This window comes from Trichosurus vulpecula, chromosome 3, assembly GCF_011100635.1.
Source record: "Trichosurus vulpecula isolate mTriVul1 chromosome 3, mTriVul1.pri, whole genome shotgun sequence".
Classification (NCBI taxonomy): Eukaryota; Metazoa; Chordata; class Mammalia; order Diprotodontia; family Phalangeridae; genus Trichosurus; species Trichosurus vulpecula.
Window position 1 is genome coordinate 116,021,737 of NC_050575.1, and position 72,089 is coordinate 116,093,825.

General features: G+C 39.3%; 1 protein-coding gene across 1 annotated transcript; it reads right to left on the minus strand.

Annotated features, from left to right (window-relative positions):
* Window positions 1-13,304: 13,304 nt before the first annotated feature.
* On the minus strand, window positions 13,305-39,324 carry TNFSF15 (TNF superfamily member 15). The gene is made up of 4 exons (XM_036748210.1): window positions 39,100-39,324; window positions 22,649-22,691; window positions 20,769-20,816; window positions 13,305-13,759 (listed from the first exon to the last, which is right to left on the minus strand). Exons 1-4 carry the CDS (start codon window positions 39,322-39,324, stop codon window positions 13,305-13,307), a joined length of 771 nt encoding a protein of 256 aa, XP_036604105.1.
* Between the last annotated feature and the right edge of the window lie 32,765 nt (window positions 39,325-72,089).

Consider the following 72,089-nt stretch of genomic DNA (forward strand, 5'->3'; position numbering starts at 1 on the left):
ATAGCAAGGGATAGCAAGAAGATAGCAAGCTGGGATTTGACCCTAGGTCTTTTCGCTTCAGAAAGTGCTCTTTCCACTATACCATGGCAGAGAGCTAGCTCCTGAAATGCCCTTTACCATAGTCGAGTTGCCCTGCTGGGTTATGTAATAGAGTAGCAGGAATTAGTACAGCTAAACTTCCCATCACAGCTCCCCAAAGATCGAGAAAATTGATTATACCAAGTCTTGGGAAATCCAAGAAAAAAATTACAGTGAGTCACATATCCAGCCCAAGTCGTAACAGGCAGCAGAGGGAAAGGTCTGGGGGCACTAGGGATGAGGTCCAGCTAACTGTGTGCAACATCAAACATTCCAGTGTGAAGGAGATGAAAGAGGACTGAGACTGTACACCAGAAGAAGAAGAGGTCCCGGGCCCAAATAGAACACCTTGATATTTTGCTAGATGTAGGAACTTGTGCTCACTGGCAGCAGTGTTGCTCTCTACTCATTTACAAGTCACAGATCCAGGGTAGATTGAGGAGGCCATCAATGCCTGAGGTAGCACTTGTGACCCTTGGCAATGACGAAGAGAGATTGGGGGTCCTAGGCTGTGTACCAAACAAAGAGCAAATTCAGAAGTCACACACTGTATGACTTTGATCCCAGGAGTAGAGGAAGGTTCCAAGTTCAACCTCTAGCTCAGTCTGAAACCTGTGGTAGAATAACCAGAGAAGGAACCCGAGAACAAAGAGGAACCTACAGCTCTATGATACTGAACCTACACAACTTTTTACCTAGCTGATCAGTGGCTAAGTTGAGCAGCAATCTACTGGTGTGTCAATGAGGGACAAGCTCACAGTAGTGTTTTTCAGATCCAAATCCAGATCAGGAATTTGCAGAGCACAGACTAGGAGGGCAGTGAGAAGACTTTGTTCCAGATCAAACCACTATGGGAGAACTGAAAGTTTTCAGGTTCCTAGCCTGAACTGTCCCTGAGACCCTGAAATAATACAACACCCAATACTTTAAGAAATTGGCATAAGGGCCCAAGAAGACATAAATTCAGCCTAGATGTTCCATCCAGAATTACAAAGAGCCTGGCCTTGATATAAATTCCAAAGTCAGAAAGTAGCCTGGAAGAAGAGGAAACAAAAAGAAACAAAGAAAAGAGAATCCCATTATAAAGATCTGTTGTGGTGATAGGCATGCTCAAGATGCAAGCCTAGAAGAAGATTAAAAACTACAAAATATCTGAGAGGAAAGCATGGATGTAAGTTTAACTAAAATTATTGGAGGAGATGAAGCAAGAATTTTTTTTAAAGAGCTAAAATGATTTAAAAATCAAATGAGAGCACTGAAGAAAAAACAGAAAAGAAATGAGAGTTATGGAAGAAAGAATTGGAAAGACAATTAATAGCTTACAACAAGAGTACTAAATCTTACCCTGGAAACAAACTCCATGTAAATTAGGGTTGATTAAATAAAAGCTAATACTTCTATGAGTCAACAAGAAATATTAAATATTAAAATATCAAAAGCCTAAAATAGAAGAAAATGAAAATATTGAAAAATAGATTGAGAAGAAAAAAAATTTAGAAACATTATACTACCTGAAAGCCATAACAAAAAAAGAGCTTAGATATATTTCAAGAAATCATAAAAGAAAACTGGGCAGACAGCTTAAAACCAGAGCATAAAGTGAAAATATAAAGAATCTACTGGTCATCTCCTGAAAGGAGCCCCAAAAAGAACACTCCTGTGGACATTATAGCCAAAATCCAGAGCTTCCAGGTCAAAGAAAGAAAAATTGCTTCAAGCAGTTATTAAAAAAAAAAGAATCCCAAATCCCCTTAATAAAAGGATTTGTTCTGTAAAACTTGGACTCAGTCAAAAGACTATACCCAAGGACCTAGAAGGCCACGTGCTGCAGGTTCTCTCTCCCTGGACTGGGATATGATATTCCAAAGGGCAAAGGATATAGTTTTACAGCAAAATAATAGCTTGCCTAGCAAAAACAGTATAATGCTACAGGGGAAAAACAGAACTTTAGTAAAATAAAGGATTTCCAAGCATTCCTGATGAAAAGACAAGACCCATGTAGAAATTGTGAAGTATAAATGTAGAAGTTAAGGGAAAGATAAAAAGATAAACATTCTTTCCCCAAATAAAGTCAGATCAAAATAACTGGAGAAATATGAAATGCTCATAGGTAGGCTGAGTCATTATAATAAAAATGATAATGCTACTTGCATTAATTTCTTATTCAGTTCCATATCAATCAAATTACCAAAGGGTTACTTTACAGAACTAGAAAAATAATAACAAAATTCTTCTGGAAGAACAAAAGGTCAAGAATACCAAGGGAATTAATTTTTTTAAAAATGTTAAGGAAGGTAACTTAATAGTGACAGATATCAAACTATACTACAAAGTAGTAATCATCAAAAGAATTTGATACTGGATAAAAAATTGAGAGGTTAATCAGTAGAATAGATTAAGTATACAATATAGAGAAGCAAAAAAGTAACCTAATGTTTGATAAGCACATGATCACAGCTATTACTGAAAAACAGTGTGGCAGAAACTTGATGGACACAAATGTCTCCCACAATATACTAAGACAAGCTCCAAATGGGTATGTGATTTAGGTATAAAGGATAACATCATAAATAAATTAGAGAAGCAAGGAAGAAGCTACCTGTCAGATCTATGGACAGAAGAAGAGTTCATGGCCAAACAAAAGAGGATCACAGAAGGTAAAATGGTTAATTTTGATTATATAAAATTAAAGGTTTTTGTACAAGCAAAGCCAATGTGGCCGAAATTAGAATAGAAGGGAGTAAATGGGAAATAAAAGGTCTTTGTAGCAAATTTCTTTGATAAAGTAAATTTCAAATTTCTATAGTATATAGGGAACTGTTTCAAATTTATAAGAATAAGAGCCATTCTTCAAATGATAAATGGTCAAAGGATATGAATAGTCAGTTTTCAGAGGAAGACATCCAAGCTATAAATAGCCATATGAAAAATGTACTAAATCACTAACAATTAGAGAAATATGAATCAAAACAACTCTTATATTCCACTTCATATATGCCATATTGGGAACAGTGACAAAAAAACATCTCTTGCATATGACTCCTTCTCTCCTCTTATACTGCTACCACCTTGATGCAGGTCTTTATCATCTTAGGCCTGGACTTTTGCAATAGCATTCTGGTTGGTTTATCTGTCACAAGACTTTCCCCAGTTCAGTCCATTTTTCACTTGTCTGTCAAATTGATCTTTAAGTGCAGGTCTGAACATGTTAACCCTCCTCTCCCTGCCCCTGCCGCTCAATAAACTCTAGTGACTTCCTATGAACACCAAGATCAAATATAAAATTAACATACCCTTTGACCCATAACTAGGTTTGTACTCCCAATGAGATCAAAGAAAGAGGAAAAAATCCATATATCTAAAAATATTTAAAGCAGCACTTTTTGCTTGTAGTGGCAAATAATTTGAAAATAAGGGGGGAAATGGTTGAAAGAGTTACTATATATGAATATGATGGAATACTGTTGTGCTTTAAAAAAATCATGTAGGGGATGATTTCATAGAAAACTTAGAAGACTCATATGAACTGATGCAGACAGAAATGAGCAGAACCAGGAGAACAAATTATACAACAATATTATATAGAGAAAAAAACCTTTGAAAGACTCAAGAATTCTGATCAACACATTAACCAACCATGTTTCCAGAGGATTCATGATTAATCATTCTACCTACCTTTTATGGTGAGGTAATGAACTCAGAGAACAGAGTGAGAATTTTTTCTAGTGGTTGAGGTGGGGGTGGCATGTGGGACATTACCAATGTGAGAATTTGTTTTGCTTGACTATACATCTTTGTAATAGGGATTTAGTTTTTCTTTCTTTTTCAATGGTGGTACAGTGTGGATGGGAGGGAGAAAAGAGAGGTTTTTGTTTGAAAACAGCATAATAAAATAATAAACTCAGGTCTTCTTGACTCTGAGTCCAGTATTCTTTCTTTTTTAAATGCCTTATTAATGCTTTTTTCCATTATAAATTCCCAATTACTTTTCTACATGGTATCCTTTCTTTTAACAGAGAAAAACATGGAAAAACTTGACATAATGTCTATGATGGATAGTATATGCAACACTCCATATTCATTGCTCTCTACTACTCTAATGAGAGGAGGAAAGTGTGTTTCATTATTAATTCTCTGGGACCAAGCTTAGACATTTTTATAATCTGAATTCTAATGTCTTATTGTCTTTTTCTCACCCTTTCATTACTGTAGTTATTGTATATATTGTTTTTCTGGTTTTGTTTTCTTCACTCTTCATCAGGTCATGCAAGTCTTCTCATGTTTCTCTGAATTACTGATAATCATTGTTTCTTATGGCTAGGGATGTCCCAGAGCCATTTGTTCCTGCACACAAAAACTAATTGTTAAATTTTCAGTATGATCATTTACACCTTGGAAATATTATAATTAGTTTAAATGGTCTAAGTGGAAATGGTATAAAATCAGGGTTTTATTTATTGCTTTGTGATAATCTAGACTTAAGAAAGTGATGGAGAAAATTTAGATAATGCAGATTAAACTTAAAAGTCCGTCCTGCATATTATTTTTTTCTGGAGAGCCAGTTGTTAAATATTTACCAACACATTACTGTTTATGCAACAACAATGTTACAATATATTCACATATTACAATTTGTTCAGCCATTTCACAGTTGATTGGTATCTACCTTATTTCTATTTTTTTGCTACTACAAAAATGCTTCTATGAATATTTTGTCAACTGAGACTTTTCTGTCATTAACCTCCAATATACAGAAATGTGACTCCTGAGTTAAAAGAGGTAAACAATTTAGGAACTCTTCTCTCATAATTCCAAATGGATTTCCAGAATTATTTGGTAAACTCTCAGCTCTTCCAACAAGGTACTAATTCCCCCAATAGCCTTTCAAGTCAAGCCAGGTCAAGAAGCATTTTCTACATGTCTACCACGTGCACAAAGAAAGGAATAAAACAGTCTCTATTCTCAAAGAACTCACAGTCAAGTGGTAGGGTGGACACCTTTATATTCGTCTGTATATTTGTTTATACATTAATATACACATACTTATAGTATAATAGAATGTTAGAGCTGGAGAAGACCTAAGAACATAAAACGTTAGAGCTGGAAACAACCATGTATGGATAGAGAATGTTAGAGCTGGAAATGACCTTAGAATGTGGCCAGTTAGAAATGGAAGTTACTATAGGACAGAAAATGTTAATTATAGAACAAAAAATGTTATAACTACCAATAGACCTTAGAGATCACTCAATAAAATACTGTTATTTTGCAGATGAGGGAACTGAGACCTAGAGAAGGAAAGTGACTTACCCAGGGAGCTCTTGGCAGAGCTGGGACTAGAATCCATTTCTTCTTAGCTCTACACCCCTCATTCTGGCTTTCTGACCAGTGTGTATATACACTGGATTGATTAGTATTAACCACTCATTAGCAGGCTTATTAGCTATAGAGATGAAAATCTGGAGAGCCTAACTCTCTCTACTAAGTGTAATAAAAATGTAAAATCTAGGATCTTATTGTGTACTGCACAACCTTTCTCTCCACATGAACATATGTTATATGGTATGCAAGTGTGAGGGAAAAGAATGAATGACAGAATGAATGACATGAATGAATCAATGAAAAAACATTTAGTGTGTGTACCATGTACCGAAGTTCTGGGAGTAGAGGGAGGGAAGAGGAGAAGGGAGGAGGATATGAATAAAAAAGAAAACCCAAGAGAGTCCCTATCCTTAAGAAGCTTCCATTCTAATAGGGGAATATAACACATACGTGGGAGTGGGGGCCAGGGTCTGGGAGGTCAAAGGGATGGTGAGCAAAGTTGTAGGACAATTGAGTGACTTGTCTTTTTCAGGAATGGTGTTTATTTTTATTAGATAATTATTCTCAGAATAAAAGTTAGAGTTCTGGGGGTGAGGGATGTGAGGGAAATGACCTTAGAATGTGGCCAGTTAGAACTGGAAGTTATTATAGGACAGAGAATGTTAACTATAGAACAAAAAATTTTAAAACTACCGATAGACCTTAGAGATCACTCTCTGGCATGGCAGGAAGATTGCCAGAGAACATCATGGTGGATCTGGGTACTTCAAATCATGATCTGTCACCAATCAGGAGTCCATGGCCTCAGAGTGGGAGATGGAATAGGGTTGGAGAAGTACCAAAGAGGTCTCACAATATACCGGTGAACTTCTGTTCTGTGAACCTTAGTTCTCATGTACAGTGGGAGTAGTCCAACAAGATTGTCATATGTTGGGAAGTACCAGAGAAAATGGCACAGAGAAAGTTGGAAAACCCCTGATTTGTTAACTCCCAGGCTGTAGTAGAAGAGTTTTCCTGAGAGGTGGAAAGCTAAGGCAGTATGTGGACACAGGGATGTGCCAAACAATACACTGAAGAGGGAGTTCAGGCCACTGCATGGAATATATACTAGGAAACTGGCTAGCTGATGAATGGGAAGATGACTGGTATTAAACTCTGAAATCACTTCCTTTATCTCAGTAATTCATTCCAAGAAGCAGGAATTTTTAGATGACAAAATGAATCATGAGGATTTCCCTTGTGTCCTTGGCTCACAATAGTTATACTCTGGGATATTACGTGTCCCAGTGTTAGCTAATCTAAAAAAAAATCCTAAGCCACATAGTATGATTGTACTGGGATCCTCAGGCCATTTTAAACAAATCTCATAATTTTCCAAATTGGTTTCCTTTCCCTAATTTTGGAGGGAAGGATTGGTGGGGGGTGGGAGAATGAGTAGTTAAGTGGGACCAAGGATGGTGATAGAGAAGGCAGATATGGGAAATCTACATAGGATTTCTTGATGGCTTTCTGCATTAAGAAAATCTGTTCATTTATGTAGGAAAGACAGTGTGGTATAGTGGAAAGCCTGCTGAATTTGGAGTTAAACGTTTTAGATTCAAGTTTTCACTTTGACACTAGCTGTATGATCTTGGCCATAACAAATAATTCAGGTCTTGAAGCATCTTAAGTGACCCTCTTTGAGCCTCAATCTTGCATAATCTCAAAATTGGAAGAGACCTAGGAGTCCATAGTCCAACCTCTGTTAAGTATGGTAGGTAGTTAGTACAGTATTTTTTAGTCTTGGTGTGGAATTTGTCTATGGTTTTCTTGGCATTTCAGCTCATTACTACCCTTAGGAGAAGCTCTCCCTTTTAACCAATAAATTTAGTTGAGTAAAACAAATCTATACATCAGCAATATCTGTAAATGTATGTTTCTCTAGTCCATTACCTCTCTGCCAAGAGGTAGTTAGCATGCTTAATTATTAGTCTTCCGAAATTATGGTTGGTCACTTCATTGACTAGATTGCCCCAAATCTTCCAAAGCTATTCTCCTTTACATCATCTCAGTCATCATGTAAATTTCTCTCTTGGTTACTTCACTTCTGCTCACTTCACTCTGGACCAATTCATATAAAGTATTTCCAAATTTCTTTAATGCTGATCCTATCTTATAATGCAATATAATATATTGCATTGCATTATATTGTATGATACAATACCCATTATATCTATATACCACCATTTGTTCAGCCATCCCCCCATTGATGAACACCCAATTTGTTTCTTCAATACAACAAAAAGTGCTGTTATAAATATTTTTGAACATATGGGTCCCTTTCCCCTCTGTCCTTGACCTCATTGGAGGTATATTCTTAGTAGTGGTATCACTGAGTCAGAGTATGCACAGTGTAGTGACCTTGTGGGGGTAGTTTCAAGTTGCTTTCCAGATTGGTTGAACCACTTCCCAGTTCTTTCAAGAGTGTATGAGTATGCCTGCCATCCCATAGTCCCTTGAAAAATGGTTTTTTTTCCCTCTTTTATCATCTTTGTCAATCTGATAGATGTGGCATGGTGCCTTGGAGTTCTTTTAATTTACGTTTCTCAAATTATTAATGATTTGGAGTATTTTTACATGGTTGCTGAGAGTTTGTGTCTATTCTTTTGAAAACTGACTTCATATTCCTTGATATACCATCCCCTGATAAAAGTGAAATTAGGGATGATTAGCTGCTGATTCCTAATTATTATTTCTTATCGGGGTCATTAGTCTAATTCTCTCCTTTGCTTTGCCTGGGTTGATGTAGCTTTTGGTATCACGTAATGAATCTGTCTTGAGATTCAACATCTCCATTGTTAATCGGTTCTCACATTGCATTAAAACTCCACAGATGCACGGACAGAAGAAAGCATTTATTAAACAGGAAGTAGTTCATGGGCTTCAATGCCATGTAAAAAACTCATATTATCTATTAAACACAATATTACATTTATTTTAATTAGCATTAGTACAGTAGTGCACAAAGACATGGAAACAATACCAGTTAGGTAAAGGTCCATTAATATATAAAATGCATTTTACATTGGGTATGTGACGTTTTAACATAAAACATAAAACCAATGAAAACACATGGATTTATTATCCACTATCTGATCTCACGTACTACCTTAATCTTTATACATTTTGTGACAAAAAATAGAAATAGCTGTATTTTCAATGACTTTGATCAGTTGCATAGGTAGAGTGGGAAAATCACTAGATTAGGAGTCAGGGGACACATATCTTAGTTTCAGCTCTGCTGTCAACCAGCTATCTGATGTTGGCCAAATCACTTTTGTTCTCATCCTGTTTCCTTATCTGCAGGTGGGCTTAGACTAAAACGATCCCTGAGACTCTTTCCAACTCACTCATTTTATGTTTGAAGGCCCCTCTTTAGCTCTAATATTCTGTATCACAGATTTCTGTCAGTGTAAACTCAAGTTCTCTCCTAGCTCTGACATTCTAGGGATCTAAGTTGGAAGGAGATTTAGATAGCTAGATTACACTGTGTTTTGAATCTTTGGGAGTTGGAAATGGAATAACGTCTGCGCATCCATTGGTGAGGATAAGTTTTTTTTGTTTGTTTGTTTTGTCTTTGTATCCCCAGAACCAGAAAAATGAATTCCCTCTACAACTGAGTAGTAAAAGCAACTTTAAAGTCAGAGTAGGCAGCCTGGAATAGTGGACAGAGGCAGCCTTGTAGTTAGGAAGGCCAAGGCTCAAGTCCTGCTTGAGCTTGTGTGACCATCAGTAAGTTATTTAACCTCTCCATTCTCCTGGCAACTTTCCAAGATTAGGAGGTATATGAGTTGCTGGTCCCCGCTCCCCTTTTTTTAAGGCAATCGAGATTAAATGATTCATCTTGCCTAGGGTCACACAGCTAGTAAGTATCTGAGGCTGAATTTGAACTCAGGTCCTCCTGACTCCTGGGTCAGTGCTCTGTTCACTGCACCACCTCGCTGCCCCCGAGTGGCTGATCTCTTTTGGTGGAAGGAATTTCCTTTACCTGTAGTTGCCAACACATACAAAATCACAGATCTAAACCAAAACATCTGCAGCTTAAGTTTCTAAATACAGTTTGACACATATATATAAGGATGTATGTGACTATGCTTGTATATATTTGCATGAATATATCTATGTAGTTATATGTATCTATATGGATTTATAGAGAGCTCTGTTCATTAGCCGCAGAGTCAAATTCACTTCCTGAATCTGTGCCCTGAGTATGCCCCTTTGATTAAATCTCCTATCCTATGATTTCTTCTTGTAAGTACATTTTTTTTGTCAGGTTAGTTGCTGACATAGATGTTACATGTCCCAGTGACTGGAACTCTCTTCTTCCTCATCTCTGCCTCCCGGCTTCCCTGGCTTCCTTCAAGTCTCCTATAAGAAGCCAGTGTCAGTCCTCCTCAATCTTAGTGCCTTCTCTCTGAGATTATCTCCAGTTTATTTTATATATATATATATCTTGTTTTTGCAGTTATTCTTATGTTGTCTCACTCAGTAAACTGTGAGTACCTGGAGAACAGAGTATTTTTGCCTTTCTCTTTATTTCTGCACTTAGCACAGTGCTTGGCACATAGTAGATGCTTAATAAATATTTGCTGCCTTGAATAGAAAAGAAATCAACTTCTGGTCACCTTAAAAATGTCTTCTGTACCACACTAAAACAGTAGAACACTCACCATTATGTGTATGTGCAACAAAGACACATTTATGCACTGACAAAAATTTTAAATAGTTATATGAAATGACTGTTAAATACCTGAGCTAAGCTAGATGCCAAAAAAGTCACATGGGGTTTCATCTTTCTATGAAAGATGGAAGGGGAAGGCTGAAAATAACTCAAACTTATAACTGGGACAAAAATAAGTTAATGTAGGGGTTTTCCAGAACCTTGTTTCCTGATGGGTGGTAGGAAAGTCCTATTGTTGTAAATGTCCATGTCCAGACAAGATTTTTTTTCCTAGCCTGATATAATCAGTGAAATGTGGCATAGGAGAGCAAATGTATATAAGGGCTCCTGATTTGTAAGTCCTCTTTTGTGAAGATTTCCCCATAGGATTTTGGGAAGATTTTTCCCCCCCTAAAGAGCTCTCCTTAGGCAATCTTCCACATCACTTCAATCAAGACAGAGCAAGAAACACTGTAAGAGAATCAGGGACTCATGGGATTTAGAGTTGGAAGAAACTGTTGAAGTCACTTAGTACAGGGGTTCTTAATCTTTTTTTTGTGTTATGGACCCCTCTGGCAGTCTGGTGAAGATTATGGACTTCTCAGAATTATGTTTTTAAATATTTGAAGGAAATGATAAATTTCAGTTAGAGGTTAGTGAAAATCAAAATGCATTGTTTTTCCCATCCAAGTTCATGCATCCCTTGATATCTTAGGTCTGTGGTTCCAAGTGAAGAACCCCTGATCTAATCTGTCTGCATTATTTTACAAAGGCAGGTCCAGAGAGGGGATAATGTTTATAATGCAAGAAGAACATTTACCTTACTAGCTTCACAATTAGGAATCTGAATTCACATTTTCCTCTTCAACCAAATCTCTTTGGTTGGTATTTGTCCTGCCAACCCCTCCCTCAGCTCAGTTTAGCAAATTCCTTCTGTTGGGACTTATCCATGAGAGAGGAGGTATGGCATACCAAAGTTAAAATAATATTATAGTGAGGATGGAAAGTGAGAGGTGATAAATATGAAGAAGCAAGCATTTCCCCATTCCTGGCTCTGTGATGTGGTGGAAGGTGCATTGGTTCTGGACTTAGAAGATCTGGGTTCAAATCCAGACCCTGACACTTACTACCTGGGTCACCTCAAGTAAGACACTTTACCCACTTTTCATTTTGGTTTTCCTAGCTGTAAGATGAAGGTGTTTGACTAAATGACCTCTAAGATCCTCTCCAGCTCTAAATTCTTCAATTCTTTAATCTTTCTTCAAGGGAAATTCTTTCATGATCAAGGGGTTCCTAATGATATTATGAAACCCTTTTGAAGATTATAAACCCTGTCCCCTGTCTCCTCTTACAATGATGCTAAAATAAATACAAACAAATTTAAACAAAGAAAGGAACTAACCCAAATCCAGTGCCAAATTAGACCTAGCTTCCATTTTGACTTTCTTCAGGTTTAGTGATTGTCCACACATTTTCCACGTATAAGTCCATCTTCTTCTATGAACTTCCAGGTAACAAAGGCTAAATATACCTGGCTGAGTAGGAACAAGGTGGGCACTGGTATTTCCACAGCGAGCTTTCTGAAGATTTTTAATGTTCCCACCATCTTTGAGTGAGGTAAGAAGTTGCCATCTTGAGTAACAGGTCTAGACGTCATTTCTTTAGTTCTTAGAACTGGTGGAAGATATGGATTTAGGGAGTTGATATTTTTGGCATTGAAGGCCAGATTAATTTTCCATCATAGCAAGTGTCCTCTCCTGCACTCAGAAGGGGCTTCTTTATATGGTGCTTGCTTTTTATTGCACATGTCCACCTCTTGTTTCACTCATTATGATGTGTGTGCATGTCTTGATGAGAAAACACAATGTTAGGTACATTCCACATCTGGCATGAGAAAAATCCCTGTTTGGTAGAGTTCCTGATGAATGTTACCTTGCTTTTTCACTTTCAAGGAGATCTCTAAGTTCAATGGAGAAACCTTTGTGACTGCTAAAGGTCATCCAACCCCAACCTTGAGAAAATGCATGTCAATTCACATAACTGAGCTGAAAGAAATAACTCAAATTACCAATGATCAGCCTATAGCAGAACATCAAGGAAAACCATTTTCTCAAAGATCAGGGGCTCATATAATTTAAGACTGAAGGGATCCTAGCATCTTAAACCATAGAGTTAGAACTAACAGGGACCTCATAGACCAACCTCTTCATTTTACAGATAAGGAAACAGGCACTGAGAGGTTAAGTGCTTGGGGCCACACAGTAAACATCCGAAGTGGGATTTGAACCTGGATCTCCTGACTCTAGACCACTGAAGTGTTTTATTCTTTATGTCAAACTTCTTAGTCCAATCCCCTTACTTTACCGATGAGGAATCTGAGGCTTATAGAAGGGATGGAGAGGGCACACATCAAACCATCCCTCTTAATGAATTTTCCTCTTGTTCAGTCGGCAGCTAGGTGATAAATAGAGTGCTGGGTCAAGAGTCGGGAAGACTTGAGTTCAAATTTGTCCTCTAACACTTACTAGGTACGGGATGCGGCGGCAAGTCATTTAACCTTTGTTTGCCTTTTCCCTCAACTCTAAAATGGGAATAATATCAGTCCTTCCCCTCCAGGGCTGTTGTGAGGATCAAATGGGATCCTATCTGCATCGTATTAGCTGACTGTGTGACTTTGAGTGCATTGTTTCCCTTCTTTGGACCTCAGTTTCCCCACCTAAAACGTCAAGGGGTTAGATTAGATAATTTATAAAATAGCTCCTTCTAGCTCTGATCTTCTTTATTTTAACGTTTTGTTATCTAAGGCTCCTTCCACCTCTAACATTCTGCATTTCAAGTTTCCTTCTGGCTAAAAAATTCTATGTTTTAAGGTTTCTTTAAATTCTGAAATTCTGTTTTAAGGTTACTTTTAGCTCAGACATTCTATGCCCCACAATGTCTTCTACTTCTGAGGTTCTGTGTTCCATGACACTTTCTCTTGCTATCTTGCTTAGAATTCTCATCTTCTAGGCATATTATAAAGTGCTTTTCCTAGCTCAGAACTTCCCACCTAAACTCCAGACTTAGTGGAATTTCTCGCCCCTTCTTACCCCCACCCCTTTCATGAAATTTTCTGGGTTTAAGTACATACAAATGACTAAAATTAGGGACTGGAAATATTCAATGAAAACAGAGTATCCTTTCACAATGACAGCTTCCTTTGCCCTTATAACAGGAAAGCCCCAAAGAATGTTTTGTCTTCTTTGGTATAATCCACAAGAGAGATGTCACTGACATTCACCATCAGCTTATCCCCCTCTTGCATAGAAAAAACAGCCCCCAGGTAAATTGGAGTAAACCAGGTGCTCCCTATCTCACAAATTGACTTGGTCCCTGTTAAAAGCTGAATTGGCTCCGGGTATCTGTCAGTGACTCTGGTGATGACCTGGGTTATGTAATTGGGCTTGGTTGACTGGTTCTTTTGGTTGATTTTACCACACTCTGGCGTGCTGCCTCGGAAAGTGACTTGTGAATAAACAAAGTAGTCTCCCGACTCTGGGATCACCAGGAACTTGTTGGTGTAGTTCATTTGGTTTTTGATGAAGGCAGAGCCAAGTTTGTGTTCCCACTGGAGAGCCGGCCATAAATCTTTTACAGGATTCATAGACTTCTGTCGAACAGCTAGAGAGAAACCAAAATAAGTTAACTTTGCTTACATGGGATCAGCAGACCCCTGCAAAAGAAATGGCAGATTATTAAGGACAAAACCTTTCTTTTGATGGATATTTACTCTTTTTTAAAATTTTTAATGATATATTTGGGTATTATACCACTTTCATTTTCAAACATATCCCTTCCCCTCCTACATCTAAAGACCTGTCTCTTTAAATAAAGAATAAAAAACAAAGAAGGTGAAAAGAGTAGTTAAGCAAATTCTATCAACACATCCACCATGTCTGAAAGTATATTCAATATTCCATACCCGGAATTCCCCAAAACTACAAAGAAAGGAGGGAGGTGCATCTTCTTACTTCTTCTATAGCACCAATTTTGGTTGTTATAATTATACACCATTCAGCTTTTGGAAAACCACACTCATTATCATCATCATCACCATCATCATCATCATCAGATAAGCCAGGTGGCACAGTGGATAGAGCTTTAGGCCTGAAGGCAGGAAAACCTGAGTTCAAATCCCTACTCCAAAACTTTTGAGTTGTGTGACCCTGCCCTCAGCAAATCACTTAACTTTTATTTCTCTCAGTTTCCTTAGCTGTAAAGTGGAGAACTCCCAGGGGTTGTTGTGAGAATCAAGTAAGATCACATTTGTAAAGTACTTAGAAATACAGTTACCCCTTCCACATTACAACTTTCCCTATCATGGTTTCAGTATATCCACAGGCCAACATAAGAATTTAAATGGGCATTTTTGGGGAGTTTTGTGGAAGCCACAGACAACATGTGAAGGCCAACAGAAGACGCAGAAAATATTTTAGAAACTCAGAAATGCATAAAATGTATCTACAGTATTTTATAGTATCAACCCACATTTTACAATAAGGTGCTATAAGTACCCCATAAAAGAAAAAGAAAAAAATCAGACTTCTTCTCTGGTACAAAGGGAGGGTAAAAAAATATTACGCAGATTTTCCAGATTGTGGGGTGCCACGCCCCTAACCCCTGCTATGTGGAAGGGATAACTGTAGTAGGCACTTAATAAGTTCTTATTTCCTTCCTTCTTTCATCACCACTAGGAAGATGATACTGGAAGCAATGAACACTTAGGCAATATCAGTCTTAATGCGTGCCTTCTGAACTATTAAATGGACTATAGCTGATTTGAAAAATATCCTAATAAAAGCTCATACAATATTAATAAAACACAGGGCTCATTACTGTAAGGCAGCTTAGCTATGGAATAATGACTAATTCTTACACAAAAGGAGGAAAAGAATAGATAGAGATTCTCAGAGCACATGATTAACAGGTACAAAATCTATAGAAATACTTATATAACGGACAGACACCATTTTTCCAAGCAATCGTAAATGCTAATAACTAGGACACAGTCCTGGATTTGATGAATGTAACTAGAAGTAGTTACCTATGGAGATGATGAAAAAGCTAAAATCTGTCATCAAAGTAAGTGACATACCCATGAACTCAATAAAATATATGTTGACGAGAGTGAAATAATTGACCGAGAGATACGGATATGTTTCTGAAAACAGAATTGTTTATGATGGGAATTTAGATCCAGATTGTCACTACCAGATACTACAGAGGAGTTATCCTTAAGCAGCCTGGAATCGGTGGTCAATGCAGATTATCCAAGGGAACAGAAGGATTTGTGAAGCACATCTCTGCAGACTGGAAAGATTTAGTACCTACCAAATGACTAGGTGCTAAATCTAAGGATAAATAATAAAAGAATGCCTGCAAGATGTGACCCAGTGGTTCAAATTGTATATCAGAAACTTTCTATCTTTCATGAATAGCCATAATGAGAAATACCCATGCTACAAATATGGATGTCAAAATATCTTTGAGAATTCAACCAATAAACTGACTGGAATCAGAACATCGTTATAGATGGAGCTGTTGCCCACAATCACCCGGATATAACATCAATTCAATAAAAATGAATGATTTGATTAGATATCATCATATAAATACTCATAATCTCAAAGCCACATGGAATAAAAATCTTTTAAAATTATGGGATCCAATAGGAAAAATCAAACTTGTGGGAAAAGGACAAGGTACATACCCATGCCTTTCTTCCTCTTTGCTACTGGAGTTGCATTAAGGATTCTTTTAGTGAACCTACATCCCAACACTTTTATTTCATTACAAAAAGAATCCATTTTTCCTGTTTCTGCAAGAATCTATAGAATATTCGATATAAAAGAATGCTAGTAGCATAGTGATCAACACCAGGACTTTTCCCATCTCAGCTCCGTTGAACAAGATGAAAAGGAGATAATGATAAGAATATTAACATTTATATAGCACTTTTGTGGACTGAAGTCCTCCTCTGTTGCCCCCATCATGGCACGGAGGTGACCCTGGCTTCTTGAATCATATGTGAGAGGAACACAGGCTGGGGCAGGTTTTACCATGTTGTAGATTTTTGAGTACAGAGTCAGAGACTCACAATTATCTGGTGTTTTGAATCTTCCAAAGCATCTGCCTTAATTAGCAGAACTAGGGCAGGGTTAAACCCTGGCTAATCCCAAAACAATAAATTTGGATGTCTTCTTGGCTGAGTTACTGAACATGATGACTGGGATACTTTTTGGTAAGCTCATAGGTGGTTCATTCTTTAGAATGTTCAGGCATCAAATCTGCTATCAAGCCTTATAAAAATAAGGCCCTGAAAGAAGGGAGCATCTCAGCTCATGAGGAAGATCTGAGGTCTGCTTCATTAAAGGAGACCATGGCCCCTTTTAATGAAGTGCCATTGGCTCAGAGCTCTGCCTCAGTCTCTTTTATTGTAGGTTGGACAATTATAATCCCCATAGTTACATGAAGAGGGGCAGAGAGGAGGGAGGTGGTAGTTCTGTTCGGTGGTATGCTGGTCAATGCTTAACAAGTATCTCTTTGAAAAATAAATCTACCGATGATACTTTAAAGTTTAATCTGTATTATTAAGGTTTTTTTTTGCATTGCTTTCTTAAATCTTTGTTGTTGTTCATTTGTCCCAGTCGTGTCTAACTCTTTGTGACCCCATTTAGGGTTTGTCATTTCCTTCTCCAGCTCACTTTACAGATGGGAAAACTAAGCCAAACAGGGTTAAGTGACTTGCCCAGGGTCACATAGCTAGTAAGTGTTTGAGGCCAGATTTGAAGTCAGGAAGATGAATGAGTCTTCCTGACTCTATGCCCAGAACTCTATCTACTGTGACACCTATCTGACTTTTCTTAAATCTAGAAAATCAGTAAAACAAATCAAGCTCTCATTTGCAGTGTTTGCTGATTTCTGAACAGCAAATGTTCACACTGAAAATTTAACAATCAGCTCTTAAGAGCTGAGGACAAGTTGGCTCCAGCACATCCCCAGTTTTGCTGTATGCCACCTTGATTATACCACAACTGGAGTATAATGTTCAAATCTTGGTACCACAGTTTAAAAAAAGACAATGAAAATCTCCAGTGCATCCATAAGAGAAGAACGGGAATAATGAGAGGACTGGAGAGAGATTGTTTAGAAGGATTGGTTGAAGGAAATGGGAATGATCAGCCTGGAGAAGGGATGAGCTGGAGGGATACTTGTAGGGCTACCATGTGGAAGAAGAAGAGCGAGGAGCAATGGATAGAAGTCGTAGAGAGGAAGATTTGGGGACAACCTTCCTAAAAATGACAGGTGTCCAAAAAGGGGGTGGGTTGCCTTGGGGTGCTGTGTGTTTTTCTTCATTGTGGGTCTTTTAATAGAAGCCACATGACCAGAACCACAGACTTACAAAACCTCAGTTGGAGGCACAACCCATCTCCCCTACAAGGGTTGTGGAGTAATCCCCTCTATGACATTCAGCCTGTGATGCCCAACATCTATCCGTCAATGCCCAAGGCAAGCAGAAACGTTTTAACTTCCCACAAATATGTTTCAGTTTTGTAAAAGGCACCCAGGCTTGACACTTTTGAGTACTGACACCCACAATGAATCTTCCCTAAAGTGACTGATTATTCTTCACAAGAGAAGTTTAAAGAGCCCTTATTACATTTGTTGTCTAACTCTCCTTCTGCAGATGCAATTTGACATTTGGTCTTTAGCTAACAGATATGCGTGCATATGCCCATGCACAAACACATAAATTCATACACAGGATGAGAAGCTCTTCCCTTATCTCCCAAATAAGTGATCCGTGGATATCTCTCCTCCAAAAGGAGATCTATCCAACAAAAAAAATAGGAATGCATTCTTATTGGTGACTATAGGAGCCTCCTTTTTCTTTGTTTCCTCTGCCTCTCAGTTACTTAGGAAAGTTAATGTTTATAAAGTAATCACAGATCACAGAAGGAAGTTCAAAGGGCTGAACAAAAGTAACTAGCTTCTTGAGATTGCCTTTGATTTGGTTGGGTTAATGTGTAATGGTGTCTAAGCTACTCCATTTCAATCATTCCTTCTGGCAGGTGGCAATAACCATGTATATTTAAATATGTCTGATTTTCATTCTGAAGGAATGTACATACCCCTTGATAAGGCATTCAGGTAGGATCACAAAATAAAGGTCACAGGGAGGCCTTGGGGATATTTTGGTTACAAAATAGTCTATTAAAAAACTAATTATTTAAATCTTTAAAAAAGTCCTAAATGAATAAAGTTCATTGAGAGGTAATGTGGTATAGTGGGAAAAGATCCTGCCTCAGAGACAGAGAAAGTCTGAATTCAACTTCGGCCTCTTATAAATACTGGCTCTGTGATTTTCAGCAAGTTATTTAATCTCGGGCAACTCTAAAAGAGGCAGCTGGGTAGGCCAGTGGATAGAGTGCCAGACCTAGAGTCAGGAAGACATGAATTCAAATTCAGCCTCAGATACTTACTAGCTCTGTGACCCTGGGCAAGTCACTTAACCCTGTTTGCCTCACTCTCCTCCTCTGTAAAATGAGCTGGAGAAGGAAATGGCAAACAGCTCCAATATCTTTGCCAAGAAAACCTCAAATGGGGTCACAGAGAATCAGACACAACTGAAACAACCACCACAACCCTAAAAAACAAGGCAAAAAACCAAAATTAACTGGAGAGGAAGTAGATGTTGTTGAATGTGTTTTTCCATGTCTTGCAGTCAAAACCTTTTCTGGTGTGTTTCTGAGGCAAGTTATGACTGCTTGTTGTGCTCTGCATCTCTGAGGAAGAACAACTAATTGGTATGGAAGTAAAGAATTTCCCACTGGTCAGTGATGCCTCATTGTGATGTGGAAGTGATGCTAGGCTTGTGGTGGTCCTTCCTTCCAGGCACTAAAGACTTCGAGTATGAGAACAGATCTTTGACCTGTTGCCTGAGGAGCAATCTCATTTAATTGATAGAGACTTTTCACCAGGATGCAGGGCGATGAGTTTTTTGGCTATAGCAATTTTTGGAGAGTTTTGGCTAAATTGTAGTGGGTTGCAATCTGTGTGGGTAGAGGTATTACCCAAGCCTCTGAAATTGTAGCTTGTTAACCTGTTAACATGGATAGAGCACTGGGTCTGGAGTCAGGAAGACTTGAGTTCAAATTTAGCTTCAGGCACTTATTAGCTGTGTGACCCTGAGCAAGTCACTTAATCTGTTTGCCTCAACTGTCAAATGGGGATCATAGTACTCCTAAGGTTATCCTGAGGATTAGATCAGATAATAATTGTAAAGTGCTTGGCACATAATAAGCACTACATAAACTCTAGTTATGTGCTATGTTAGCACTATATAAAAGTTATTATTATTATTATAATATCAAAATAAGTGACACTCACTAACTTGGATGTACTCTCACAGCTTAGCAAGAATTAGGATCTTGAGGAGATGCCCTTCTAAGCTTGGGACAGAATTTGGAGTCCTGAATTGGAAAACACAATGAGAGGTAAGCACTGTGCTAATAATATGCCAATAATCCTGAATTTTGTGTTTGGGAAAAAGCTGATTTTGTAGCAATATGTGTGTATATGTACATATATAGAGCAAGATTATTTTGCTTTTTTTTTCTAATTCACTAGATATGTATTTATCTACTGTGCACAGAACCCTGTGCTAGGTACTGAGGAAGAGAAGCCATGGTCTTGGCCTTTGTGGAGTGGTACTTAGCAGAACCAAGGGTATTGTTTTAACTTTTTCCTATACTTTCACTTCTTGGAATTGGACAGGAAAACAGTAACCTACAGTCCCTCAGGAAATCCCTCTGCCCTTCCAACCTTTGGTAATAATAGTAATAATTTTCTAAAAGCTCTGAGAGTTTAAATGCCAAAGGTTTTTTCATGTAACACTTTTGTCCTGTTCACTCACAAGAAAAAAGAACCAGAAATCCCAGACTTGAAAGAATTTTTTTCTGAAGAGATGTAAATCCCAGCTTGAAGATGAGCACTTTATATCCTAGAACTTTGGAAAATCCTTAAAATGAAACACTGAGGCTATTTCAGGGCATGGCTATTTTTCCACCCTAATTTATACCATATGTGAGGCAGCGAGAGAGGAAACTCGAAGGCGGGAAACCTGGTTTCGTATTCTGCCCCTGATACACTTAGAGGGTTCCTCTGGGGTCCTTTTGCAAAATAGAAACACTTGTGGGCAGTTGGAACATTTTTGCTTGCCCTGGGCATCAAAGAGCAGATGTTGTAGAGAGGACTCCTCCCTAAACTTTGTGGAGGGGGTGGGTTGGACTAGATATTCTCTTAGGTCCTTTCCAACACTTCAGTACTGGCTGTATGACTGGGCAAATCACTTAACTTCGATGACCTAGGCAACTCTCTGAGCCTGTAAGTTGAAGAATAGTGGTAGATTTCCATTGATAGAGGGTATATCCTCACAGAGGAGCCCTTTTCACTAAAGATATATCATATCTGAAACCTGGCTTCTGCCCTCAAATCCTCAAAGAAAATCATAGCGTCCCAATCACAGGGACTGTTCAATGCACACTACCCCAGACTTTCCTCTCTCTGGCCATGTAGCTCAGTTGGTTGTTTGCTAGGGAATGAATTCTTGCCAATGAAGAAAAATTACCTGTCAGGTGTGCTCTCGGCTTATCTGTATTAGACCTGGGGGGTACATCTGCAACAGAAGACAAAACATAATTTATACATGTCCTGGTTTGTCTTAGGCTAACAGTAGTGGTTTGTAGCTCTGCCTAGAAGTGCGATGATAGGAGAACATTCTATTTTATATTTTGGAAGGGAGTATTGGGCAGGATTTAATAAAATTCTGTTCTATTATGGTTGGGTAGGGCAGCTAGGTGGTACAGTAGATAGAGCACCAGGCCTGGAGTCAGGAAGACTCAACTTCCTCAGTTCCAATCCGGCCTCACACTTCCTAGCTGTGTGACCCTTAGCAAGTCACTTAACCTGTTTGCCTCAATTTCCTCATCTGTCAAATGAGCTGGAGAAGGAAATGGCAAACCACAGTAATATCTTTGCCAAGAAAACCCCAAATGGGGTCACAAAGAATCAGACATGACTGAAAAATGACTGGACAACTTGGTGGGTGACCTAAGAGTGGTATGCTTAAGGCAATGATGGAGAATCTCAGTGGTCTGTACCTGCTGATGCTCAAAGGAGTTAATAGTTTCTCTCTGCTGTTTTCTCTATGCTCCCTTTAACTCTAGGCATTGTGGCATGAATGGCCTAATCCATTTCTTTACCTCAGGCCTGCGAACTTTCTAAAAAAAATTTTGATAAGATAATATCAATATCCTTGATATCCTTTGTAATCCTATGTGTTTATTTTATGTATTTAAAAGCATTTTTCTGAGAAGGGGTCCCTGGATTTCACCAGAATGCTAAGGGGCCCACAACACTAAAATGATGACACATCCTTGGCTGAGCAGAAGCAAGGTCACCATGAGTCCCTTTTACTTTGGGTAACCTCTTTTCTGATTATCCTGAGAGGCGACTTAACTCATTAACCTCTACGCTTTCTTCCAAAAAGGACCCTCAGGCAAAATTTAGACATCTTGGGACTTGGAGCTAGAAGAGACCTTAGAGATGGATCATTTAGCCTTTTGGTTTGCAAACTTTTTGGTTTCAGGACCCCTTTGTACTCATAAAAATTATTGAGGATACCTTCCCCCAAGTGCTTTTGTTATATCTATTGATATATGCCATGTTGGAAATTAAAATATCTTAATATTCTTATGAAAATAGTTTTGATTTTGTGGATACCCTGAAAGGGTCTCAGGGACCCTTAGGGGTCCCCTGACCACACTTTAAGGACCACTTATCTAAATAGAGTCACAAATTTAAAGCTAGAAGTGACCCTAGAGACCATCTAGATCAACCTTCTCATATTATAGATAAAGATCCAAAGGTCCAGAGAGATGTTAAGTGATTTGTGGCAGATCAAACAGATAGTGACAGGGTTCAGATTTGAATCCAGGACTTGTGTCCATGACCCTTTGCATCACCTTGCTTCTTAGGCCAAGCTGCCTTATAGATAAGGAGAACGAGGTTCAGAAAGCTTTAGAGATTTGCCTGTGGTGACTTAATGAATTGCAGAGCTGGTAGTCAAACCTAGATCTTCTGATGTCTCCTCCAATGCTCTCTCCTCTATATTAGGCTGCCCTTTTCGCAAAGGCCCATCTATAACACACCTGCTCCAGTCTTCTATATCCAGCAATGCCCTGGCTATGTACCTTGGGAATAGGGAATAGGGCAAGGCATTTCTTTGGTGCAGACCCTGGGTGAACTTGAAGCAAAGGCAGTTTGGGCACAAAGCCCACCAGAATCTGCTCAACAAACATTTTCACTGGTCCTAATACCTGGGATAGGGACTTGCTAGCTAAGGTATTTTTTTTCCCTGTTCAAGCCCCATATTTGAGGAAGAACATTAGAGCTACTGCCATCATTTTTTAAGCATAAGAAAAGAAAAAGAAAGATAAATAGACTTACAATCTCGTTGATGTAACCGGTCAGATTTCCTTGCCTTCATAAACTGTTGGAAAAGACAGACGTGGTTAAAGTTATTCCCAGCTACAAAGAAATGATGCCTCTGCTCTACTTGGCCACAATGGGGTGAGGGCAAGTATAACTAAAAGGCTGTTCTTCATTAGCACTGAGTGCCTAGATGTCCCTCTTCTACAAACTGTGAATAACTCGTGACTTGCCTGCATTTCTTAGCGCCTTACCTTTCTGACTTGGAAGTCACATCTGTAGGTGTCTTTGGTTGTAAGCTTGGCTTGCTTTTTCTTATTTAGATAGATAATTCCTCTGAGTCTTTAAAACATTGATCCACTACCCATTCTGTAACGAAGCTAGATTTATTTTTCTTTATAGTTGTGTGTCTTGGTAGACAATTAGGTGGCACAATGGACTGATCTGGAGTCACAGATACTCAGTTCAAACCCTTCCTTAGACATGTATTAGATGTGTGACTCTGAGCAAGTCACTTAATCTGTTTGCCTCAGTTTCTCACCTATAAAATAGGGATAATATTGGCTTTAACTTTTTAACTTAACCTTTTGAATTCATATCTTCCTGGCTACAGGCACAGTTCTCTACCCAATCTACTACCTAGCTTATCGCACTAACTTCAAGAAGCATTTAATCAGTGCATCTGTAAATTTTTAAATGCATGGTATTCTCCATAGCTAATAGGCCGGTACTTCCCCATAGTAATAAGGGACAGAATAATTTAGCAGTGGTGGTAATTTAAACCAAGATTTCAGAAAATGTATGTTCTGATAACCAACTCTTAGGCAAATCACTTGACCTTTCTTTATTTATTTTCCCTGGCTGATTAAAAAAAAATCCACTAAAACACAGACATATTGTGCTTTAGGGCTGACAAAAGTGTTTTTCTCCCAAACATCTGGTGAGATGTATAGTGCAAATATTATTTCCATTTTACAGATGGAGAAAACGAGGTTCAGAAAGCAGAGATGACTTGCCCCTGGCATAGTAAGAATTGGACCTCGGATTTGAACCTGGATCTCATGATTCCAAATAAATGGGGATAATACCAACTGTTCCTAAATGCTATAGATATCTTATGAGAAACATGGGCTCATGCTACTTTCTTATGGGAAAAAATTACACAAATTTAGCCTGACATAACTTATTCTCAGTATCTGCCTTTGTGATGTAACTTTTTTTTCACCTCTCCCTGATGCCAGTCTACTCAGATATATTCTCCTCTGCTAGACTATGGGCTCCATGCAGACAAGGGACACCTCTTCCCTTCCTTTCTCATATCTTATATGATGCTTTCCTCTTCTCGTATCTTATACGAAACTTTACACAAAGTAGAATTCATAGGATTTAGAGTGAGAAGAGACCTCAGAGGCCATAGGATCCGACCCAATCATCATTTTAATGATGAAGAAATAGAGTAGTTCAATGACTTGCTTATGGTCTCGGGTAATAAGGAGTAGGCACCTTAATCAGTGTGTTTTTAATCTTCATTCACTGGTGAGGAAGCAGATGCATTGTTAAATACAACTTTCTCAGCCACCACAGCCTATATACCTGATGGAACCATGTATCGGGTGAACCAGAGGCAATTATATTTTTGAGACACCCCCAGATTTCAATCCTGTTTCCATTTGGCTACTGTTGAACAACTGAATATGTCTGAAAAATTTCTAAGTTTGTGAACAAAGTGTTGCTTTTTAATTTTGTTGATGACTTTTGTTCTCATATCACAGTTTTTTCTGGATGCGTCTCATTTTCACCCAAACCATGTCAGATGGAGCCCTCCTTTGTCACAAAGTAAAGTATGAACTAAACCCATCTTTCTTCTTTTCTACTTAGGTTTGGCCTTGGATGTGGCACACTTTAAATAATAAATAGGTGCTGCTGTTTTCCTTCAAACACCACTATACATTCCTCAGCTTCTGCAGAGAATAGCAGTGATGGCCATCTAGTCTGACCTGTTCCTGCACAAGCATTCCCTCCACACCATGCCCACCAAGTGGATTTCCAGAGATGGGAAACAACCACTTTTGGAGTCAGCCCTTTCCACTTCTCCAGAGCACTCCTTGCTAGGGAGTTCTTCCTTACATCAAACCAAAATTTACTTCTTTGGAACTTTTACCCATTGCTCCTCCTCCTGACCTCTGAGGCTAAGCAGAGCCAGGTCAACCTTTCTTCTCTCATGATGGCCCTAAGACACATGTCATGCCCCTGTGCTCATCTTCCCAAGGACAGATATTTTTGGTTTCTTCCATTAATCCTCATGAGATAAGATCTTGCCATATGCATACCTTGCCCCTAACTTCTCCTCTACTGATCATTTAGGGAGAGATATTCATAAAGTAATGATAATAATAATAACAAATAACAACTAACATTTAAAAATCCTTTTAGCTTTGCAAAATGCTTTGAATATATCTCATTTGGTCATGGAGTTATAAGGCCCCTTGGAGGTCATTTTGTTTAACCCCTTGCCCTATGTATTTCCTCTGCAATATCTCTGCTAAGAGGTAATCTAGTTTCTGTTTAAATATCTCCAGTGTTGGGAAATGCATTGCACAGTAAGTCTGCCCATCCCATTTTTGGACATCTCTATTTGGTCAGTGCCTAGCAGTGCGTAGATCTAAACTATTGCTATATGCTCGGAGTTAAAAATCTCTGGAGTTGCAGTTATGGTTGCATTTATCTCTGGGATTATTTTTTCCCTGTATTTATTTCTTCCAGCCTTATATTTGTTAATTGGGTGGCTCACTGTAATAGAACTGGTTCTTTTCTATCCCTTCAAACAGAAGTGACTGAGCTGTCAGCACCTGCCACCCACATGGAGATCTTCTTTCTTCTCTCTTCCTGGACAGAGTTAAATACTGACAGCAAGTGCTGCTCTGGTACTCAGCTTTACTTATAGTGGCCACTATTTTAAATTGATCCTGAGGACAAAACAGATGTAGATTCAAAAGAACCCATCCATTCAACATTCATGACACACTACATTATACACCATGCAAGGCATGTCCATTCAGCGCCTGTTTACACGCTCCAGAAAAAGGACAGTGAAACCTTTTTGTTTCACACAACTACATTATGAAACCATGTCACTTGCAGGCTCCATGACAATGAAAACTAACACTCCACATGGCTGCCCCCTTCTTGCTCCCCATCACTTTGTCTTTTCCTAAAAATCCTTTCTTTCTTTTGAGGTTTAGCTGAGGTGCCATTTATTCTAGGAAGCCTTTTCTGATCCCTGCCTTCCCCAACTCAAATTAAAATTCACCTACAAATTTTCCTACTTTGCATCTCTCTGTGGTCTTTATCACAATCTACCATGCATCGTAATTATTTGCTCACTGGCACCCTTTTTATGACTGTGTAAGCTCTTTCAGAGAAGGTACCCATGCTGTTTTTCATCTTTGTATTTTGAACCTAGAACACAGTGTCTTCACATATGATAGCCTGTGCTTTGTCAAAGTTGGTCCAGTTAAATTATACTTCCCAGAACGAATCTGCCTTGGATAAAATAGCAATGAGATGATATTCAATTCTTATTCAAAATTATAAATCAATACTTCTCCACAAGAACCCAAAAAAAGTTCTAGAATGAATCTTACCAAGTCTCAAAGAGTCAGCTTGAAAGCTGATCATCTAGACAAAGGTCTACCTAACTCTTCTGTGTAGACTTTTGATGAGGATATTTCACAAATGGAGTTCGGTTCAATCAAGCAGTCAATAATCAGTAAGAATTTACTAAGTCCTTACTGGGAACTAGGCACTCTGTTAGATGCTGGGGCTATAAAGACAAGAAGCCAAGGACCTGCTTTTAAGGAGGTAACATTTTGTTGGGAAGACATGTATATGTATAGATATAAACAGAAAAAAAAAGCAAAATAAGTACAAGGTGGCTAGGGAGGGAGGAAACAGGCAGTTAGAGGGTTCACTGTACTCCTGTAGAGCATAGAAGGTGGTTAGTACTTGAGCTAAGTCATCAAGAAAGTGAGGATTCTCTGAACAGGGGTAAGGAGGGAGAGCATTCTAAGATTGGGCAACAGCCAGTGCAAGCGGGGGGGAGATGGGAGATGGAACTCTCTGTGTGAAGAACAGTAAGAAGGCCAATTTGCCCAAGATTGGAGAGTGCAGGAAGGAGAGTAAAAAAGAATGAGTCTGGGAAGAGAGATCGGAGCCAGACTGTAAAGGGCTTTAAAATCCAAATAGAGAAGTTTGTGTTTTATTCTAGAAGTATTAGGGAGCTGCCAGAATTTATTGAATAGGGGAGTGACACAGCTAGACCTACACTTAGGAAATATGGACTATACACTTTTTGATGGCAGGGACTGTTTTTCATTTTGCTTTATATATCTGCATTCAGTCTTCTTATTTTATCTCCAAATCATACTCTCTTCTTTTCTTTGGTGTATTTCTCCCAAAGTTCAATCGGAGACTTACTTAGAAATAGTTTTACCATGAATCATGGTTCCACAATTTGGAAGATAAATGAAAAATGTTTCATGAATTTTGAAAGTTGAAAAAACCTGTGTCTAAACCCTGGGGAACAAGTGGCATTCAAATTCTGTCAACTTCTTTTCTAAGTTTTGATCATTTGATTCTTTCTCTTCCCTCTTCCCTCCACCTGCCAGCACATTGTAAGCTCCCCGAGAAGGAATTGTTTTTCATTCATCCCAGTTTCTAACACAGTGCTCTCCACGCAGTGGGCATTTAATAAATGCTTGATGACTTTGGATTCTCTCCCTTTTCTAGTCCTCTTCATTCTCATCTTGACCCTCCACCCATTTCCAGTTTCCCCCTTTTTTCCCCCCTTTTAACCTCAAATTCTTATTCTGTTGGCATAAGGATAAAAATAAAACGGAACAATACTTTGGGAAAAAGCCAAGCTTCTATAACAATGCCTTCTTCCCATTTCCCCTTGTTCCCTTTTATTTGAAGTGTGTGTGTGTGTGTGTGTGTGTGTGTGTGTGTGTGTGTGTGTGTGTGTGAGGTGGGTGGAGGGGAAGTAAGGTGTGGACATTTACTTCTAGCATGTCTACCCTGTCCTTAACTCTCATGCTATTCCAATGAAAACGGGGCGGGGCGGGGCCGGGGGGATAGGTCAATCAATCAGTCTTCTAAAAGTTTTTGTCTGCAGGGTGCCTGATAGAAAACCCTAGCATTGTCTATCTCCACAGTCTGGTGTGAATTCCTTGAAGGCCAGAGCTTTAACTTCTTCTCTGTTACTTAGCTGAGTCAGCTAGGGGGTGCAGTGGATAGGAAGCTGGGCCTGGAGTCAGGAAGTTCTGAGTCCAAATTCAGCCTCAGACACTTACTAGCTGTTTGACCTTGGACAAGTCATTAAAAAAATCTGTGTGCCTCAGTTTCCTCATTTGTAAAATGGAGATAATAATAGCACCTACTTATAAAGCTCTTAGCATGGTACCTGACATATAGTAAGCACTATGTAAATGTTAAATATTATTATCTAATGCTATTGAAGAGTTTTGTACAGGTCAGGACATTACAAAGACAAAAACAATCCCTGTGCCGCTGATGCTGATACATGTCTAGCATCAAGCGTCCCATTGATCCTGAATGGTCTGAAATGAGAGTTAACAATAATAGGTAACATTTATATAATGCTTATTATTTATAATTATTATCCCATTTGTGCCTCACAACAACCCTGAGAGGTAGGTGGAAGGACCTACTGTGTGCAAGGCCCTGAGGGAAATACGAAGACATAAAAGAAAGAAAATTGTATTTGAACTCAAAATTCTACTGGAGGACGATGAGTAGGCAAATGTACACAACACAGGTGAAGAAGAGGAAAATGGAAGTCTCAAGTTTATAAGTAAAATTAAAAGGCCTTAACATGGTAATGGAATTAATGAGGCCGCTAAATTAAACAACTGGCTCTTGATCAAGATAAATTGCCTGGTGCCATTACTGGCATATGTTTCAAGGTACCAGGAGGTGATGATAATCCTTGGGACGTGACCAGATAGAAATTAGCCTCTTCTCACAATTTATTATTGTTTGGAATCTCTATGATTTGCAAAATCTTTATTACACCCTGGAGTCCTCAAGGGTGTGTTACTACTTTGTCATGATTTAATGCCACAGATATGTTTTTGACTTATTTTCCCTTTCTGCTAGATAAACAATGTTTTTGAGCTGCAGCGTATTATGTAAGCTTTGTGGTTTGAGGTAATTGCCTTGAACTCTCTGAGACTGCCACTGTTAAACTGGAATTCTTGACTTTTAAGGGGACTCAGTGCCAGATAGCTAATTGCTTGATAAAACTAATAAATATGCATTGCTGATATATCTGAATCCTAAACGTTATGCTGAGTCACTTAGTTTATTGGCTTTTACATAAGGTATTTTAAGGAGAAGGAGAACATTGGCAATTAGGGGGATAAGGAAAGGTTTCAACCTCCTTACTTTATACATAGGAAAACTGATGTCCAAAGGACAAGGAAGTCCAAAGGAAGGGACTTGAGATCATATGTAGAATACAATAATTCTCCCTCTCCCTCTCCCTCTCTCTCTCCCCTCACCCCCCTCTTCTCTCTCAGCCTTTCTCTCTTTTTCTCTTTCTATCTCTGTCCTTTTCTGTCTATCTGACTCTCTTCTCCCCATCTCTTTCTGTCTCTTCCTTTCTCTGTCTTTCATTATGTCTCTCTGGGCCTCTCAGTCTCTTTTTCTCTCTTTTTCTCTCTGACTTTCTCTCTGCTTTCTCCTCCTCCTCCTCCTCCTTCTTTCTCTCTGTCTCTTTCTGTTTGTCTGTCTGTCTCTCTCTTTCTCTTTCTCTCTCCTTCTTCTATCTCTTGTACTGCCATGCCCAACAGTAGAGTTCTTGAAGAATGAGTACTTGGGTAATGTCCAATGGCCTAGAGGCAGAGTATCAACCATGCATTTGCCATTCATCAGGCTCAGGTGAGCTAAGACTCAGCGATGGTCCAGCAGGCTGTATGCTAGCCCTCTTGCCCCCATGCACTTCACATTTACAAGGTCAAGGGCAGGTTGAAATAATCATGAAATAGATCTACAAGATCTACTTTATTGTCAGGGTTGATTAACTCAAGGAGACATAACTTGGGCTCCTGACCAAGTCCAGGCACTCATTGCTTTACTTTTAATCTCCTTTTTCTTTCTCACTCTCTTTATGCTGACTGCTGCTTAATAATTTAGAATAACCTTGCCCCTCGATCAGCATTAGCATTTTTATTCCTCACTTCTATCAAATATCCCAGCACTTAGTACAATGCCTGGCACATAGTAGATGCTTAATAAATGTTTATTAATTGATTGAACAATTGATCTCTGCTCTTTTGGGTTGGTTATTATCATAAGATTAGTGTGGAGATGAAGTTGGCCTGAATTTTCTCAAAGAACTCTTACTCATTTAGTTTTTAAGTAGCATGCATTCTATCTTCAATCCTGTCCTCCATGTTTACTTATCACTCATTAAAAGAAAAAATAGGTTAATGAATTATTAGACTTAGGGATTGAAGACTTTGTTATATCCCCAGTGTTACTCACGAAAACCTGGTATATACTTGCATAAACTCAAGTATTTGGTGAGCTGAACTGACAGTATAATAGAAGATCAGAGCTCAAAGGACCTTAGATCTAGTTCAACCCCCATCATCTTACAGAGATAGGAAATAACTTGCCCCAGGTCATTCAACCAACAAATGGAAGAGCCAGAACTCCAACCCTGGGCCTCTGACTCCGTGTAGTAGGATGACATGATCAGAGAATCAGGGGTCTCAGGGATCAGAGGGTCTGAGTTCAAATCTTACTTCTGATTTTTTACTACCAGTGTAAGCAAATTATTGAAGTTCTGTGAGGTACTGAACCTCAGTATCCTCATCTATAAAAATTAAAGGGTTGGACTGGATGGCTTCTGAGGTCCCTTTTCTACTATACCACAGGATAAATTGACAAGGACGTGAGTTTTTATTGTGGCTAATATTCTTCCCCATGTTCAGAGAGTCTTGGTTTAAAAAATTGTTATTGTTGCTTTGTTTTGTTTTTATATTTGGCATTAGAATAAAGACAAGATGGAAGAATCTGGTGCTTTGGCTTCAGCTTTGCAATTTAGCTTTCTAAATTTTGTCTGATCTTTCCTGTTTACATTCAAGATGGATTTAAATCTATCAAGGGCATTATTTAACTTCTTTCCACCATCAGGCATTTATATGGTCATTTCAGTTAAGCAATTGTTCACAGACACTGTGCTCTTTCAGAACACAACTGTGGGAGTCCAGAGAGGATTTTATTGGATTGTTTGGGCTCACCCTCCAATCATCTGCCATGCCTTTGTGTAGAGTCATATGCTAAGGAGATAAACACTCATTGTTGTGTAAATATTGTTGTGATTCTGCCTTCATGTGCAGTCTATGTTTATGCGGGTCAATGAACTGACTGATATATGTCAACTTAATAGGTCATCTATTCATTGCCTTTAAATTATGAATGGACTATTCCAAGAGGAAATGTCCAGTGAACCTTGGTTTATCCTTTGCCTTAAAGCTCACTCTCTCTCTCTCTCTCTCTCTCTCTCTCTCTCTTTCTCTCTCTCTCTTCCTCTCTCCTCTCCTCTCCTCTCCTTTCTTCTTCTCTCTCTCTTCCCCTTCCTTCTCTAAAGGGCCCATCTTCAATATCTTGATCCTTCTTGATTGGTGAGAATCTAGCTAACTTAATGCACAGAGATTCTCCTTTCTCTAGGCTAAGTCCTGAGACTTTACTTAATCTTCCTTAAAACCATTTCTTGAGTCTTCCTGAGCATTCTGGACAGTACACAATTACATTAAAGAGATATAATAAATTATATTGTTAATTAAATATAATGCAACTAATGTAATTCCTGCAAATTAAGGAATTATAGTATTTTGATAAATGGAAACAAGGTGATAAACACACTACTAGAGAAGCTCCAAACTACTCTAAAAAACATACTTTTTCATATTTCCTCTTCCCTGTCCCTTTTAACCACTGCTCCCTCACCCATGTCATTTTATCTTTGCTTATAACTACTTAGAAATCAGACTTTTGATAAAAAATTTGGTTGTTCTGGTCAGTGTGTTCTTGATTTCCCTCTAGTGAGATCTTCCCAGAATATGGAAGAAGAGACAGTAAGGGAAGAACAAGGGGCTAGCAAATGAGGGGACCTGGATTAATGTGCTATATCACTTTGGTCTCTCATCTTTAAAATTAAAGAATTGGACTAAATGATCTCTAATTTCCTTCCAAATCTCATATTCGATATTGTTAAGTTTCATTCAGGTCTAATATCTTAATGTCCCTTCCAGCTCTAATGTTTTACATCCTACCACTCTATAGTATTAGATTCTTTTAAGTTCTGTTGTAATAAGGGTGTATGTGTGTGTGTGTGTGTGTGTGTGTGTGTGTGTGTGTGTGTGTGTGTATGTATGTGTGTATCCCTGTCTCCTGCAGGTTGGAAATGCCGGGGCCCAATCCCACTCCAATAGATACAACAGGTTTGACTCAGTCTTTTTCCAACTTGGGCCTGTTCACTCTTCAGGCAACTTCATGGGCCCTTCTTCCCAAGGGCTCATTATACTAATGCCAAAATTAGTGCAGACACCTGATTGGCTACCTTATCCCAATGAAACTCAGATCTCCTGAGCTTAAGAGATCCACCAGCTCTAGACTCCCTGGTAGCAGACATTATAGGTATGTGCCACTGAAGGTATTTGCTGTACAGTCTGTGTATAACAGTGTATGTCCTTCCCCTTCCACCACTGTCCTTTGCCTCATCTTTTGGATTGTAGTTCTGCTTTCATTGATGTAGGGATGTCTCTCTACCAATGTAGATCAGAACCGGCTTTACAACTTAAGAGTTGCCTGGGACACCGTCACACAGCCAGCAGGTGACATCAGAGCCCAGGTCTTCTTGTCTCTGAGGCCACGTCTCTACCCGCTCCACTCCACTTTCTCTTAGGGCCCTTATCGTTCTAATAACCAATGTTTTTGCATTCAAAGTCATAATCAAGGTAGACAGATACTAAAACTTAGCGTATATGCAGTACTGTTCTCTTTTATCAGGTTAGCAACAAAGGAATTTAGCATCTGGCTAGCAAAAACTGTGAGCTAAAATAGGAAGTCTCCAGATGGTATGATTCCTGTACTTTGTCCCCCAAGCTGCTACATCCCAGGAAAGTTCCTTGCTACTCTGTTTCTACTCTTCTTCTTCCTTTAGCAATGGCTCTTCTCCATTCCCCTATCCCCACCCTCAAGTGGATAGACTTTCTGCATTTTAGGGTGTCTTCTCCTAAGGTCTCATGTTCCACTGTTTCCCCCCCACCCTCAACTCAATTTGTCTTTAAAAAGTCGATTTTAGACACCATTTCAACACCATGCTTCCCCCAGCTCACCACCTTGTGGTGTTTCTTCTAGATGCCAGAATTACTAGTTATAGCTCAGATGACATTATATGTTCTAAGGTCCCTTCTAGTAACACTATGGTCCAAGTCCTTTTTAGTTCAAATATTCTATGTCCTAAGGTCCTTCTAGTTCTAATGTTCTTTATACATCATTCTCCTGTTCTAAGGTCCCTTTTAGTTCTAACATTCTATGTTTTAAGTGCCTTCTAGTTGTAACACTCTGCATTCTAAGATCCTTTTTTAATCTTACATTCTATGTTCTAAAGCCTTTCTAGTTCTAATGTTCTATGTTCTAAGTTTCTTCTAGTTCTAACATTCTATGTTCTAAGATCCATTTTTAATCTTAGATTCTATGTGCTATGTTCTAAAGCCCTTCTAGTTCTAATGTTCTATGTTTGAGATTCTATATTCTAAGGTTCCTTTTTGTTCTAACCTTCTATGTTCTAAGTTCCTTCTAGTTCTATCATCTATCATCTTATAGTCTAAGATTCTTTTTCATTCTTCTTACATTCTTCATTTTGCATTCTAATATTCTCTGCTCTGTGTTCCAGCATTCTAAGTTCTAAAATTCCTTCCTTGTCTATGATTTTAGGTGTCTATTTGCTAATTTGTTTTGTTTCAGTAAGATGACGCATGATAAAGAAGTCTTAGCTAAAATGTGTTAACAGATCCAACAGTTCTGTCATTTCACCTAAAAGCCAAATAAACAGGTTAGAGATACTAAAGGCTTCCTCTCCTTCCCCAATTTAGTCTCTCCCTGGAACGTAGTTGTCTGAATGAGAACATTGCGTATAGGGAGCAGGCTCTGCTCGTCAGATCAGGACGTCAGGCAGTAGGACATTGTTTTGGTCTCATGTGGGTGGCTGGCTAAGATGGGAAGCTTTACTCCATTGGACTTACAGGAAAGGCACAATTAACTTGACTTTTTAATCATGTGGCAGGGAGTGGGGTCAGACTCTTGGCAATAAACTTCTGCCAGAGATACAGCCTGCTATTCCTTCTTTGATATCCACTTGAGTTTTATCAGGTCATCAATTAATCAACAGACATTTATGAAGTACTTGCAATGTGCCAGGCCCTGAGCTAGATGTTGGAGATACAGATGCAAAAGTGACAGTAACTGTGTACATTTGATTAGATGAGACAATTTGTACATGCGAGGCAACCAGGTGGTGCAGTGGATAGAAAACTTGGCCTGGAGTCAGGAAAGCCTGAGTTCAAATTCAGCTTTAGACACTTACGAGCTGTGTGACGCTGGGCAAGTCATTTGATGACCATCTGCTATAGTTTCCCCAACTGTAAAATGGGGATGAACACCTATTTCCTAGGGTTATTGTGAGGATCTAATGAGATAAGATTTGCGAAGTGCTTAGCACAGTGCCTGATACAGAGTAGGCATTTAATAAATTTCTTAACATATAATCCAGTGCCATAGTCATGTTGCCTCATGAAATTACTTTTACTATTCATTATCTGTTACTGCCTCAGGCAATTTTCCTAAGACTATGAAATCACAAGTCAGATATTTTTAAAAAAATCTACCTTACAAATGAATATCACTGTACTCTCAAGTCCCCACCTACGTGTTGTGGAGAGGAGAAGTGAAGAAGGAAAGGGCAGGAAGATTTCTTTCCTGTTCATTCATCTAGACTGAAAATAAAACTTTCTAATGCTGGAAGTACCCTGAGTGATCAAGAGATATGATTCTAATTGCTAGCTGGCTCTCAAAATCTCAGCCTTGGTTTTAAAGTATAGGCTCCCTCGATGGATTCTGCAAATGCTTGAGTTGGCTTGCCTTGGGGTTTGGAGTGAAAATTAGCTTGGAAAAACAACTCAGACACTAACTTGGTAGACTTCTCCATGTCTTGCCCACTTGCTGTCTCTGGCAGCACCTATCTGCCGAAAGATGGGAAATGGGGCTGTGTAACACAGTGCAAAGGATACATGACTGGGAGTTATGTTATTAATGTTTTAAACCTAGAATAGCAAGTAGAGATTTACAAAATCATTTGGTGTAGAATCATAGGTTCATGGATTTAAGCCAGAGGAGACCTTAGAGGTCATAGAATCCAACACCCTCCTTTTATAGATGAGGAATCTGTGGCCCAGAAAAGTTAAGTGACTTGCTCAGTCACTAAGCATCTGGAGCAGGATTCAAAATAAAGTCTTTTGGAGTCCAAGTCTATTGCCTTTTTTAATTTTTTCAAGCAATCTGGGTTAAATGACTCATCCAGGGTCACTAATAAGTGTCTGAGGCTGGATTTGAACTCAAGTCCTCCTGGCTCCAGGCCCCAGGCTCTATCCACTGTGCCACCTGGCTGCTCTCTATAGCTTACTTTCTAAATTTACAACAACAACAGTGACACTTTTTCTATAGCCCCTAAACTTGATAAATTATTTTCCTCTCAGTAACCTTGTGAAGCAGGGAGTGCAAAGTATTATCTTCATTTTTCAAGATGAAAAAAGTGAAGCTCGGAGAGAGGAAGTAACTATAATTTTGATAGAGCGGTAAATGGTACTAACATACATAAATATTTATAAATGGATAAAATGATAATAAAAGTGACATCTTGGCTCTTCCTCTTTCTAGCTGCATCATTTGGGGCAGGCCTCTCAACCTCTGTGGGCCTCAATTTCCTCTTCTGTAATATGGGGAAAATCATCTTTGTACTCCTTATCTCCAAGGGTTGTTTTAAGAGAGCTCTCTGTAAACCTTGGGGCTCTATGGAAACTGGAGCTGGGACTGTGTGCTACCTTATCAGGTTCTCAGGGAAACAAAGCTCACACACATTTTGCCCACCTATAAGTGACAACATTTGGACAGTTGACTTTCTGGCTCAGTCTTTGACGAGATTAGGATAGCTCCTGTCTACATATCAAAGTGCATTTGGTCTTTGCAAGGATCCAGGGCAATGCAGGGATTTTTATTCTTATTTTTACGGATGAGGAAATGGAGACAAAGAGAAATGAAGTGAGCTGTCCAACTTTATACAACAAGGAAGGGGATAGGATGGGTTCTAACCTAGTCCTTTTCACTTTTAGGTTCAGTGCTTGTTCAAAGCATAATGGTTTCTTTTGATTGTTGTGATTAATTGAAGGCAATTAGGTGTAGAACTGAATAGAATGTTGGCTTGGAATCAGGAAGACCTAAGGTCAAATTTGGCCTAGCTGACCCTGGGGAAGTCATTTCACTTCTCTCAGCCTCAGTTTCCTAATCTGTAAAGTGGGGATCATAATGTCACCTAACTCACAGGTAGCTAGCTGGCACAGTGGTGAGACTGCTGAGTGTGAAGTCACCAAGACTTACTTTTGTGAGTTCAATTCTGGCTCCAGACACTTACTAGCTATGTGCCCCTGGGCAAGCCACTTAACCTGTTTTGCCTTAGTTTCCTCATCTGTAAAATGGCAAACCACTCCAGTATCTTTGCCAAGAAAAACCCCAGAAGGGATCACCCAAGGTTGGATATGATTGAAAATGACCAAACAGTAACAACAACCTCACAAGGTTTTTGGGAAGATCAAATAAGTTAATTTACGTGATGTGTCTAAGAAGGAAGCACACAGCACATGGACGTGGGCTTTGGTTCAAGTTCTCTCTGAATGATTCAGATTTGTCGGGGTGGTATTGTTTACCCAGTTTCATTTTCCCAACTCTCTTCCTGCTTTTGGACCTGGGCAATTCCCTTCCCCTTTGAAGGATGTTATCCCGCCACCTGTAAAATGAGAAGGTTGGACTGGGTGATCTCTAAGATCTCTTTCACTTCTATATGTCAATTCTCTAAGTCTTTTTCACTTTTCCTTTCTCAGGGAGAGTCAGTTATATTTCCTTGCTTAACCAAGGCCTGAAAATTTTTGCACACTGTCACTTTTCTAAGTCCTGGGTACTTCTCCTCATAGATCCTCCTCTTTCTGGCCATTGCCAACATGCGCTGGGCACTGCTGTTACTTGCCTTTTCCTTCAAACCGAAGCTCCCAACTCAACCGCAGGATCCCTCCCGTAGAGATTTGGCTACAGATGAAAGACTGGCCAGGATACTTAGAATCTGCATACATTTCATCAAGTCAGCTTTGTGCATAGCTTAAGTCAGAGGTGGGGAACCTGCAGCCTTGAGGTCACACGTAACCTCGAGGCCACAGATTCCCCACCCCTGATCTAAGTGAAGCTAATATTAAAGGTGTAGCAGCAGAAAGAACTCTAGATTGGGAACCAAGAGACTTGGTCCTACCCTCAACTAACTCTTCCACTAACTCTTGATGTGACCTTGCCTACTCTGGACCTCAGTTTCTTCCTCTCCAAGAATGAACTAAATAATCCTCAACAAGGTCCCTTCTAGCTCAGCCTTCTATTGATGTCTGCTTCAGACTCTATGTGACAGGGCAATGGGCAAACTGAGTAGAGGGAAAACTATTTCTCTTGCCAATAACAACAACAATAATAATAATACAATACTAATAGCTGTTGACATTAAGCTACTAACCTTAAAACTGCACAGAGACTTTTGGGACACCCTGCGTGTCTAAAGGTTTATAAATGACCTTCATTAAATAATCAGGATGCCCTCTGAGGTAGGTATTATAATCTGTTTTTTACAAGATGAGCTGAATGTCTTTTCACGCAGTGTTTGAGAGGTTAATGTTTAACTATAATATTGCTTTTGGATATAGATATAGCTCTTATAATGAAAGAGGGTCTTTTGTTTGTTTGTTTGTTTCCGCCATCTCAGAAACGGACCCTCCATGTATAGGGTCTGTTGTCCCATGTAGACTGGGTTTATCCTAAATTTGATTCTGGTGCTAATAGTGTTACGATCAGTGTGAATGGAGAGGTTGGCCCAAGAAGAAGACACAGACTTTCTGCCCAGATGCCTTTACTCTGCTCCTACTGACTGGGCTGCAGCAGTCACAAACAAATGATGGATGCGTTTGCCTTCTGTTTCTTGGCTTTGAAGTTTTACAGGCTTAGCTTGAATTCACAAATTTTCAAATGAGAGAATTCAGAGAGATGCAGCACAGTAGACAAGGGACATGGGTTTAAATCCCTATTCTGTGGTCACAGTGTGACCCAAAAGTCGTACTGTTTTTCTGGACTTGAAGTTTCACTATGTGCAGTAGTAATACTAGCTGACTTTTACATGGCGTTTTAAATTCTGCAGAGTGCTTTGCATGCATTTTCTCATTGGAATCCCATAGCAATCCTGTGAGGGGAATTATTATAGGAATGATTTACCCCATTTTTCAGCTGAGAAAACTGAGGTAAATAGAGGTTAAATTATTTGCTCAGGGTTGCACAGCCATTAAGTGGCAAAAAAAAGATTCCAGAGAATTGGATTATAAATGATACTTCATCCATCCTAAATTCTTTGAACTTTATTGTTTCTTACCAAGATTTACTACTTTTAACAGTTGCAAGATCAATCATCTCCTGAATATGCTGACTTCATTTTTTTCTGTCAAAAGATTTTTTTTCTTTTCAAGATCAAAATTTCTTGAATAACAACTTTTTTTCTGGAGTTGGGAGATAATTTTGCTATTTACAAGCCTAAATTTGGATTCCTCTCTTTCCTCCCTTTAGGCTGGGTTTTAGGAAAACCAGAGAGAATGACAGAGAGAGAGGGAGAAATGATTTAATTTTTGGACATGGAGAGATAAATTCATAGAGTACCAGATATGGAAGGGACTTGGAGAACATTTAAGTGGAATGGATACCCCAAATTGCTGAAGGACTCGATATTAATTTTTTCCCCAGGGATATAAGGTAAAGGAGCAAAAAAAAAATCATACCCTTGAAAAGCTTCACAAACTAGAAACTCTTCTGCACCCTGGTTGCTTTCATGAGCTAACAAAAGAAGCTAGAGGTGGCATGCTCAGGGCCATCAGGTGGCATTAGTGCGTGCCTATCCACAATATTACAATCCTTGATTTCTTGGCCAGGGCCATAGCTGGCAAACTGGACCTCTCCCTGGCTTTGAATGCGCCATCCCAGAGCACCAACTCCCCATCTGACACTGCTGTCAGAGGCATCGATTGCCTTACCTGACCTGTTGCACACATTTCCTGTTGGGATCTGAAGTTGTCTACAAGCAGATAGATGGCAACTACAGCAAGAATGAAAGCCAAGAGCGAACAGAAAGCAGCAGCTGGGTTCATTTTCCTTAGGTCTCTTCTGGTGCTATGATTGGTCCGGTAGTCACTGCTGACTTCCTGTAACATTCCCATGCCTGTTTCTGGTTCCAGAGCTGGGCCTTCTCTCTTTGGCATGGCTTTCCCCTACAGCAGCCTTCACTCTGAAACTTCTGGCTTCTCCTTATGCCAGACACCCCCATTATATACCAACAACTTGTGAAAGTGCATGAATGAATCCTCTTACTCCTCCCTCTTTTCTTCCCTCCCCTTTTCCCACTTCCCTCCTCCCCTTTGACAGCACATGCACATTTACACACACACACACACACACACACACACATACATATATACCCCCCACCCTGCTGGGGAATGTACCGCCTACAACAGAAACCAAGGTTTGGCTTTAAAAAAAAAATCCTTTCCAAGCACATTTGTCAGTGAAGGACTTGCATGTGTGTACTGCTTCCTTAGTTTACAGAAGGAAGTTAGGAAAGTCCCTGAGGGAGGAGAAAGAGGATCAGTCTGACCCAGGAGGCTGGTCAAATGAAAAGGCACCGGCTTGTGTCGGGGCTTGAGCTGATTGCCTTATTACTCTATGTGAGCCCCAGGACAGAGCCTGTCACTTGTGGAAGTAAAAGGACAGGAAATTACTCTTCTCACCAGGAAGGTGGAGCTGCCCAGAGAAGGTGAGAGAGGTCAGGGAAAGAGGAATGGCCTAACCTGCAGATTAGACAATTTTGACCAAGAAAAGACCCTAGCGATTGCTTGGTTCACTGGATCCCAGAGGAGTTAAATGACTAGACCAAAGGCACAGAACTAGAAAAGAGGAGACTTGAGATTTGAACCCAGGTCCTCTAACTCCAACTTCATGGCTGCTCAGTCATCCAAAACAGTTGAGGGAGATAATTTTCCTGCCCCCATTATCTGCCCTCTCTACGGCCTGATGGCTTCTAAGACAAAATGTAAACTTCTTAAGGGCAGGGATGGTTTCTTTCTTTTCTTTTTTTTTTTTTTTTGGTCTTTGAATCCCTTAGTGCCTCGAACAGTACCTGATATATAGTACGTACTTGATAAATTGGCTAAAGCGAAATTCTCAGTGGAGGAAGGCATTTAATCTCAAATCACATCCTCCAATAATGCTACTGTAACCCCAGTCCCGAAGTCCATTGGTATGGCCTCTCTCCTTATTGGTGGAGATCAATGTGCCTTGACTATGTGAGGGTTGAGGCAGAGGTGGTAAGAGCCAGAGAGAGAACTTTTCAATCTTCTTCGGGTTCTTGGAATCTCTTTAGACTCTTTAGGTTCAGCAGTTGCATTGGGGGTGTCTGGCTTCCAGCTTACAGAGAGAAGATGGAAGATGCCAGCCCCATTTCAAGTTTCAAGGAAAAGACTCTGGGAAACAGTAAACATGAGAGGAGCAGGCAGTCTCCTTGTGTCTCTGTAGTCAGCTTCTTACTCTGGAGACTCCATGGAATTTCCCCTTGGGTGAAATCTAGGACTCTCATTGTCTCCTGCTCTTGACAACTCCTCCCTGTCCCTCATGCAGGTCCAGGGTATTGGTTTCTACCAATAAGGAGAGGTTTTGATACCAATGAGTTGTGAGACTAGGGTTCCAGTACCAATATGAGGATGTCGCATTTACATAGCTCTTTGCATTCACAAAGCACTTGGTGAAGTGTCTTCAGTTTGCTAAGAAAGGCTGCATAGCATGATGGGAAAAGCCCTGAATTTGGAGTCAGGTCTCACTGGAATGACACTACTGGCCTGTGAAGTAACTAGGCAAGTATTATCACAGGTCAAGCAGCTGAGGTCTAGATAGGTGAAACAATTTGCCCACTAGCAATCAGCAGGGCCCAGACTGGAACCTAGGTCTTCTTTACAAGTCTATACTTTTTTCCACCATACTTCCTACCCACAGATAGGATGCCATATGTAGGTAGTGCCATCTTACTCAACAATTCTGCTTAGGTAGAATCACCATGCAAGGGAAGGGAAGGGACAAGAGGAGCAAGCATTTATTAAAAGCCTACGATGTGCCAGCACTTTATAGGTATTATCTCATTTGATCACCCCAGAAACCCAGGGAGGTAGGCGCTACTGTTACCTCCATTTTACAGTTGAGGAAACTAAGGCAGACTTGTGACTTGCCCAGGGTCACATAGCTAGTAAGTGTCTGAGGTTGGATTTGAACTCAGGTCTTCCTGACTCTAGGCTCAGCACCCTATTTTATTGTGATTTAAAATTGGGGAGGCAGTGTGGTACAGTGAAAGGATACTTACTCTGGAATCAGAGGACCTGGGTTCAGATTGTGCCTCTTTTCCTGACTTTCTTTGTGACTTTGCTGACTTTCTACATGACTATGTTAGCTCCTGTCCCTGGATCTCATTTTCCATATCTGTAAGATGAGGAGGTTTTTGAGGACTAAATGTTCTCTGAAGTCCCTTCTGGTTCCCTACTTTTGATCTGTCTGACAAAGTTGCATTTAGAAAGTCGGGGTCAAACATAAATTTTTAAGTACCTTCTATGTGCAAAGGAAGGCATTTTGTGAGGTGATAGCTTCTGATCTGGTGTATGAATCAAGGGCTTAAAGCTTTGGGTATCTCTTCTTTTATAATCCTGGCTTCTACCAAAGTCTTCCTCTTTCATCTTCCTCCTCCAATGTCTCATCATGATGGTGAGATAGGCCTGGATTCTTGATGATTATGCTAGCAGCCAGTTAATAAATATTTATTAAGTACCTACTATGTGCCAGGCACTGTGCTAAACAATGCAGATACAAATATGAAAAAACAAAGTCCCTGCCCCCGAGGAGCTTACAATCTAACCAAGGAAGACAGCACACAAAAGAAAGCACTTTCTTTCCTCTCTCTCTTCTTAACCCTTTACAATCTGGTTTCCAACCCAATCATTTCATTAAAACTGCTCTTTCCAAAGTTATCCATGATCTCTTAGTTGCCAAATTCAATTGCCTTTTCTCAGTTTTCATTCTCCTTGACCTCTTTGCAGCCTTCACTGTTGATCACTCTCCCCTCTCTGATACTCTTTTCTTTCTGGGTTTTTGGGACACCACTCTCTCCTGGTGCTCCTCCCACCCATCTGGCTCCTTCTCTGTCTCCTTTGCTGGATTCTCATCTAGATCACACTCTCCAACTGTAGGTGTCCCGCAAGGTTCTGTCCTAGTACGTCTTCTCTTACCCTTCTATACTCCTTTACTTAGTGATCTCATCAGTTCCCACAGATTTGATCACCATCTCTAGGCTGACAATTTGCAAATATCACTATCCTGACCTAACTTCTCTGACCTCCAATCTCACATCTCCAGGTTCCTTTTAGACACCTTGAACTGGATGTCTAGTAGATATCTTAAATGTAATGTGTCCAAGATAGAACTCATTATCTTTTCCCTTAAACCCTGGGCAAGGATGGGGCAGAGGCAAGATGGCTGAATAAAATCAGGGACTTGCTTGAGCTCTCAAGAAGGGGAAGAGAAGACATACCAGGACAGAACCCTGAGGGACACCTACAGTTACAGAGAGTGTGATCTAGATGAGAATCCAGGAAAGGAGACAGAGAAGGAGCCAGACAGCTGGGAGGAGAATCAGGAGAGAGTGGTGTCCCAAAAACCCAGAAAGAAGAGAGTATCATGGAGGGGAAAGTGATCGACAGTGAAGGCTGCAAAGAGATCAAGGAGAATGAAAGCTGAGAACTTTCTCAGTATTAGACAGAGGGCACAGGGTAAGTTGAACATGAAGGGATAATTTTTAAAAATAAAATTAAGGAGTGAGAGAAAGGAATGTACTGGGAGAAGAAGAAAGGGAGAAATAGCATGCAGTAAATTATCTCACATAAAAGAGGCAAGAAAAAGCTTTTACAGTGGAGGGGAAGAGGGGGGAGGCAAGAGGGAATGAATGAATCTTATTCTCATCAGATTTGGATTAAGGAGAGAATAACATACATACTAAATTGGGTATGGAAATCTATCTTACCCTATAGGAAACTACGGGGGAAGGGGATAAGAGAGGGGGGGGATGATAGAAGGGAGGGCAGATTGGGAGAGGGGGCAATCAGAAGCAAACACTTTTGAAGAGGGACAGGATCAAAGGAGCGAATAGAATAAACAGGGGCAGGACAGGATGGAGGGAAATATAGTTAGTCTTTCACAACATGACTATTATGAAAGTGTTTTGCATGACATATATAACCTATATCAAATTGCTTGCCTTCTTAATGAGGGTAAGTGGGGAGAGAGGAGGGGAGAGAATTTGGAACTCAAAGTTTTAAAAACAAATGTTAAAAATTGTTTTTACATGCAACTGGAAAATAAGATATACAGTCCATGGGGTATAGAAATCTATCTTGCCCTATAGGAAAATAGAAAGGGAAGGGGATAAAAGAAGGGGGGGTGATAGAAAGGAGGGCAGATTGGGGGAAGGGGTGATCACAATGCATGCTATCTTGAGGTGAGGGAGAGGAGAGATGGGGAGAAAATTTGGAACTCAAAATCTTGTGGAAGTGAATGTTGAAAACTAAAAATAAATTAATTAATAAAAAAACCCTTGGGTAACATCATCTTCATAGTTCCTTAGGTTTTCAACCCAAGTGTCATCCTAGACTCCTCACTATATCTTTCACACCCATATCCAATCTGTTGGCAAGACCTATTGATTTTCCCTTTACAACATAGAATATACTTCCTCCTCTCCTCTGATGCTGCTACCACTCTGGTGGAGGCCCTCATTCCTTCATGTTTGGACTACTGCAATAGCCTGTTGGGGGAGTCTGCTTGCTATAGTTTCTCCCCACCCCAACCCATTCTCCATCCAGTCACCAAAGTGATTTTCCTAAAGTGGTCTGAACATGCCACTTCCCTACTCAGTAAATTCCAGTGATTCCCTATCTCCTCCAGGTGCAAATACAAAATGCTCTATTTAGCATTAAAAACCCTGCATAACCTAGTCCTTCCTACCTTTGCCCTTTTCTTATACCTTGCTTCCCCCCTTCTCTTACTTACTCTTCAATCTAGTAACACTGCCCTCCTTGTTGTTTTACAAGAAACTCTATCTCTTGGCTCCAGGTATCTTCTTTGGCCATTCCCCATGCCTGGAATGCTCTCCCTCCTCATCTCTGCCTCTGGCTTCCCTGGCTTTCTTTAAGTCAACTAAAATCCTATCTTCTACAGGAAGCCTTTCCCAACCAAGTACCTTTCCTCTTTGATTTACCTCCTATTCGTTCTGTATGTATACAGCTTCTTTATAAATATTTGTTTGCTTGTTGTCTTCCCCTATTAGATTGTGATCTCCTTGAGGGCTGGAACTCTCTTTTGATTCTTTTTGTACTCCCAGAGTATAGCATGGTGCCTGGCACATAATAGGCCCTTAATATTTTTTTAATTGACTATTGATTAGAAAGAGAAGAAAAAAGGTACCTGGCATGGAGACATGATAGAGACGTCAAAGAAGTCCAAAAGCAGGGCAGCCAGGTGGAAAATGAGAAGATGGCCATCCTGGGCTCCCTTCTTAAATGGAGGTTTAAGAGTTCATGGCAAATGTGTGTATGTGTGTGCGTGTGTGCATGTGTGCTTGCGTGTGTGTGTGTGTGTGTGTGTGTGTGTGTGTGTGTGAATTACAAATAAAGAAATGAGTGAATGAATGAATGAAGAAAAGGAAGGAAGGAAGGAGGTAAGAAAAAGAAGGAAGACAAAAAAGAAGGAAGACAAAAAAGAAGGAAGACAGAAAGAAGGAAGAAAGAAAGAAGGAAGACAGAAAGAAGGAAGAAAGAAAGAAGGAAGAAAGAAAGAAGGAAGGAAGAAAGAAGGAAGGAAGAAAGAAAGAAGGAAGAAAGAAAGAAAGAAAGAAGAAAGAAAGAAAGAAGAAAGAAAGAAAGAAGAAAGAAAGAAGAAGAAGGAAGGAAGGAAGGAAGGAAGGAAGGAAGGAAGGAAGGAAGGAAGGAAGGAAGGAAGGAAGGAAGGAAGGAAGGAAGGAAGAGTTCATAGTTCTGTCCTGTAGTTAAAAAGGACGGACATTATTGATAACATAGGATTACAAAGGCTGATTCAGTCTTGTAGGATGATGAGATTTCCCTATGATAAGGTTCCTGGGGGCATGGTGGAGAAGTCAAAAGGTATGAAGTGAGGTATGTGTGTGTTGGGGTGGGGGTGAGTGAGGGCTCTGGGGCTCTGGCAGGTAACACTAGCAGATGACTTGTGGAGTAGGGATGACATTTTAAAGGTGTAACTAACTACCTATGGAGATCAGGTGTGGTCTTGTCATCCCTGATTATCATGTCCTTGTCTTGGCCTACTTCATGTTAACATCATTTTAGCGTTTAATATGTGCTTCCTTGAAATATTAATTATCTTTTCATGCTTTTATATTTTATCTCCTCAGTTACACTTTAAGCTATTGAAGATTAGGAAGTTTCTCTCTAGTTTGACAGCAATGTCTTGCACCTAGTAGGTACTTAGTGAAGATCCATTAATTGGTAGAGCTTCTATGAATCAATTAATTCAATTGTTCACTTTCAGAGCTGCTTCTAGTTCGGCAGTAAAGGAGGGAACCATTTGACTGTAAGGTGTCATGGAAAACAGTACTAGGTTTGGAGACAGAGGACTGAATGTGATTTCTGGCTCTGCCACTTTGTGACCTTGGACAACTTACAACAACTTTTCTAGGCTTCAGTTTTTTATTTTGTTTTGTTTTTAAATCTGTAAAGGCAGGGCAGCTAAGTGGCACAGTGAATACAGTACCTGCCTTGGAGTCAGGGGAAACTGGGTTCAAATCTGGCCTCAGACACTTACTAGCTGTGTGACCCTGGCCGAGACACAACCCCAATTGCGTCACCAAAAAAACAGTAGAAATCTGTAAAGGGAAGGGGTTGGGTTTTGTGACCTCTAAGTTCCTTTCTTTCTCTAGACCTAAAGTGTGATCCATGATCCCTAAGGTCCTTCCTGCCCGCCTCTACATCTGATTATTTTGCAGGGAATTCTCATTGTGATTTTGCACTATTGAAATCAGGTCCTATAGTGGACTGAGCACAAGGCTCAAAGTCAGAAAGATTCATTTTCCTGAGTTCAAATCTGGCCCCAGAAACTTCCTAGATATGTAACCCTGGGCAAGTTACTTAACTCTCTTTTCCTCAGTTTCCTCATCTGTAAAATGAGCTAGTGAAGGAAATGACAAATCACTCTAGTATCTTTGCCAAGACAGCTCCAAATGGGGTCATGAAGAGTTGATATTATTGAACAAAACTGCTGAAATTATAGGACCTTGTATACAGTAGGTGTCTAATAAATGTTTGCATGAATCATTTGTTGGAGAGTAAGACAGCAAAACAGTTGAGGACAAGGACTATGCTTCCTCTCATATTGTGTCTCATTAATTAGTGCAGGTTGAGGCAAATAGCTTGATCTCAGTAAATGTTCTGCTAAGAAAAGCAGTGTTGTACAGTGGGAAAACCACTAGATCTAGAGCCAGGAGACCTGGTTTTAAATCTTAACCCTTTACTGTACTAACTGCATCACCTTAAACAAGTCACTGTAACTTTTGGGACCTCATTTTCTTGATCTGTAAAATTATGGAGTTGGACTTAATCATCTCTAAGTTCTCTTCCAGCTCTAAACCTTCTAATTAGGAGAAATTATGATTATGGTAATGGGCAGCTAGGTGGTGCAGTGGTTTGATCACCAGGCCTAGATTCAGGAAGAGCTAAGTTTAAATCCAGCCTCAGACACTTACCAGCTATGTGACCCTGGGCAAGTCATTTAACACTGTTTGCCTCAGTTTCTCCATCTGTCAAATGAGCTAGAGAAGGAAATGGCAGACTACTCTAGTATCTTTACCAAAAAAACCTAAAATGGGGTCATGAAGAGTTGGACACAACTGGAAAACAACTCAGCAACAACTGAAATGATTTCATATCTGAAATCTTAATGAGGCCTAGTGGTCAATGGTTGGTGTACAGATTCTTTATAACCACTTGTAAGTTCTTCCTTTCTCAGCTGGACTGCACAGGTCAAGAAATATCATCAAAGATGGGTTCTTTTTTTTTGAAGACAATCTGTTTTAAAGTGGTTTTCACAGGGTCACACAGCTTGTAAGAGTCTGAAGCTGGATTTAAACCCAGGTCCTCCTGACTCCAGGGCTGGTGCTCTAAACACTGAGCCACCTCACTGCCTTTGGACCATGGGTTCTTAAACTGTTTCCTGGAGTCCTCTGGTAGTCATAAAAAGCTTATGGTAGTCATAAAAAGCTAATATCTTTAAAAACATAACTTAGACCTATTTCAACTTGTCGGAGCCAGGATGACAGAGTAAGCAGTAAGTCACTCTTACCCTCCTTTATTGCCTTTGAAAAACCCAGAGAATATTGCCTGAGGAAAAATCCTAAAATAGTAGAGCCAGCAGAAAGTTGAGGTGCAGCAGTCTTTTAGTTCAGAAGGCTAGGGGGATTAAAGGAAAGGTCCCTCTTGCTGTGGCTGAAGGAGACCAGTACAGGAAGTATCCCAGCAAGCCAGTGACAAGCCCCATATCAGCAAACTGGGGGGAGATCCTGAGCCTTGGAGTGGTGGAGCAGGTAAGTGCCAATACCAGGAACACACCAGCCATCACCATCAGCTCTAGCTCAGCACCAGATAAGCCACTAGCCTCCATCTGTTAGCACCAGAGGCCCCAGCACACAAAACCAGTAACCAGGCCTATAATCCCCAGCACAAGAAACCTGGAACAGTGTCCCCTGTGCCCCAGAAGCAGAGATTAACTTTAAAGCCAGAAAAAGGCAAATAACATGAGCAAAAAGCAACAAAGAAAATAATGACCATAGAGAAATACCTTGGTGACAAGGAAGATCAAAACACAAATTCAGGAGAGGACAACATTATCAATAAATCCACATCTGAAACCTCAAAGAGGAATATGAACTGGTCTCAAGCCCAAAAAGCCCTCTTGGAAGAGCTCAAGAAGGATTTTAAAAGTCAAATAAGAGAGGTAGAAGAAAAATTGAATAATTCTTTTAAAAATACATTTGACAAGATGGGGGAAAACAACATTGAAGAAAACAACTCCTTGAGAGTTAGAAACCGAGAGCAGTCTGAGTGGGGCAAATTTCCAAGCTAGGAGAGTCTGAAAGGCCGAAGGCACGAATCTGTAGGCTTGGAGAGTGATTGGCATGCGGAGCTGCTCCAGACCAAAGTGGAAGCGGCTGGCTGGGAAACCCACGTGGGAGACAGGCTGGGAGAAAGCTGGGTGCCTGAAACCGGCGGAGATCCCCAGGCCTCCCAACACAGGATGGCAGTCTGTGGAAGCGAGGAGAGGCAGCACAACGCCACTGGCTGTGAAACATCAACTCCCGAGGCTTGCAGCCCAAAGGTATGAAACGCGGCTTCTTGAACTTCCAGGAGACATAATGTCCAGGTAAATGGCTCTCATCCCTACCCCGCCTCACCCAGGGAATTCCTCAGGAAAAAAAAAAAGAATGCTGGAACAGAGGAGATAGAAGTGGGGCTTCAGTGGCCAAATAGTAGAAGTTCATTAGTCCCAGAGGGGCAGAGCCAGCAGGGGTCAACACCAGGAGCCCAGACTTAATCTTGCTCCCCTAGGGGAAGTGACCACAGCAGCTCAAACAATAAAGAGCTGAGACCATTGCTGAAGAGCAACAATGCTGGAGAGCACCCCTAGGGAAAGAGACATCAGGGACCCAGACCCCTCCCCCACACCTCAGGAAACTGAAGGCTATAGTTCACAAAGACAACAACTAGACTCAACATCCCCAGAATAAGTAAGCTGGGACAGAGAGCCTTGAGCCTCAAAGGCAGAAATTTGTTGTAAAGACAGAAAAAGGCTAACCAACATGAAGAAGAACACAAAAAAACCGAGGACCATTGATTCTTTTTATGGAGACAGGCATGATCAAAATACCAATTTGCAAGAGGACAGCAATGACACTATAGATACATCTGATACCTCAAAAGGTAATGTGAACTGGTCTCCAGCCCAAAAAGCATTGCTGGAAGTGCTAAAGGAGGATTTTAAAAACCAAATTAGGGAGCTAAAAGAAAATATGGAAAAAAAATCCACTGATGAAATCAAGTCCCTAAAGAATAAGATTGGTGAAATGGCTATGGAGATTCAGAATGTAAAGAGAGAAAATGACACCCTGAGAGGTAAAATCAACCAATTGGAAAAGGAGACTCAAAAGCAAAATGAAAACACTAACTCATTAAAAATTAGAGTTAATCAAGTGAAAGCTAATGAATCTATGAGGCACCAAGAAGTAGTAAAACAAAATGTAAAGAATGAAAAAATGGAAAAAAAAATGTGAAATATCTGATTGGGAAAACAACTGATCTGGAAAATAGATCCAGGAGAGACAATTTAAGAGTTATTGGTCTACCGGAAATCCACGATGAAAAAAAGAGCCTTGATAGCATCTTCGAAGAAATTATGAAAGACAACTGCCCAGAGGTCCTAGAACCAGAGGGCAAAATAGTCATTGAAAGAATTCACCAATCACCCCCTGAAAGAGATCCCAAACCGAAAACACCAAGAAATATTATAGCCAAATTTCAGAGCTACAAAGTCAAGGAGAAAATACGGCAAGCAGCCAAAAAGAAACAATTAAAATATCATGGAACTACAGTCAGGATCACTCAGGCTCTCTCAGCTTCCACATTAAAAGACAGGAGAAATTGCAATATGATATTCTGAAGGGCAAGGAGCTGGGACTAAAACCAAGGATCAACTACCCAGCAAAACTAAGCATATTTTTTCAGGCAAGGAGATGGACATTCCATGAAATAAGCGAATTCTAGACATTCCTGATGAAAAGGCCAGAACTCAATGGAAAATTTGATCTCCGAATACAAAACTCAAGACAGACATAAAAAGGTAAACAGGGGGGAAAACCCCCACAAACCTTATTAATAAATAAGGGCAGATTATTTGCATCTTTATATAGGATTATATCATCTTATGTATGTTCTATATATATACATATATATGTCAGTCTTGAGAATAGTACACCTATTATGAGAATTGAAAGGGATACACATAGATTGTGAATGCCTGTATAAAGTAACTGATATAAGGATAAAAAATATAAGTAAGAGATGTAAAGGGAGGGCTATGAGAGAAGAGGTAAGGAGGTAGTAGAAAAGGGTAAATTACACCAAATGAAGAGGCACAAAAACATATTACAGTAGAGGGAAAGAAGGGAGGGAGAAGAGCAGTATTTGAGCTTTACTGTCATCTGATCTGGTTCAAGAAGGAAATAACATACCCTGATAAGTATAGAAATCTAACTTGTCTTACAGGAAGTAGGAGGGGAAGGAGGGAAAAAAAGGGAGGGGGTGGTCAGAAGGGAGGGGAGAAGTAGCAAGTGGAAAACAGTAAGATAAGGGAGGGGAATAAAGAGGGAGGGTAAACTGAGGAAGGCGGTGGTCAAAAGCAAAACTTTGTTGAGGAGGGAAAGGGGAAAGGGAGAAATAAAAGCATAAACAGGGGGAAATAGGATGGAGAAAAAGACACAGATAGAAATCATAACTGTGAATGTGAATGGGATGAACTCTCCCATAAAACAGAAGCAGAGAGCAGAATGGATTAAAAACCATAATCCTACAATATTCTGTTTATAAGAAACACATTCGAAACAGGGGAATACACACAGGGTAAAGGTAAAAGGCTGGAGTAAAATATATTGTGCCTCAGCTAAAGTAAAAAAAGCAGGTGTAGCAATCCTAATCTCAGACAAAGCAAAAGTAAAGATAGATTTAATTAAAAGAGATAAGGAAGGACATTACATCCTGCTAAAAGGCACCATAAACAATGAAGCAATATCATTGTTTAACATATATGTGCCAAGTGGTATGGCATACAGATTCTTAGAGGAGAGGTTAAGGGAGTTGCAGGAAGGAATAGACAGTAAAACTATAATATTGGGAGACCTCAACCTCCCCCTTTCTGAACTTGATAAATCTAACCTCAAAATAAATAAGAAAGAAGTTAAGGAGGTAAACAGAATTTTAGAAAAGGCAGATATGATAGACCTCTGGAGAAAACTGAATGGGGATAAAAAGGAATATACTTTCTTCTCAGCGGTACATGGCACATACTCAAAAACTGACCATGTACCAGGGCATAAAAACCTCACAATCCAGTGCAGAGAGGCAGAAGTAGTCAAAGCACACTTTTCAGATCATGATGCAATAAGAATTATTTGTAACAAAGAACCATGGAAAAATAAGCTAAAAATTATTTGGAAACTAAATAATCTAATTATAAAGAATGAGTGGGCCAAAGAACAAATCAGACAAACAATTAATAATTTCATTCAAGAGAATGACAATAATGAAACAACATACCAAAACTTATGGGATGCAGCAAAAGCAGTTCTTAGGGGAAGTTTTATATCCCTAAATGCTTACATGAAAAAAATAGGGAAAAAGGAGATCAACGATCTGCACATACAGCTGAAAAAGCTAGAAAAAGAGCAAATTGAAAATCTCAATTAAATACCAAATTAGAAATACTAAAAATCAAAGGAGAGATTAATAAAATTAAAACCAAGAAAACTATTGAATTAATAAATAAAACAAAGAGCTGGTTTTATGAAAAAACCAATAAAATTGATAAACCTTTGGTCAATTTGATTAAAAAAAGAAAGAAGAAAATCAAATTACCAGTATCAAAAATGAAAAGGGTGAGTTCACCTCCAATGAAGAGGAAATCAAAACAATAATTAGGAATTATTTTGACCAATTGTATGCCCATAAATTTGACAACCTTAGAGATATGGATGAATATCTACAAAAACATAAATTGCCCAGGTTAATAGAAAAGGAAGGAAAATTTCTAAATAACCCCATCTCAGAAAAAGAAATTGAGCAAGCCATCAATGAACTCCGTAGGAAAAAATCTCCAGGGCCAGATGGTTTTACATGTGAATTCTATCAAACATTTAAAGAACAACTAATTCCTATACTTTGCAGACTATTTGGGAAAATAGGTGAAGAAGGGGTCTTACCAAATTCTTTTTATGACACAAATATGGTACTAATACCCAAACCAGGTAGAGTCAAAACAGAGAAAGAAAATTATAGACCAATTTCCCTAATGAATATTGATGCAAAAATTTTAAATAAAATATTAGCAAAAAGATTGCAGCAACTTATCACGAGAATAATACACTATGATCAGGTAGGATTTATTCCAGGAATGCAAGGCTGGTTCAATATTAGGGAAACTATTAGCATAATTGACCATATCAACAACAAAACTAGCAGAAACCATATGATCATCTAAATAGACACAGAAAAAGCCTTTGACAAATGCAACACCCATTCCTATTAAAAACACTAGAAAGCATAGGAATAAATGGAGCCTTCCTTAAAATTATAAACAGCATCTACCTAAAACCATCAACAAGCATTATTTGTAATGGGGATAAACTAGATGCATTCCCAATAAGATCAGGGGTGAAACAAGGATGTCCATTATCAACCTTACTATTCAATTTGGTACTAGAAATGTTAGCTGTAGCAATAAGAGAAGAAAAAGAAATTGAAGGAATTAAAATAGGAAAAGAAGAATCTAAATTATCACTTTTTGCAGATGATATGATGATTTACTTAGAGAATCCTAGAGAATCAAGTAAAAAACTACTTGAAATAATAAACAACTTTAATAAAGTTGCAGGATATAAAATAAACCCACATAAATCCTTGGCATTCCTGTACATTACTAACAAAGCCCAACAGCAAGAGATAGAAAGAGAAATTCCATTGAAAGTTACTGTAGACACTATAACATATTTGGGAGTCTATCTGTCAAGACAAAGCCAGGGCCTATATGAACATAATTATGAAACACGTTTCACCCGAATAAAGTCAGATCTAAATAAATGGAAAATATCAGTTGCTGATGATTAGGCCGAGCTAATATAATAAAAATGACAATTTTACCTAAATTAATCTATCTATTCAGTGTCATACCAATTGAACTACCAAAAAATTATTTTACAGAGCTTGACAAAATAATAACAAAATTCATCTGGAAGAACAAGAGGTCTAGAATATCTAAGGTATTGATGAAAATAAGTGCTAGAGAAGGTAGCTTAGCCATACCAGATATTAAACTGTACTATAGAGCAGCAGTCATCAAAACTACTTGGTACTGGCTAAGAAACAGAGTTGTGGATCAGTGGAATAGGATAGGAACGATGGAAAAGTCAACAACTATAGCAATCTACTCTTTGATAAACCCAAAGAAGCCAGCTTCTGGGTTAATAATTCACTATTTCACAAAAACTGCTGGGAAAATTGGAAAATGGTAGGACAGAAACTGGGCATAGACCAATATCTTACACCATATCCCAAAGTAAAGCCAAAATGGGTTCATGATTTAGGAGTAAAGGCTGATACTATAAGCAATTTGGGAGAGCAAGGAATAGTTTACTTATCAGATCTATGGAAAAGAAAAGAATTCATGACCCAACAAGAGATAGAGCATTACAAAATGCAAAATGGATAATTTTGATTATGTTAAATTGAAATGTTTTTGTACAAAAAAAAGCCAGTGCAACAAAAATTAGGAGGGAAGGAGAAAATTGGGAGAAAATCTTTACAACTAGTGTCTCTGATAAAGGCCTCATTTCTAAAATATACAGGGAACTGAGCCAAATATATAGGAATACAAGTCATTCCCCAATTGAGAAATGGTCAAAGGATATGAACAGGCAGTTTTCAGAGGAAGAAATTAAAGATATCTATAGGCATATGAAAAAATGCTCGAAATCACTACTGATTAGAGAAATGCAAATCAAAACAACTCTTAGATACCACATCTCTCCTGTCAGATTGGCTAAAATAACGAAACAGGAAAATGATAAATGCTGGAGACGATGTGGGAAAATTGGAACATTGTTACATTGCTGGTGGAATTGTGAGCTAATCCAGTCATTTTGGAGAGCAATTTGGAACTATGCCCAAAGGGCTATAAAAATGTTGATACCCTTTGACCCAGCAATACCACTTCTAGGGTTGTATTCCAAAGAAATCACACAAGCGGGAAAAGGACCCATATGTACAAAAATATTTATAGTGGCTCTTTTTGTGGTAGCTAAGAATTGGAAATCAAAGGGATGCCCATCAATTGAGGAATGGCTGAACAAGCTGTGGTATATGAAGGTAATGGAATACTATTGTTCTATAAGAAATGGGGATGATACAGAGTTCATAACAACCTGGAAAAACCTACACAACATAATGCTGAGTGAGTGGAGCAGTGCCAGGAGAACATTATACATAACCACAGACATATGGATTCTGTGAGGACCAACCCTGACAGACTTTGCTCTTCTCAGCAACGCAAGGTACAAAGACATCTCTAAAGGACTCACAATGGAGAATGCTATCTACATCCAGAGAAAGAACTATGAAGTATGAATGCAGATTGAGGCACACTTCATGCTAGCCTTTCCACCCCCCCCCTTTTTTTCTTTTTCTCTCTTTTGTTTTTGTTTCTGGGTTGTTTTTTTTTTTTTGGTCCTGTTTCTTCTTTTGCATGATTCATTTCATTGATCACAGTTCTTCTCCATAACTTGACTAGTGTCTAAATTAATTCAATGAGAAAGTATACGTGGAAGCTATATGGGACTCCATGCCATCTTGGGGGGGGGAGGTGGGGAGGGAGGGAAGAAAATCTGGAACTCAAAATTGTGTAGAACCGAATGTTGTAAACTAAAAATAAAAAAAAAAGGAAAACAAAACAAAACAAAAAAAGGAAACAACTCCTTAAAAAGTATAATTGGCTGAATGGAAAAGGAGGTACAAAAGCTAATTGAACTAAAAATTTGTTAAAAATTAGAATTTGGCAAATGGAAGCTAATGACTCAATGAGACATAAAGAATCAGTCAAACAAAATCAAAAGAAAGAAAAAATAGAATAAAACATAAAATACCTTATCGGAAAAACAACTGATCTGGAAAATAGATGTAGGAGAGATAATTTAAGAATTATTGGTCTACCTGATCAAACAAAAAAAAAAGAGCCTGGACAGCATCTTTCAAGAAATTATGAAGGAAAACTGCCCGAAGGTCCTAGAACCCAGGATAAAATAGTCATCAAAAGAATCCACCAATTACCTCCTGAAAGAGATCCCAAATTGAAAACACCAAGGAATATTGTAACCAAATTCCAGAATTATCAGATGAAGGAGAAAATACTGCAAGCTGTCAGAAGAAATAATTACACATGTCGGAATTACACATGACCTTGCAGCTTCTACGTTAAAAGATTGGAAGGCTTGGAGTATGATATTCCTTAAGGCAAAGGAGCTTGGATTATAACCAAGGATCAACTGCCCAGCAAAACTGAGCATATTCTTTCAGGGGAGGAGATGGACATTTAATGAAATAGGTGACTTTCAGACTTTCCTGATGAAAAGACCAGAGGTCTGCAGAAAATTTGATCTTCAAACTACAAGACTCAAAAGAGACATAAAAAGATAAACACAAAAAATCCCACATTATTCAATAAAGGCAAACTGTTTACATCCCTACATGGGAAGATGATACTTATAACTGTTGAGAACTATACCTTTATTATGACATTCAGAAGGGATATACATAGACAGAGGGGGTGGGTTTAAGGTGACATTGATGTGATGATAAAAAAAAAACCTAATTAAGTGGTGAAAAGGGTTTGTGATGGGAGAAGAGGAAAGGAGGAGGCAGAACAGGGTAAATTGCATCACATGAAGAGGCACAAAGACATATTACAGTAGAGAAAAAGAAGGGAGAGAGATGAGCATTGCTTGAACTTTACTTTCATTGGATTTGGCTCAAGGAGGGAATAACATACTCAGTTAGGTTTAGAAATATAGCTTGCCCTCTATGCAGTAGGAGGGGAAAAGAGAAAGAAAAGGGAGGGGGGGGGGATGGAAGGGAGAGCAGATTGAGGGAGGCAATGGTCAAAAGAAAGTTCTAATGAGGAGGGAAAGGGAAAAAGGAGAAAGAATGGGGAAGGGGCAGGAATAGGATGGAGAGAAAGACACAGATAGTAATCATAAATGTGAATGTGAATGGGATAAACTCTCCCATAAAATGGAAATGGATAGCAGAATGGATTAAAAATCATAATCCTATAATATGTTGTTTACAAGAAACACATTTGAAACAGAAGGATACACACAGGGAAAAGGTAAAAGGCTGGAGTAGAATACATTATGCATCAGCTTAAGTAAAAAAAAGCAGGGGTAGCAATCCTGATCTCAGACAAAGCAAAAGCAAAAATTGATGTAATTAAAAGACATAAGGAAGGAAACTACATCTTGCTAAAAGGCACCATAGACAATGAAGTAATATCACTACTAAACAAATATGCACCAAGTGTTATGGCATCTAAATTCTTAGAGGAGAAGTTAATGGAGTCACAGGAAGAAATAGACAGCAAATCTATCCTAGTGGGGGACTTCAACCTCCTCCTCTCTGAACTAGATAAATCTAACCACAAAATAAACAAGAAAGAAGTTAAGGAAGTGAATAGAATTTTAGAAAAGTTCGATATCGTAGACCTCTGGAGAAAACTGAATGGAGATAGAAAGCAATATACCTTTTTCTCAGCAGTACATGGCACCTTCATAAAAATTGACCATGTATTAGGGCATAAAAGCCTCACAATCCAATGCAGAAAGGCAGAAGCATTAAATGCATCCTTTTCAGATCGTGATGCAATAAAAATTATATGGAATAAAGGGCCATGGAAAGATAGACTAAAAGTTAATTGGAAACTAAATAATCTAATCCTAAAGAATGAGTGGGTTAAACAACAAATCATAGAAACAATCAATAACTTCATCCAAGAGAATGACAATAATGAGACAATGTACCAAAACTTATGGGATGCAGCAAAAGTGGTTCTTAGGGGAAATTTTATATCTGTAAATGCTTACATGAATAAAATAGAGAGAAGGTAGATCAATGAATTGGGCATACAACTAAAAAAGCTAAGAGCAAACTAAAAAATCTCCAATTAAATACCAAACTAGAATTACTGAAAACCAAAGGAGAGATCAATAAAATTGAACTTAAGAAAACTATTGAACTAATAAATAAAACTAAGAGTTGGTTTTATGAAAAAAGTAAAATAAACTTTTAAAAAGACTTTAAAAGACTTAAAAAAACTTTTAAAAAAGAATAAAACCAAATTGCCAGTATCGAAAACGAAAAGGGTGAATTCACCAACAATGAAGAAGAAATTTAAACAATAATTAGGATTTATTTTGCCCAACTGTATGTCAATAAATCTGACAATCTTAGTTAAATGGATCAATATTTACAAAAATATAAATTGCCCAAATTAACAGGAGAGGAAATAAAATACTTAAATAACTCCATTTCTGAAAAAAGAAATTGAACAAGCCATTAATAAACCTCCTAGGAAAAAATCTCCAGAGCCAGATGGACTCATAAGCAAATTCTATCAAACACTTAAAAAACAATCAATTCCAATACTGTATAGATTATTTGGGAAAATAGGTGAAGAAGAAGCCCTACCAAATTCTTTTTATGATACAAATTGTGGTACTGATACCTAAACTAGGAAGAGTCAAAACAGAGAAAGAAAATTATAGACCAATTTCCCTAATGAATATAGATGCAAAGATTTTAAGTAAAATGTTAGCAAAAAGATTATAGCAACTTATCATAAGAATAATATGCTATGACTAGGTAGGATTTATAGTAGGAATGCAGGGCTCGTTCAATGTTAGGAAAACTGTCAACATAATTGACCATGTCAACAACAAAATTAACAGAAACCATATGATTATTTCAATAGATGCTGAAAAAGCTTTTGAAAAAATACAACACCCATTCCTATTAAAACACTAGAGAGCATAGGAATAAATGGAGTCTTCCTTAAAATAGTGAGTAGCATCTACCTAAAACCTTCAGCAAACATTATATGTAATGGGGGATAGGCTAGGAGCCTTTCCAGCAGGATTGGGGGTGAAACAAAGATGTCCATTGTCACCGCTGTTGTTATCACCACTGGTACTAGAAATATCAGCTTTAGCAATAAAAGAAGAAAAAGAAATTGAGGGAATTAGAATAGGCAAAGAAGAAACTAAGTTTTCACTCTTTGAAGATGATATGATGACATACTTAGAGAATCCTAGAGAATAAAGTAAAAAACTACTTGAAATAATAAACAACTTTAGCAAAATTGCAGGATATAAAATAAACCCACATAAATCATCAGCAAAGTCCAACAGCAAAAGAAATTCCATTTAAAGTTAGTGTAGGTATTATAAAATATTTGGGAATCTACCTGCTAAAACAAACCCAGGAACTATATGAACACAATTACAAAACACTTTTCACACATCAGTTGTACATGGGTAGGCAAGCTAATAAAATAAAAATGTCAATTCTACCCATATTAATTTACTTATTCAGTGCCATACCAATCAAATTACCAAAAAAATTATTTTATAGAACTAGAAAAAATAATAACAGAATTCATCTGAAAAAACAAAAGGTCCAGAATATCAAGGGAATTAATGAAAAGAAATGCTAGGGAAGGTGGCCTAGCCATACCAGATCTTAAATTGTATTATAAAGCATCAGTTATCAAAGCTACTTGGTACTGGCTAAGAAATAGAGTGGTGGATTAGTGGGATAGGTAAGGTACACAAGACACAGTAGTTAATAACTATAGTAATTTACTGTTTGAGAAACCCAAAGACTCCAGCTTCTGGGCTAAGAATTCACTATTTGACAAAAACTGCTGGGAAAACTGGAAAATCATATGGCAGAAACTAGGCATAGACCAACATCTTACACCGTATACCAAAATACAGTCAAAATGGGTACATAGTTTAGATATAAAGGCTGATACTATAAGCAAACTGGGATAGCAAGGAATAGTTTACCTGTCAAATTTATGGAGAGTGGAGGAATTTACAACCAGACAAGAGATAGAGAACATGCAAAATGGATAATATTGATTACATTAAATTGAAAAGTTTTTGCACAAACAAAGCCAATGCAACGAAGATTAGGAGGGAAGCAGAAAACTAGGAAAGAATTTTTACAATCAATATCCCTGATAAAGGCTTCATTTCTAAAATATATAGAGAACTGAGTCAAGTTTTTAAGAATACAAGTCTTTCCCCAATTGATAAATGGTCAAAGGATATGAATAGGTAGTTTTCAGAGGAAGAAATTAAAGCTATTTATAGTCATGAAAAAATGCTCTAAATTACCATTGATTAGAGAAATGCAAATCAAAACATCTTGGAGGTACCACATCATACCTATCAGATTGGCTAATATGACAAAACAGAAATTATAAGTGCTAGAAACCATGTGGAAAAATTGGAATACTAATACATTGTTGGTAGAGTTGTGAACTGATCCAATCATTTTGGAGAGCAATTTGGAACTATGCCCAAAGCAATACCAGTTCTAGGTCTGTATCCCAAAGAGATCATAGAAATGGGAAAAACACCCACATGTACAAAAATATTTATAGCAGCTCTTTTTGTAGTGGGAAAGAATTGGAAATTGAAGTGATGCTCATCAATTGAGGAATGGCTGAAGAAGTTGTGGTGTCTGAATATAATGGAATACTATTGGGCTATAAGAAATGATGAATAGGCAGACTTCAGAAAAACCTGGAAAGGCTTGAATGAATTGATGCTGAGTGAAGTGAACAGAACCAGGAGAACATTATACATAGTTACAGCCACATTGTGTGATGACTAACTTTGATAGAATTATCTGTTCTTAGCAATGCAAGGACTCATGATGGAAAATGCTGTTTACATCCAGAAAAAGAACTATGGAGTCTGAATGCAGATTGAAGTATATTATTTTCTCTCTCTCTTTTTTCCCTTTTTTCATTCGTTTCTTCTTTCTCATGGTTTCTACCATTGGTTCTAATTCTTCTTTTCAACATGACTAATGTTAAAATAGGTTCAATATGAATGTATGTGTACAGCCTATATCAAATTATATGCTGTTTTGGAGTTGGGGGAGGGGAGAGATGGGGAGAAAATTTGGAACTCAAAATCTTATGGAAGTGAATGTTGAAAACTAAGAGTAAATTAATTAATTTTTAAAAACATAACATAAAATATGTAAGATTACAAAGTAAATAAATTATATTGAGATACAGTTTTAAAAATGTAAAAACAAACAAAAGCCCCAAATTAAAAAACCTAAACCTCAGGTTAGGAACCCCTGATCTATATGTTGGATAGCTAGGTGGTAAGTACAGAGAACCCTGGGTCTGGAGTCAGAAAGACCCTTGGATACTTACTAACTGTGTGACCCTGGGTGAGTCACTTAACCTCTGATTGCCTCAGTTTCCTCATTTGTTAAATGGGGTTAATAATACCTACCTCCCAGAGTTGCTGTGAGGTTCAAATGGGATGATAATTGTAAAGTGCTTAGCATAGTGCCTAGCACATAGTAATAATCACTATATAAATGTTAGTTATCATTGATATGAAATTTTTAAAATGGAGATAGAAAAAGGTGAATATTAAGACCTTAGACAGTTGTAGGAGGCCAAGGAAAATAACTTGGCATTTCCCCAGTACTTCCTGGCATATTTCAGTTCTCAGGTGCTTTCTATGATCTGGCTTTGAATATGGATGGGAGGGTGGTGTTACTTGGTGGCCAGGAGACCATCGATGGGCAAAAGGTACCACATTCTGGCCTGCTGATGTGTCCTGCTCTTCCAGTAGAACCGGTGGTTCAAATACCAGTTCTTTTTTTCCGGTCAATAAACATTTATTACATAACTACTATTTGCCAGGAATTGGGCTAAGCACTGGGGATACAGAGGAAAGGCAAAAGACAGTCCTCGGCCTCCATGAGCTCATAATCTTTTTTTTAAATTTTTTATTTTTTTCATTTTTTTTTGAGCTCATAATCTAATTGGGGAAGACAACACACAAAAAAAGAAGTTAAAATGCAGGGGCAGGGAGAGAGGAGGAAAAGAGTAAGAGGGAAGGAGGATATCCAGTGTGTAGTATGAAGTCCTGCAGCCAGTTGGGAACCTGTGAGGTGTATGCCTCGGGGCCCCTTCTTTTAGACAAGATCTGGGAGGAGCTCCCCAATGTCCACTCTCTGACCCTCCTCTAATCAGAAGGAGGGAGTGGCCCAAGAAGCTGGGAGTACTGAGGAGGTTTGAGTTGCAGAGTAGAAATGAACCTGCAGGAAGATAAATTTCTCAAGATAATGGAGAATTTCAGGTGAGGAGACAAGGAGAAGTGATCCTAAATGTTAGGGGGGTAACTTTCCAGGGTGTAATGCATCAGATGAGCATTGATGTTTCAGGGTGAGGTGGTCCCAGGCAACGAAGGAAGAACCTTGGTGACACTGTAGCTGACCCGCGGTGTTTATGTTTGGAACATCAGAAACACAGCTGCATAGGGAATGAGGGCTGTCCAGGCTTATATCCCAGGTGCTGAATGAAGTTACAGGATAAGCTGCAGCTGAATCAGTTTGAAATCTGATATCCAGAAGCATAGTGTGGTGGTGAATGAAGGTTGGCCGCCTTGGGTCCCTGGCCAAAATTCAGGCATCTGGTGTAACTCAGCAATGGAAAAGTGGGCTGGCATGGTAAAGCAATATTTCAGGTCCAGAAGTCTGGTGGGCAGCAGGGACATTGCAAGGTGAGGAGGTCCTGGTACTGCAGGAAGTTCCAGTGTGAGACCACACCTATGGGATGCAGTATGTGAAGTGGTGGGTTTGGGAGAGAGATATTCCAGGTGGAAAAATCTCCATGTACAAGTGTATTTTCCAGGGTGAGGTGGCCCCAGGCACAGAGGACATTCCCAAGATGTGACTACAATTGTGAAACAATGTTCACTTCCCAGTGAAGTCTAGAAAGTCAGAAGAAGTGTCTGGAGGGGAATGAACGATGGTCAGACTGGACACCTCATCAAAATGGAGGCTCCTGGAGAAAAATCACCAGTGGGACAAAGCAGATGAGATAGTAGATGCATGTGATAGGTGAAGAATACTGTGAGTCTCCACGGATATTCAAAGATGAGGTGGCCCCAAACACTGGGAGGAGGTGCAGAAGAAGACCACAGATGAGGTATGGTATTAACATCCAGGAAGACAGATCAAATACCACTTCCTACAAAAAAGCTGTAATCCTTATGTTCTAATAGAAAGAATCAGAATCTTAAGGATAGAGTAGTGATGCTGAAAAGTGGTTTTGATACTTATTAGCTGCGTGACCCTGGGCAAGTCAAGTCACTGCAATTTTCTGAGGTTTATTTTCCTTATTCAGTGTTCAGCAAACATGTCCTAAGTACCTACTATGTGCAAGTCACTGTGCTAGGCCTTGGAGATAAGAAGCTAAAAAACAATACCATCTGCCCTCAAGGAGTTTATTCTGAACACTAAGAAGTTCCACATTTACGTGGTTAGTGTAAAGCAGAGTAGGGTGTGATGGGGAGAAGGCACTAGGGACATTTTGAGGAGAGGGAAAATTTGGTTGGAACAGTGGCTAGAGGGGAGGTGGGTAAAGTTTCTGGGAAGAGAGGCATCTTCCCTGAGCCTTGGAAGAAGAGAAGGAGTGCATTTCCTTAAATGGGGGGAGGGGAGAAGAGGAAGGGTGTCCTGTGTAAATGCACCGAGGCATAAGGAAACTATCGATTGTCTATCAACACAAATTAGAGTGCGTCGGCCAAATCAGTTTCTCTATCTCTTAAAATAAAGGGGTTGGACTTGGTTATCTCTAATATCCCTTCCAGCTCTAAATCTTCTGGCAGTGGTGAAAGCCATACCAGAAATTTTAGAGAGGAAGACTAGGGAACATAACTTTTCAGGTCTTTTATAACCTTGTCCTGTGTTTTCTTTCCCAGCTAGATTGCATTATAGGGGCCCTCCTAAGGACAGTGTGCAGTCCAGGTTGTGGAGTGCTTAGAAATCCCATGTTAGATTGTTTACAATTGTGTTCTACTTTCATTTTATGCTGATGTCTTTATAGAAGTAAAAAAAAAATGACCAATGTGTTGGTTCAAAGAGAAGAATTGAGCCCATTTACAACTCAGCTGGGTCAGTTATTTCAGCAAGATGCCACCGGCATAGCCTGGGGCTGGGAGGTCGGGGGTATTAAGTTCGTGTTCTGGTGATGCCACTAACTCATTCTGTGACTTTAGGTAAGTCACTCCTTCTCTCTACATCCCTGTTTCCTTTTCTATTAAAGAGGGGGTTGGTTGTGATGACCTTGAGGGCTTCTCCCAGCTTTAACCTGCTCTGAGGCCTCTTTTAGGGCTGTCATTTAATATATTGGACCTTATAAGTTCTAAAGTCTCTTCCAGGACTGACATTTTATGTTCCATGTATAAATGGCATTCTTTAAAGCCTCTTCCTGTAATCATGCTGGTTCCCATCTGGGGCTACAAGTTGGGCTGGGTGGCCTCAGGTGTCTTTCACATTTGTACAGGAACTTACTTGCTGATGTAGCATTTTCTCAGGCAGTGCCCTGGCAATCCCAAATTAATATGTGCAAATCAGGTGGTTAGACTTGATGGGAGACTGGAATAACTGACTGGCACCAAGAACCTAGTAGTATGACTTATTTAGGACACCTGGGCTTCCTGCAGTTAATAGATGGCAAGCTGGGATGGATAATTACACTAAGTTCTCCCCCTCCCCCCTACTGTCCCCCATCTGGGAAAAAAAGATCTTATTTCAGGAATAATATTTTTGAGCCTAAGTCCCTATTTCTCAAATATTGCAGAAGCGGTAGGAGCATTATCCTTTTCCTGTCATGTCTGATTTGGAGATTGTTAACCTCCTTTATATCCTCTGCCTGGAGCCTAGGGCCTCTTGTCTTCCTTTGTGGCCCATGGTCTAGTTCTCAGTGCCCAGAGGAGAGTCTTGCACATGAAGCCAATAAATGTTTATTGAATGAATGAAGTAATACTTTTATCGGTATTATTCAGCCAGCAAAGTCCATAAAAAGATAATAGTATTGTAGCATGTTAAGGTTTGCAAAGCACTTTACAAATATCTCATGTTATCTTCCTAATAACCCTGGGAAACAGATGCAGTTAGTATCCCCATTTTATAGAAGGGGTTAACTGAGGCAGGCAGAGGTTAAGTGATTTGCCCAGGGCCACACAGCTAGTAACTAAATCTAGATTTGAACTCAGGTCATCCTGGTTCCAGATCCAGTACTTTATCCACTATTCTGCCCAGCTGCTTCTATTTTCTAGACAACTAAAATTTACTTTTTCAAAAGTCAAAACTTATTTTCTCCATTTCAGATGGAAATATTTCTCAAATACGTTACACAATTCCCTCTTCTCCCTCCCCCTTAGACAGAGGACACTGAACATAATTGAACTTTTTCCTCCCAGACTAATGATCATCATTAGGGATGGAGGATGGGGTGTAGGTCTGTGATTTCATTGGTGTAGGTGGGAATTCCCCTAGGCAGCTAGATGGTACAATGGTGGGAGCATTCAAATCCTGCCTCACATGCTTCTTAGCTGTGTGACCCAGGCCACGTCACTTAACTTCTCTCAACCTCAGTATCCTTATCTTAAAAACAGGGACAGTAATAGCAATGGCTTCCCAGGGTTGTTGTGCAGGTCAAAGTAGTTATAATAATGCTATTAATAACCTGTAAGGGACATCTTCCACCAATGTGGCTTGGCACCTGTGTTTAACTTAAGGAGCTTAGGAGGCTTTTTAAGAGCTTCCTAGATCACTGAGACCCAAAATAACTTTCCTGTGGTTACACAGATAGATATGTGTCAGAGGTACCACTTCAACCCAGGTCTAGCTGGCTCTGGGGCTTAGTCTATCCACTATGATAGGCTGTCTTGTTGTCATGACTTATTATTGTCCTGTGTTGAATTGGAGCAATGGATCTCTGGGGACATAGGGGTTCAGAATAGGAAGAGATCATTTTAGACTGGAGGCTCACCCACTGAGTAAAAAGGGGAGTAGGGTTGGTTGGATTTGAACCTTGGGAGATATGAGTAGAATTTTCAGAGGTAGAATCAGGGGAAGGGGAGAGAAAAAAAGGGGATATTTAATTCAATTTAGCACACATATATTAAATAAACACCTACTAAGCGCAAGGCACTATGCTAGGTTCTGGGAACAAAGACAAAAAGGAAACATTCCCTATTAGGAAGGATTTTGTGTTCTACTGGAAGAAAGCTGGTAGACATTATGACCAAATCCATGGAGGTAGGAAAATGGAAGTCCTTTTTGGGAGAAAGGCATCGGACGTGAAGTAGAGAAGTCTAGCTGAAGTAGTGATTTGTGAAGGAAAAATCTGGGAGATTTGGCAGTGGGGATTTTGTTTGTTCACACACACATCCAGTCAGTTTACTTAGTTCCCTCCCATTCCCAGACTATAAAGCCTGAGTACCCTGAGAAAAACACTGAGTACAAGTTCATAGAATAATAGAATCCTAGATTTAGAGCTAGAAGGTACTGCGGAGACTATCTTGTCCAACTCTTTTATTTAAAAAAAAAAATTTCCATCCCCTCTTCCACCCATTGAGAAGGTGAGAAATATGACACTCATTATACGTAGGAAGTCATGTGAAACATACTTCCACATTAGCCTTGTAAAAAAAAAGCAAGGAAAATAAAGAAGTGAAAAAAAATATGCTTCAGTCTACATTCAGAGTTCATCAGTTTCTCTCTGGTTAGCATTTTTCATCATGAGTCCAGCCCCCTCATTTTACAGCTGAGAAAAACAATTCATATTCAGGTTAAGCAACTTGCTCAAGATTAAATATATCATAGAGGCAGCCAGTTGCTCAGTGGATAGAGCACTGGGCCTGGAGTCAGGAAGACTTGAATTCAAATCCAGCCTCAGACACTTCCTAGCAGTGTGACCCTGGGCAAGTCATTTAACCTCTGATTACCTGTCAAAATGGATCCAGTGGAGAAGGGAATGGTAAACCACTCCAGTTTCTTTTCCCAGAATACCCGAATGGGGTCATGAAGGGTGTTAGATAATACACAGGAGGCAATGGAGGTTTTAGACTAGCCTCTAACAGGTTCACTCTTGATCTGGTCAGAAAGGAAAGACAGCTAAAAAGGGGTTAATGATGAGTTTTATTCTAGGCTAGTCTTCTCTAACACAATATTGCTGATAACGAGAGCACCACAAACTCCTACAACATTCCCTAATCACTGTTCTCACAAGGGCCGGTGAGAAGGAGGGGAGCAACTACCCTTACATCTTGATGGGGTGAATTGAGAAAGGCACAACTTGTGCATTCAACCCTAAAGGGTTCCCCGAAATCCCCTCAAGCCTCCATGGGGTCCAGTTGAGGCAAATACAGATTTCCCCTCCCTCCCAAGCCTTGAGGGGGGCCAGTCAAGGCCCATAGCATTTCAGCTTGTGCATTCAACTGTAAAGGTTCCCCAACTCACTAACTAAAGAGAGCCTGTTTTATAGGGCATCGAACAAAGAAGGCAAATTGCCAGCAATAGCCTCACAAGTTTACATCACCTCATCCCTGTATCTCACTGTGCAGTCGCAGTGGATGTTTAGAGTTTCAGCACGCATGTTTATATTATCTATCCTTATATAATGCAGTACAAGCATGGTGGAGATGTTTTGAACCATGAACCTGGGAACTCATATCTAATACCTGGGAAACAGAGATTGTTATGGCCATGGTTCCCAGGAAACTGAGGTTGTCATGGCCATAGATCCTGGGAAACTGAACTCTAAGAATTAATAACAAAAATCCACTTCACATACACTAAAATCTACCTTACACCAAAATTCACCTTACTTACAATGGGTCAGATATGACTCCAACAATTCAACCACAACATATATCAGAAATGGGGCTTTGAGCCTAGCTTCTCTGGCACTAGAACCATTGGTTTTTCCAATGTACTATGCTGTCTCCATCCCCTCTTTGTGGTTTTATCTGTTAAGAGCCCAACTTATGTGAGGAAGCTAATAGAACTTGGGACAGCAGTGAGAGAGGAGTACTCCTCAACGGAGGGCATGGATGATTGTTTTAGAATTCTAAAAGGATTGGATGAGAGGAAACTGAAGAAGTGCAATGGACGTAGAGAAATGCTGATGCTGTTTGTATATTTATTTTGCATCTTGCTACTTCAAAGAAGTTATCAGTTGACTAGATCAGTTTTGTTGTCGCCATTGCTGCTGCTTTTCTAGGGCTTTTAAATAGATCATCCACAAGTGGTGATAATGTCTCCTTGTCCTTGATAATCCCCTTGAGTTTGGTTCCTTGTCTTTCTATAGGCAGCATTTCTAGTACTGTGTCAAACAATATTGTGGCTATAAGCAACCTTGCTTCACTTCTGATTTTAGTGAAAAGCTTCTGGTCCAGGGGTGGGGAACCTGTGGCCCTCTAGGTCCTTAAGTGTGGCCCTTCAACAGAATCCACCCTCTGTGGAGTTTGGATTCAGTCAGAGGGCTGCACTTGAAGACCTACAGGGCTACATGTGGCCTCCAGGCCACAGGTTCTCCATTCCAGTTCTAAACTTTCTCCATTACAAATAATGTCAGGTTTCCATTTTAGAGGAATGTTTTCATTCATATAAAAGAAATGTGCTTCCATTCCTATGCCTTAAAAAAATAATTTTAACATAGAGAAGAATCACATTTTGTCAAAGGTGTTTTATGCTATAATTATGTTTTATTGCTACAACCACGTGTTTTGTTGGTAATATAATTTATTTTGCTAATTTCCTAATGTTGAGCCATTCTTGCATTACTAGGATAAATCTAGTTTGATTACAACAAATATTTTGGGATATATTGCTGTAGTCCCTTTGTTAATAAATTCTTTAAATTTGTGCATCTGTAATCACTAATGAAATTAGCCTATAGTTCAATTTACTTTCTCTTTCCATGGTTTGGTATGAGCATTGCATAGAAAAATTCTTGCATAATGATAGAAAGATGTCATGATACAGTGTATAAAATGCTGTACTGAGAAATAGGAAGAACAGAGTTCCAATCCTACCTCAGACACTTGCTAGATGTGTGACCCTGTACTTAGTCCCTCTGCCTCGCAGATGAGCTGGTTGGCTTTCATGGTCTCTAGGTACCCTTCTAGCTCTAAATCTTTGATCTTTCTCTATTCTTGAGAAGGTTTGTAAAGCCTAGGTATCAATGGCTCTTTAAACATTTTATAGAATTTACTTGTAAATCCATCTTGTTTAGCAGATATATGACCCCCCCCCCTTTTGTTCATTAATGGCATGCTTAGTTTCTCTTTCTTAGAATAGGCTGTTTAGGTTTCTATAGTATTTTATCATCTATATTTTCTGTTTCCTGTACATTACTTACAAAGGCAAAGATAATAACATAGAAGGAGAAATTCTATTTAGGATAACTACAAAAAAGATGTTATTTACCAAGATACAGAAAGGATACACACACACACACACACACGCACATACACACACATGCGCGCGCACACACATACACATGCGACTACAGAACAATATTTACTGAAGTGTAGATTGACCTAAATAATTGAAAAGATTTAATATTCATGTCTGGCTTGTGCCAATATAGTTAAAATGATGATAACACCCACATTATTCTCAAGATGTAGTGCTACACCAACATTGCCTGATCTCAAATTATAATATGCAATAACATCAGAATTATTATTAGGTAAAAAAAAAGTCAGTGGAATTGATTAGCTAGCCATTCCTTCTGTATCCCACATTTCCCTGTTCCCACCGGTCCTGGTAGATGAGTTGGGAATACTCCTTGCTCTCAATTGTCATGTTCAGACTCTCCCTCTACTATGTTGCAATTCTATGGCTCAGCAACCTCTTCTCCTTTGAGGTTCACACTATTCAAATTTATCACCTGCTCCAAATATTGATGACTCTTATTTACCAGGAAATTCTTTGTCCTTAGTGAGTTCAGTGTCCAGCTTACATTTTTTACTTTCCATCTCAATTTCTGCCCACGTATGAGGGGCCTTGAATATCCCATATCCATCAAATACTCAAACTTGCCAGTTCCTCGATCTATTCAGGTCCCATGACCTGACTCCTCTGTTTCACCTCTGCTATACACAAAGCCTTTGATTTTGCCATCACCCACAAGTCTTCTGCTTCTTGTACTTCCTTAACTTGATTCTCTGTCTCCCTACACTGTGCCTTTTCACTGGCCATCCCTCATTTTCAGAATGCTCTTCCTCTTCACCTCTGCCTCCTGCTTCCTTTAAGACTCAGCTCAAATCCCACCTTCTGCAGGTGGCCTTTCCCAGTCTCCTCCGCTGCTAATGCCTTCCCTCTGAGATTACCTTCCAGTTGTCCTATAGGTATAATTATTTGCTTATTCTCTCCTCTATTAGAATTGGAGCTCCTTAAGGTCAGGGACTGTGTTAGCACAGGGCCAGGCACATTGAAAGTATATAATAAATGCTTGTTGGCTGACTGGAGCAGAATGTGATGATCAGCTATGGATTTATTTTCCTGATGATGTTTTTTTCTTCTTCCTAGACCTCATAGGATGAGGGAAAGGGCACAGGATTGGGACAAAATAAATCTGGCTTCTGGTCTTAATTCTACATTAACTTGCTGTGTGAGGTCGGGCAGCTCATTTCCTCTTACTCAATCTTTCTTCTTAAAACGAAGTGGAGGCTGGGAGGGGGGCAGAAAAGGTGGATTGTTTCCTCCAAACTCTGATATTTCATGAACTAAGGAATATGTCATTAGACTTCAAGCTCCAAGGGAGCAGAAATTTTATCTTTTTAAACTTTTTTCCCCCTCCATGATCTATGAGCTTAATGTTTACTGAATGAGTCAGTGAACAAGCCTTTATGAAGTGCTTACTATGTGTCAGGTACTATGCTTAGTGCTGAGAATACAGTGAAAGGCAAAAACTGTCCCTGTCCTGAAGAAATTCACAATCTGATGGGGGAGATAAGAGGCAATCAAGTTTGCAAAAAACAAATAAATATAAGATAAATTGGAGATAATCTCAAGGGAAAGCAGTAGTATTAAGGGGGACCGCAAAGGCTTCCTGAAGAATGTGCCACTTGAAGGAAGTGGGATTTAAAGAAAGCCAGGGAAGCCTGCAGGCAGAGATGAGTTAGGAGACCATTCCAGGCATGGGGGACAGCCATTAAAAATGCTTTATTGTATTTGGGAGATGGAGTATCTTGTTCAAGGACATCAAGGAGGCCAGTGGCACTGGATGGTAGAGTACATGAAGTAGGTGCAGCGTGTAAGAAGATTGGAAAGGTTATAAAGGGCTTTGAAGGAAAACAGAGGATTTTATATTTGATCCTGGAGGTGATAGGGAGCCATTGGAGTTTGAGTGTGGTGGAAGAGCTGGTGAAATTTTCAGACTTATGATTAAAGAACACCATTTTGGTCTGAGTGGAGGATAGACTGAAATGGGGAGAGACTTGAAGCAGTGAGATCAACCAACAAGCTATTGAAATAGTCCAGGCATGAGGTAATGTGGGCTTGCAAAGAAGGGGATATAAACAAGAGGTATTGTGAAGGTAGAATCTATTGAAGGAATTAAATTTCTTCCTGTTCTAGCTATGACTCCAGACAAAAATACTCATTGATAGTCTCTCAATGTACATTAACTGGATAATAAAATGGAAGGATGGAAAAAACAGAAGAGACTCCATGAAGAGATGGGCACAGGGTGTGTGTGGTGGGGAGGCAGTATGGCCCAAAGGATTTGGAATCAGGTTCTATTCTCCAAGTTTGTGGAAGGCAGCACTGATGTAGCACCTATGCATTTCAGAATTTCCTTCTCATTAATGATTTGACTTTCTTCAATTTCAGTTTCTTCATCTCGCAAATGGGAATAGTAATACTTGGACTATCCATATCAAAGAGTTTTGAGATACTAAAATGAGATTAGTTGGGAGCACTTTAAAAGTCATAGGGTGCTATAAAGTTGTGAGAAAATAATAACAAGAAACCTATGTACAGATAATGTAAGACTGAGGATTGGTGTATCACTTCAGATGCTATCCAGGTACTGATCCCTGCCAAGGAGAGAGAAATGCTGAAGAAAAAGCCTAGAAGTAGCAAGAATCATTTTCAATTTGTTCCATCAATAGACGTAGGGTTAAGAAAGTTGAAGGTTAAAAGGCGTCTTAAAGGGATAGGGTATTTTTCTACCCACCCTAGGAGAGACTGGAAAATGTTGAAACCTGACTGTAGTCCTGGACAGACAGAAGTATTTGCCCTCCGTCCTGGGAGACAATCGATGGACAAGTGAGTTCTGTGATTTTGGGGGCAAGCATCATGAGTCTGAGTGGTCAGAAGAAAGTCCTGAGTTTTTGGTTTAAGAGAAATGTTAATGGCTGGGACTCTTGCTGTTTTGGTGGCTGCCAAGCAGACCCAGACTGGGGCCAACCAGGAGGGCAGCAGCAATGGTGATCCAAGAGAGACTAGATTCTGAGCATTGCAGCAATGGCTTCTATGGCTAAGCCTCTGCTCCTGAAGAAAGAACTCTTAGAATTAGGGATTAAGTGGGAACATACTGCTGGTGCTGGCCACGGTCATTTCTTAAGGATCAATACAAGGACACTAAAAGGTTTAATATCCTCCACTGAGCTTGTTGTTGGCAGACACTTTCTACATGATTCTATCTATTTCTTTAGGCTGTTTCTAGTTCTTGATTTTAATATAAAAACTATCTTGTGAGTGGGGCATGTCTATGCATTAAGTGCATGTAAGGGGAAGGAATAGAGGACACTAGTGAAAAGCTAGGACTACACATTATTAGAACAGGATAAGAGTTTGAATCTTGATCCAAAAGTCAGGATTTCATCCTGACTTGGGGTCTCCGAGCCGAAGGTGAGAAGGAATCTTGTGGCTATGTTTATTAATAACTTTAATAAGCTTTTTAATAGGACAGAGAGATA

Coding starts and splice junctions, on each gene's coding strand:
- TNFSF15 (XM_036748210.1), bottom strand. CDS start 39,324: ATGCCAAAGAGAGAAGGCCCAGCTCTGGAACCAGAAACAGGCATGGGA. Junction 20,817..22,648: donor CCGGTTACATCAACGAGATT/GTAAGTCTATTT, acceptor CTTCTGTTGCAG/ATGTACCCCCCAGGTCTAAT. Junction 13,760..20,768: donor GCCGAGAGCACACCTGACAG/GTAATTTTTCTT, acceptor GTTTCTCTCTAG/CTGTTCGACAGAAGTCTATG.